The following is a 62,497-nucleotide window of genomic DNA, read 5'->3' as shown; positions in this document are numbered from 1 at the left end:
GAAAAAAGCTCCGGGACAGTGCCCAGGACCTGAGTTCAAGCCCTAGTACTGGCATGAAAACCAAACCAAACCACACAGAATAATCATAGGGCTTCTATCGCAGGCAGCTCACCTCTATACTCCATGAGCAGCCAGAAGAAATCTCCAAATTATCAAAGCCACCATATTGGATAATCTTTTTTCCTAAACAATTAACTTTATGTAATCCAAGACTTCAGTCAAACAAGAATCTCACTTTAAGGCTCATTTAAAGTGAGATATATTCCCAAAGTAATCAGAAGGTAAGCTAGCTAGAAAGGATTTCTCAGTAGTGGGATGTTAAGAAAGAGAAGAAAAAGTGACACTCAGAGTTCTCTTACTAGTCTTCACAGATCATGATGTGTGAAAAGAATCACTTGAATTTATGTGTAACAAGGAAAGACAGTGTGGTTAATTTCCAGAAGGCCAATTAATGAGATTTCTGAACCAGGAGCTCAGCCTGAAATCCTAGCTATTAAGGAGACTAAGATTAGAGGACTGTGATTCAAGCCAGCCTAAGTAGGAAAATCTGTGAAAGTCTTATTTCCAATTAACCACTATAAAGCCAGTAGTGGATCTGTGGCTTAAGTAGTAGAGGGACAGCCTTGAGTAAAAAAACTAAGGGAGAGTATAAGGCCCTGAGTTGAAGCCATACTACTGACAAAATAAAGGAAGGGAAGAAGGGAATGAGGGAGAGGAAGTTAGGGAAGCAAAGGAAAGAAGGAAGGAGAATAAAATTGAATCACTGATGATAATTACTCTTAGTGATTCAGGAGTTCTTGGTTGTAATGACTTTTCTGTCATTAGAGGGCAGTGTTGAGTTTCGTAATGCAGTAATTACCAGAGCAAAATTGTGAGATCCTTTAGAGAGCTCATCAGAACTAGATCCTAATTTTGGCTCCACTAATTGCTCATTGCTGCTTTGCATCATTTTGAACTAAGTCCTTCTATGTAAAATGTGGTTCATATTTATACATAGTTACAGGCAACAACAACAACAAAAGACCTATGAAAGTCTCTTCAAATAGGAACCTAGATGGCCTTATTGAGTGGGGGATAATAAAGCAAGGTTTTGTTATTATCTAGGGAAATAGAGGGCAAGCATGATTAAGATTGAGATTGTGTAATATGAATTCGGCTTCCATCAATGTCTAAGTGTGATCTTTCATGATAAAGGCTGGCTTATGTTCCTCTTCCATATTACATGTTCCATGGTCATCATTCTCTCATCCTGACTGGGCAGGGATGTTTTCTTTGTTCCAAACCAAGTGAGAGTCAGTTCATTAACATGAACTCCTTACAATGACACAGATCTTGAATTTTTCTACCTTTCTATCATCAATATCTAATTCTAAAATAGAATGAGTATGTGGTGTTTTGCTTGTTTTTGTTTTTTAGTTTAGGCTGGACATCAGTGGCTCACACCTGTAATCCTAGCTACTCAAGAGGCTGAGATCTGAGGATCATAATTCAAAGCTAGCCAGGGCAGGAAAGTCCATGAGACTCATCTCCAATTAGCCGTCAGAAAAGCCAGAAATGACTTTGCTTTTACTGTGGTTCAAGTGGTAGATCATTAACCTTGAGTAAGACAGCTTAAGGACAGCACCCAGGCCCTGAGTTCTAGCCATAGGATTGGCACACACACAAAACAGTGTTCAATGTTTTCAGAAGTGGTGAGGTGTGACTCAAAGTAGTAGAGAGCTAGCTAGTAGAAGCTCAGGGATAGCACCCAGATCAACAACAAATACCACACATATACATTGAAGCCAGCTCAAGATTTTTGTCTTCAGCTTTATTAGTATATAACTGTCTCTTCTAGTGCATAGACAGTAAGATCTCTGCTTAGTGTCTTCAGCTTCACAGATGTTTTAGTCTGTGAACCCTGGGGCTTCCCACTGTGTGACATTCACATGCAGAGGGAAGGCCTCCCTTTCCTGCAGCTTCCTGTATGTTATGTTCCAGCAGCTTCTGTCACCTTCTTGCAGCTCAGGCAGGCTCTTCCCCCAACCCCCCCCCCCAACCCCTTGGTCCCCACCCCCCTACTCCAGCCTTATCCTTTCAGGTCTCCTGCTTGGGACTCTCTGAATTATGTCCAGTCAGAGTCCTGCAGATTAAGTGATGCCTTGGGTAGGATTAAATCCAGAAAAGTTCCTTCTCCCATAGTCCAACTACTTCTCTCTTTAAAAAATATCATTTTGGCCATTTCTAAGGTCTTCATAAGTCCTTTGTGGCTGAATGCTGGTGGCTCACACCTATAATCCCAGCTACTCAGAAGGCTGAGAAGGATCTTAATTCAAAGCCAACCCAGGCAGGAAAGTTTATGAGACTTTTCTCTCCAGTTGACCACCAAAAAGCTGGAAATGGAGCTGTGGTAGAGGACCAACCTTGAGTGAAAAAAGTGAAAAAATTAAGAGACAGTGCCCAGGTTCAAGCCCAGGTATGGGAACAAAAATTAAAATCTTTTATCCTCTATTTGGCTCCTTGTTTAAATACTGTCTGTGGGAAGGGTAAATTTGTTAGAATCTTTATTATAAAGATTAGAACATCACTCAGTTGGTATTCCTAGGTTGTAAAATGAGCTGAACTAAACAGAAATAGTGGCTTAGAGATACCATGTCTCATTAGATTTTATCTAAACCTTCTAGCAACTTTTTGTAAATTTGAAAAGGTACATAGAATAATAATTTCAGTAGTCTATTTTCTTCAACTCAACTGATTGCAAGTGTTACTATTTCTACAAATTACCAGTACATTAAGATGCTTTTCATTATTTTTACATTAAACCTGCAGTATGGATAATGGATTTTCAGCAGCCTAATTTAGGTGCTAAATCTTCAACAGTTTAAAAGAAATAATGTACTATTAAAACCATAGCTAAGTTCAATAAAAATCTTTAGATTGGTTCTATTTTAGTTGGACTTCAACACAGGGCCTAGGTACTGTTTCTTAGCTCTTTCACTCAAGGCTAATGTTCTACCACTTTTGACACACAGCTGTACTTCTGGTTTTCTGGTTAATTGGGGATAAGAGTTGTATGGACTTTCCTGTTCAGACTGGTTGTGAACCACAATCCTCAGATATAATCCTTCTGGGTAGCTAGGACTACTGATAGGCATGAGAAAGTAGCTCCTGGCTTGTTTAAAACTTTTTTTGGGGGGGTCCAGTGGCCTGCACTCTGGGCCTAGGTGCTGTCCCTCAGCTCTTCAGCTCAAGGTTAGCGCTCTACCACTTGAGCCATAGCGCCACTTCCGGCTTTTTTTCTTTTTGCTTATGTGGTGCTGAGGAATCGAACCCAGGGCCTCAAGCATGCAAGGCAAGCGCTCTACCACTGAGCCACCTTCCCAGCCCTTGTTTAAAAGTTTTAAGGTAAATCAACAGAAAATAAAATAAAATTCAGTCACATGTTAAATGTCCCCAGGTGCTTGTGACTATTGGCTACCATATTGGACAAACTAGGCTTGGATAACAAGAAAGGATTTATTTTTATTTTTATTTTTGCTAAGCAAAGGAGATTTTCTAGAAGACTTGAAGTATAATGTTACAGAAATTAACATCTAATATGCCTGTAATCACTTTTAGGAAATGCAAGAAATAAATTACGTCTTTAAATATTTTAATATCTATGGGGCAGAAAATGTTCCCTATGTGGGAGGCTGAGTATGGGAGGATTGTGATTGGAGGACAACTTAGGCAGAAGCTGGATGTGGTGGCACACAGCTGATGATAGCTAAAAGTAGGCATATCTGTCTATGGATCATGCCAGGGTGGAAAGTGAGACCCAATGCTTCACAGCAGCCAGTCAGAAATCTGGGCAGGCAGGTTGGGTAGTATCATGCCAGTCTAGGAAATACAAAGCCCTGAGTTCAAACTCTATTATGGAAAAAACAAATATTCCCCCATTTTACAAAAATCTTTTGCTAACAGCAAAGCCAAATTAGTTTGCATAATATACATCATTTGTGTGCAGAATATGTCAACAAATTACTGTTGTTTTAATACAACATATGTTCCTCCTTCTATGAATTTGCCCTTTTGGGATTCACATTTAATAATATCCTGGCTATAAAAGCCCACTGTGAAAGTGTTCCTTTTGTTATTGTTGACTGAATAATTAGAATGGTGATGTTGACTGTTTAAAAAATGATCTTTTGTTATGGTGGTTATAATTGCCTTCACTCCTGAGACAGAAGAGTGCTTGAATTGGCTGAGGTGAAATTCCAGCTTAGTGAAATAACTCTCATAAATGGTGTTTGACTGTGGGAACTAACATGTAGTTACAATTCAAATTTAAATAGATAAAATGTTTTCTTTTTCCAATTTGAAAAAGGACCATAGGGGAACTATCTGTTCCTGAATCAGAGTAGGAAACCCAAGGAGGACTTTCTGCTTTCTACCACCCAGGGAGTGTGGGAGGAATTCTTAGTAACTATAGCAGAGGAGGGGATTATGACTGGGAAGATTTTTTTTTTTAGAGGAGAATCTGTGCATGTGTAAGATTGTTATCCCATAATGTAAGTATATGAGTGAGATGCGACCTGTGTGCATGAGGCCCTAGTAGGACTTTATTGCCCAAAGGTCAAGCTAAAGGCACAAGGGGTTCCACTACACACATACCTCAATTTCCATTAGAACTGGCCTAGAATTGTAACCACTCCCTGACCACAAAGGAAGTGGCATGGGAGGTACTGGGGAAGAGGAAGAGCTCAAGGTGTCTAGGCACCCATGACTAGGAGAGGGGTGTTGATCTGTGCATTCTTTCTCTGGGATGTGGAAGTATTAACATTTAGATTAATTTCTCAAGGCAGTTGTGCTATCGGATTTCTCTCTCTGGCCAGTTCACTTTAAATGTCTGTAACGCCCAAGGTCTCCTGTGAACTTCAGAAGTAGAAATGTTTGTGGAGAAGGGATTGAATCCATTCCGTCTTCCCTCAGCACCTCTGCACAGACCTTCTCTGTGTTCAGAATGGAAATGCATTTGTAAAGGTGTAAGCTTTTACATTCCCAGGACCTTAAAAGGGCAGTTTCTCCAGGTCTCTGAATGGGGCAATTGCTTGGCCAGGTCAGAGATAGAACCTCCTCCCTCCTCCTCCTCTACCTCCTCCTCCTCTACCTATTCCTCCATTCCCTCCTCCTCCATTCCCTCCTCCTCCTTCTCTCCTTCTTCCTCCTCCTCCTTCTTCCTCCTCCTACTCCTCTTCCTCCTCCTCCTCCTTCTTCTTCCTCCTCCTCCTCTTCCTCCTCCTCCTCCTCCTCTTCCTCTTCCTCCTGCTCTTCCTCCTCCTCCTCCTCCTCCTCCTCCTCTTCTTCTTCTTCTTCTTCTTTTTCTTCTTCTTCTTCTTCTTCTTCTTCTTCTTCTTCTTCTTCTTCTTCTTCTTCTTCTTCTTCTTCTTCTTCTTCTTCTTCTTCTTCTTCTTCTTCTATTCTTCTTCTGTTCTTCTTCTCTCCTTTCCTCCTTCCCTTCCCTGAAAGTATTCCAGCCACCCCATATTTGGGAAGTAAGTCTAAATTTATTGATAATGCTAAGTTTTGTGTCTGTATATGCTTTGTAAAATAAAACAAAAAAAAGTCTTATGCATTGCTTGTCAAAAAACATGTGTTTTATCTCTTTGAAAGACTTAACTCTGAGCTGTCTCAGGACAGCACAATTTCAGACGTCTATACTCCTGTGCATCTGTTGGTCTGCCGAGGTGACAATAAAGACTCCTATAATTTGGCTTATTAATTGTGGCATCTTTTGTTTTGTTACTGATTGGGTTACAACAATCAGAGCTCAGCCTCCTAAGTAGCTATGATTACAGGTGGGAGCCACTGCCTTTCTGTTCACATCAAATATTCATGCAACTGTTTCAAGTCAAGTACACTGAAGGGAGAGATTGGGAGAAGAAATCTGAGGTTTGCAGGGTGGCTATCAGATGAATGATTCTAAATTACAGAACGGAGACAGATTTATATGTAATCAATTTGGATTTGGTTTCCCATCTTTAAGTGTAAGAACCAGCCAGGCAGTTCATGTCTTTGCAACCAACTGAATTCAGTTCTGAGTCTCAATTTTCTAGTTGCCAAGTGTTGGGGTCTCCCTCTCCTTGTCTCAAGAAGTAACGCTGATCAAAACGTATTGTATTTACTTATTAAATGAAAGCTCCTATGCATAACTACTTAAAGATTATTCTTTGAAAAGAAAATTTTTTAAAAAGAGGAAAAAACTTTAGCAATGTGGCTTAAGTAGTTAATGTAACTAAAAAGGAAAATTTTAAAGGCCATAAAAGCTGGCCAAAGCAGGAACTTGTAACAGGATGTAACTAATACAAGGAAATAGGACTTAATTAAAATAGCTTTTTATTTCAAAGGTTATGCAAAGTTGTATGGAGAAAGAAACCAAATTTTGACCAAAGATTGTAACTCTTTTTTTTGTCCTAGGACTTGAACTCAGGGCCGGGGCATTGTCCCTTCCTCAAGATTAGCATTCTAGTACTTTGAACCACAGGTCAACTCCTGGTTTGGGGGTGGGTAATTGTACATAAAAGTCTCACAGATTTTCCTGCCAGGGCTGGTCTCAACCCTTGATCTTCAGATCTCAGCTTCCTGAATAGCCAGTATTACAGATATGAGGTACCAGAATATAGCTTGAAGACTGTACTTCTTATACTCCCTCCCCCCAGTTATGTATTCAAAGCTACTGATCCTGTCTATATTTCTGAAGAAGGGCTGAAGTGCTGTCTTCCCCCCTGTTTACAAGGTAATAAATGTCCTTTCTCTCATCTTCACTGTGTGTCTTTATTTGGTTTATAGGGACAAGAGGCTGGAGCTGGTGTGTGGAATAGCTGGAAATTGGACCTAGGGTCTCCTATGCAGTAGTACACCAGCAATTCCTTCTACCATCAGGCTGTACCTTGAATGATATACCTGAGGGACAACCACATATGTCAAATGTCAGGTTTCTGAATGGAAGATTATTTTGAATTTTCTTTTGCATGTTTTGTTTGTGGAGATGGCTGTAGTGGCATGCATGACCAGTTAAATTTCCTAGAGGACAAATGGGTGAGAGTGAATGGGGGAGGGGAGACAAGGAAGAGATGGAGGTCACTGGATTCTATTATATGGGAATAGTTTGCAAGATACAGAGAAGCCACATCTTGAGAGGTCAAATTGGGAATCTTTTTTTTTTCTTTTGGTCAGTTGTGGGGCTTGAACTCTGGACCTGAGCACTGTCCCTCAGCTCTTCAACTTAAGATGAGTGCTCTACCACTTGAGCCACAGTGACAGTGTCACGGAATTTCCTGCCTGGGCTAGCTTTGAACTGTGATCCTCAGATCTCAGTCTCCTTAGTAGCTAGGATTATAGGTGTGAGCCATCAGCACTTGGCTGGGAGTCTTTAGTAAAATGTCGGTGACTACCGGTAGATTCCTGTCCCAAACACCTGCAGCCCAGAACAGAGCTTGCACAAAGCTTTTAAAGGCAAAAACCATGTTGTGGGTGGGGACAAAGCTCACCACAAGCTAACCATATAGGATAACAATCAGGGGTGAGCATTCTCTATAGCAAAACTTTCCTGGGGCTAAACAGTATGACATGTATGCAACTAAAAAAATGGCCTGTCTCACCTCTAGGCTTTTCAAGAAGGTTCCCCTAACAAGTTCTCTTTTGGTTATGGTTGTTGTTGTTGTCAGTCATGGGTGCTGTCCCTTGAGCTTTTTTGCTCAAGGGTAGCACTCTACCTCTTTTGGGTTTTTTTGGTCGGGTCATGCGGCCTGAACACTGGGCCTGGGCGCTGTCCCTCAGCTCTTCAGCTCAAGGCTAGCACTCTACCACTTGAACCACAACACCACTTCTGGCTTTTTTTCTTTTTGCTTATGTGGTGCTGAGGAATTGAACCCAGGGCCTCATGCATGCAAGGCAAGTGCTCTACCACTGAGCCACCTTCCCAGCCCCCACTCTACCTCTTTGATTCAGTTTTTCTGATTGTTAATTCGAGATGATATAAATCTCACAGACTTTCCTGTCCAGTCTGGCTTTGAACCACAGTTCCCAGATCTCAGCCTCTTGAGTAGCTACATTTACAGGTGTGAGTCACCAGTGCCCAGCTTGTATCTAACTCTTGAGTGTTTTTTGTCATCTGTTTGTCACTGTATGCCCAAATCAGCCATCAAAATTGAGAACAATAGCATAAGGTGTGCTCAGAAAAAGAGCCTGTTCTCCTGTGAGTGATTTCATGACTTTCCCCAGGGGTGGCCAGACCTGTACTCAGTCCACAGAGACACCATGGCCTTCTTCTGATGGACTCTAAAGCATGAAGGGGGAGCCCCATCACCAGCGGCACTTTGTGGACATTATTTCCCACGTGTCCAGAGTTACATAGGATACCCTGCTCCCTGGGAAAGAAAGGGAGGGAAACTCCAACACTTGGCAACTAGAAAATTGACTCAGAACTGCATTTAGTTGGATATAGAGCAATGAACTGCTTGGCTATTTCTTGCACTTAAAGATGGGGAACCAAATCCATATTGATTACACACAAACTAGTCTCTACTCTGTAGTTCAGAATCATTCATCGGATAGCCACACTGCATGCCCCAAGATTTATTCTCCCAATTCTCTCTTCAGAGGCCTTGATTGGAAACAGTTCCATGCATATTTGATGTGAACAGAAAGGCAGTGGCTCCTACCTGTAATCCTACCTACTCAGGAAGCTGAGGTCTAAGTATACTGGTTTGAAGCCAGCCCAGATAGAAAAATCTATGGGATTCTTATCTTCAACTAATGAGCAAAAAGCTAAAAGTAGAGTTTACTCAAGTGGTAAAATGCTAGCCTTGGGGAAAATAAAACTAAAGGACAGCCAGATCTTGGAGTTCAGTCCCTGTACTAGAATAAAAAGAAAAGGAAGGAGGGACAGGGAGGAAGGAAGGAAGTAAAGAAGAGGGAGGAAGTAAAGAAGAGGGAGGAAGGAAGAAGGAAAAAGAAAAAGGGAGGGAGGAAAGAAGAGGGGGTTAGAGGAAGAGAAGAAGGGAAGGAAACCTAGTCTCATATGTATCACTATGGTTCTATCTCTAGGCAAGTAATTGCTTCATTCAGAGACCTGGAGGAAGTTAATACTCTTTAAAGGTCCTGGGAATGTAAATGCTTACACCTTTACAAATGCACTTCCATTCTGCTGAAGAGAAAGGGTCTTTGCAGGAGCTCTGAGGGTAGATAGAATGGATGCAATCCTTCTCTACAAACATCATTTCTACTTTGAGGTGGAGACCTCAGTAGTTACAGCCATTGAAAGTGAGTTGACAAAGAGAGAAATCCAATAACACAACTGCCATGAGAAATTAATCTACATGATAATACTTTCACATCCCAGACTCCTCTGGGCCCTGGGTTTGAAAGAACTGTAGCCGACTGCAATGTTAGCAGAGGGAATTGCTAGTCAAGGGCACCCTGAGAAGAGATGAAGATCTCGTTCCTGATAGGATGGAATTCAATTAGAAACCACCACCCAAATTTTTCAAAGCAAACGAGCTTATGGCCTTTCCCTGATGCCTATGCCCAACGTCCAACAGAGACAGACATGTGGCATTTTCTGTTTCTTTTTGGAGTCCCAGGTTGGGAAAAGCATGTACTCAGATAGGACAATGGGAGAACTGAGCGTCCACATCAGGATACCACTAAAAAAAATGTATACCAAAAACTAATGGACAACAAATCAAAAGAGCTGCTTTTGCTAGTACTCTGCTGCTGCTGCTGCTGCTGTTCTGTTCTGTTCTGTTGCTCTAGCTACTGAGCCAGTATGGTGGAGTGGGGATTTTGCTGATTGGCTGTCTCCCTTTTCATGGACCCTGTTGATGGGTTGTCTCTATTACAGACCATGGTTGGAAAGTTGCATGCATGGGGAATATCTTGGGAGCATCTTCCACTTAGTCCATTTCTTGCTCTTGGTGCACCTGGTCATTTTCTCCTGGCTATTGTGATTTCTCTGTCCACCATGTTTCCTTAAATGGGGTCTCCAAACTGACTTCCATCTGACAGCTATAGAAACACATGTTCCTCAATTGGGAATGTTTTCCTAAGTCTACCTGTCCATTAATGGGAACCAGTGAACCTGGTTAGCTCTGTGAGTGAGTTGAAGGAATCTTTACTCAAATACTCATGGCAATGAGAGGAGTTGTTACCATTTTGGAGTGAATTTCATACATGCAATTGCAAAACCCTGTATTCCCTAATTTCAAGAAACATGTTTAAGCATGATTGCAAATGAGAAACTGTTGTAGTGAAAATCAAATTCAAGAACATATGTTGCTTTTTTTAAGTCAAATGTTATTTTATTTAAAGATATAAGTAAAGCAGGTGTTAGTACAATGTCAAGGACACTGATGACACAGTAGTTTAAAAAGATCCCTTATGAACCCCACACTATGGTGAAAAGATGGATATTAATCAAATTGTACTAATGAAACTGCACTGAGGTTCTTCAAAAAATAGCCATCTCATTCCTGTCATCCTAGCTAAACAGGAGGCTGAGATCTAAGGATCATGGTTCAAAGCCAGCTACAGCAGGGAAATCTATAATGTTCCTATCTCCAATCAACCAGGAAAGAGCTGGAAGTGGTTCAAGTGACACAGTACTAGCCTTGAGTAAAAAATGCTAAGAGATAGCACCCGGCCCTGAGTTCAAATCTTAGTACCAGCAAAAAAGAAAAGAAAAGAAATGGAGAGAGGGATTGGAGAAAGGAGAAGGAGTGTGGGGAAGGAGGGATGGAGAAAAAAGAGAGAGCAGAGCTTTGTTGTGTTTGAGTGATATGTGACCTAAAATGACACATGATAGGAAAGTAGCCCTGAGAAAGGAAGTGAGGGAAAGGGGAGGGGTGTAATAAAGAGTTTTGCGGGACTGGGAAAGTGGCTCACTGTTAGAGTGCTTGCCTTGCATGCATGAAGCCCTGGGTTCGATTCCCTAGCACCACTTAAGCAAAAAGAAAAAGCCGGAAGTGGCACTGTGGCTCAAGTGGTAGAGTGCTAGCCTTGAGCTGAAGAGCTGAGGGACAGCACCCAGGCCCAGAGTTCAGGCCCCATGACCAGACCCCCCCCCCCCAAAAAAAAGAGTTTTGCTGTATTTGAGCCATGTAAAGACCTAGTAATGACCTGATCAAGGGCCCTTGAAATGGGACAGGAAAAGCAAATGCTTTGTTCTCTGCAGCAGTTTCAGAGCTGATAAGCAGCTAGCTGGACCCAAAGCTATTCTATGAGGTCATAAAAGGACTATAGGCCAGGTGTTTGGTGGCTCATGCTTGTAATCCTACCTACTCTGAAGGCTGAGATCTAAGGATCAAAGCCAGCTTGCACAGGAAAGTCCTTTAAGACTCTTATCTCCAATAAACTGCTCAGTAAAACCAGGAGTTGTGCTGTGGCTCAAGTGGCAGAGCACTAGCCTTGAGCATAAAGAAGCTTAGGGACAGTCCCCAGGTCCTGAGTTCAAGCCCCGGGACTGGAAAAAAAAACTATACACAGTGGCAACTTTTCTCAAAGGGAAGCAATAACATCCTAAACAACCTTGCCTGGGAACAGGGGATAGAATTGGGTGGGCCCAAATGTATGTTTCTAGAAAATTCTGACACATGATAAACTCAAAGTAAGAGCAATTGCTATTTCAAGAGGGAAATATGCAAGGTACCGTAAACATCAAGAAGTTCTCATAGAAGTTTTTTAACCTTAGACTTAAAGCTACAAGGCCAGTTCTAGCCACGTGAATATTGACAGCCTAAAACACTGACTTTTCTTACCTGCTGTTTCCTTCATAGCCAGAGAGGCCCAATTATGTCACCGCCTTCAGCCCAGCAACAAACCATACCTGCTAATGCTTTCACCCCACCAGTGGCCACCACTAGAGCTGCAGCAGATCCTTATCTTGCTGTGTCACTGCCTGGAGAACTCAAGGAATGAAATCCACAGACAGCAAGGAGTAAGTGTTAAAAGTTTTCAATTTATGCATGTGAGAAGAGGAGAGAGAAAACGTTCTTGCTGGGTGCGAGGGGTCATGATAGCGGTTTGCCAACTAACTGGTTTAATCTATGGTGGGTTCTTTTCTTTTAATCTATATAGGTGTCATTTAACTTTTATGCTAATGATTTGCTGGAAGGTGACTTGCTCATTGGTCACGAACCATGATATTTTTAATTGGTCATTCCCTTTTAGCTATTGGGGCATAGAATTACCTAAAGACATTTAAGACTATCCTACTTTCATTTTATCCAACCTATCTGGGTCAAAGGGAAGTTAGAATGCTTGGGAAGTTTTCTCAGATCATCCTCAATCTCTCTCTCTCTCTCTCTCTCTCTCTCTCTCTCTCTCTCTCTCTCTCTCTCTCTCTCTCTCTCTCTCTCTTCTCTCTCTCTCTCTCTCCTCTCTCCTCTCTTTCTCTCTCCTCTTCTCTCTCTCTCTCTCTCCTCTCTCTCTCTCTCTCTCTCTCTCTCTCTCTCTCTCTCTCTCTCTCTCTCTCTCTCTCTCTCTCTCTCTCTCTGTCTGTCTCTCTCTCTCCTTTTTATTTATTTTTTTGTTGGTTGTGGGGCCTAACTCTGGGCCTGGGTGCTATCCCTCAGTTCTTCAGCTCAAGAGTAGCACTCTACCACTTGAGCCACAGTACCACTTCTGGCCTTTTCTGCTTATGGGTGTTGAGGAATCAAACCCAGGATCTCATGCATGCAAGGCAAGCACTCTACCACTAAGCCACCTTCCAGGACCTATTTTTCTTTCTTTTTTTAAGAGAAATCTTGCAGGCTTATTCCTGATTTCTTCTGCCGGATTAATCTACCTATTCCAAGATATCTCTTTCTTTCTTTCTTTCTTTCTTTCTTTTTCTTTTTCGTTTTTGTCAGTCCTGGGGCTTGAACTCACAGCCTCAGGGTTGTCCTTGAGCTTTTTTGCTCAACATGAGTGCTCTACACTTAGAGCAACAGTGCCACTTCCAGTTTTCTGGTGGTTAAATGGAGATAAGCGTCTCACAGAACTGAGCTGGCTTGGAGCATTGATCCTTAGATCTCAATTTCCTGAGTAGCTATGATTACAGGCGTACCAGCTCCCAATACTACAGTTCTTTACATCCACAGCACTTGTGTGAATGTAACATACTACATACAGTATAGTCTATGTGCTTTCTATTCCTGGGCATAAGACCTGCTAATGGATTTACTACCTTGGAAATGGCCTACGGTAGACTTTTGTGATTGAATGTTAGGCCCATTTCTCACAAATCCATTTTCTTCCCTTCTTTTTTCAAATATGTAAGCAACACCAAGTTTTTATTTTCTCACATGTTGCTCATCCAGTACGGGCTTTGTAGGTGCCTCCTCTAGTCACCTTCTCCTTTCCCCAGTACATCTGAACATCACCCCTGAAAGCTATAAGGGCTGGAAGGAGCAGCTGGCTGCTCCTTTATATTTGAGCTTAAGTGAATTAGAATGATTCCATCTCTGATCAGTCAATTCCAGGCGAGGCCTAATGTGGAAGAAAGAGCCTTCCTCCGGGATTTATTTATTTATCTATCTTTAAGTAGTTGTACAAAGAGGTTTCAATTCAACACATCAGTTTAGAAGTGCAGGGCATCTTTTTAAAAAAAAATTGGTTTTTGGGTTTGAACTCAGAGCCTAGTTGCTGTCCCTGAGCTTCTTTACCCAAGGCTAGCCCTCTGCCACTTTGAGCTACAGCTCCCCTGCTGGTTTTCTTGTAGTTATTTGGAGATAAACTCATGGAATTTCCTGCTCAGGTCAGTTTGGAACCTTTATTCTCAAATCTCAGCCTCCTGAGTAGCTAGGATTATGGGCAAGAGTCACCAGCTATCAGCTGAGCTGTACAATGCAGCTTGATCCACGCCATTCCTTCCATCATTCTTCCCATCTCTCCCAACCCCACCCAAGTTACCTACTTCCATTTTAACAGATGTACATTGAATATGATGATTGCATTCTCCCACCCTTCCTCTCTCCATCCCTCCACACCATACCACGTCATCCACCTACCCCCCCACCTCAATTTCTAGCTTCCTGTTATCCATTTTGTTTGACTATTAGTTTTTCAAAGAATTCTCTCCTGCATATACCACGTTATTTCCGTTAATGATATACCATATACTTTAGTTAATACATTTGTAGTATGTATCTATGTATGTGTGTGTGTGTGTGTGTGTATATATGCACATGACCCAGTGTGTGCTTATATATATTTATAAATGAGGTCTCTCTTCCATCTATGAGAAACAACATGTGATCTTTTGTCTTTCTGGACCTGAGTTACTACTTTTAACATAATTTTTTAGCCTGACACCGCTGGCTTACACCTGTAATCCTAGCTACTTAGGAGGCTGAGAGCTGAGGATCATGGCCCAAAGCCAGCATAGGCAGGAGGGTCCATGAGACTCTTATCCCCAATGAACCACCAGAAAATTGGAAGTGTCACTATGGCTCAAAGGCTAGCCTTGAGCAGAAAAAGCTCAGGGTCAGCATTCAGACCCCAAGTTCAAGCCCCCCATCCAACAGAAACAAAACCAACTATAATTTTCCCCAGGCCCATTCATTTCTAGGCAGCTTCCTTTTCTCCCAGTATAGGCATTTGCAATTGCTGGCTACAGAAAGAGCTATTTAAACTCAAAAAAGTCTGGTACCTCACAGGGCTAAGGGGAGAGGTGAAATGATATAGACAGATCCTTGATGATATTATTAAAATGCAGAATCCTGCTAGCCTTGAAATTCATTTAAATGCTATACTTGCCAGTTCTATGAGCCTATAAATCCCCTTTATTGTTTAAGTCAATTTGAACTGTACTTTTTTCTTATTTCTAGCTCTAATGCACCCCAAATGCTATTGACCATTCCATTAAGGATAGCAATTTGACATGTTCAAAAGTCTTAAAAGTGTGTATTACCCTCCAAGCCAGTACTTCCTCGTCTCAGAATTTATCCTAGGTAAACAGTTGAGTGGCTATGAAGATATTTACATGCTTAAGCCCATACATAATGTTTCTCAGAACAGCTAAATACTGAAAGTGATTTAAATGTAAATATAAAGACACTGCCAAACACTGTCCAGCTCATGGATTATGATAAACGAAATAATTACACATAGTTGACAGTGAAAGCTAGACCTCACTGATTAACTGGTTTTGATAATCTACTCTTATTTTAAAATATAGAACAACAATGATGTAATGAAAAATACCTTTTAAGTATCAAAGTCATTACTTCAGAGCTTCTCATCCCTGTCTATATATTAATTATCTAGGAAAACCATTTAAAATTAGGCTCTCTGGTGATATGCATTTGAGTGGTTCAAGTGTACAGTGAAAAGTAAAAATTATTATTTTTTTAACCTGTAACTGGGCTTGAATTTGCTGCTTATGGCTAGGTGCACTACTGTATGAACCATTTCTCCAGCCTTGCTTTTTGTTGGTTATTTTGGTGATGGATTTTTGCAGACATTTTTGCCCAGTCAGGCCTCAAACTACAATCCTCTAAGTCTTAGTCTCTTGAATAGCTAGGATTTCAGACACAAGCCATTAGTGCCCACCTTACTACTTCTTTAATCCTCAGTTTTGCAGTTTTGACAATTCTTCTAAATATTACTAGTGTCACCTGCCTTGTGTTGATGATCAGATCTCAGATAACTTGTTAGTGGCTTGTGATACAGAAGGGTCTAGACTGTATGCAGAGAAATTTGATTTTAAAAGCCATCATGTTGACAGTAACATTGAATTGTCTTTTAGTGCATGAGGATCAACATGAGAGGAATTCTGGAGCAAAGAAAAAAGACTGAAGCCAGGTACCAGTGGTTCATGCCTGTAATCTTAGCTACTCAGGAGGCTGAGATTTGAAGATTGCAGTTCAAAACAGAAAAGTCAGAAAAGTTCAGAGCAGAAAAGTCCATGAGACTCTGATCTCCAATAAACTACTCAGAAATTGCCAGAAATGGTTCTGTAGCTCAAGAGGTACAGCACTACCTTTCATCAGAAAAGGCTTTATTTATTCAAGGATGTGGGCTGAATGTTGAGCTAGCCAGCAAGAATTAGATTGCCTACAGAAGGAAAGTAAGGTAGTTCAGAACCATGAAAGGTAGGAGGATCAACTAGCTTCTAGGTACAGCTACATTTAGAACTCGTGTTTCTTACTGGTCATCATATGGAAAATTCTAGAAAGTGTCAGACAGAAGGTGGTGTTCTGTCTTTGTGTGAAATCCTGAAGAGCCTCAGAAGGAGATGGAATACTAGTGTGTGTGTGTGTGTGTGTGTGTGTGTGTGTGTGTGTGTGTGTGTGTGTGCGCGCACACGTGCGCATATATGAACAGACCTAGGGTTTGAACTCTGGGTCTGGATGCAGCGTCTGAGCTTTTTTTCTTTTCTTTTCTTTTTCTTTTCTTTTCTTTTTTTTGCTCAAGGCTAGCACTCTACCACTTGAGCCACAGTTCCATTTCTGCCTTTTTTTTCTTGGTAGTTATTTGGAGATGAGAATCTCAGAGGCTTTCCTGCTTGGACTGACTTTGAACCACAATCCTACCACTACTCAGCCTCCTGAGTAGCTTGGGTGACAGTTGTGAGCCGCTGGCAGCTGGCAAAGGATTGTTTTGAATAGTCTAGAACTTTGGTTGGGAGAGGGGAAATGGTGGTAATTATTGGCCGTAAATACTTGGAGAACTAAGATATGAAAATAGAATAGATACTTTTATGTGCAGCAGAGAAGATAAAACCAGAGCCAGTGCAAAACTGGGAACTGATGACTCACACCTATAATCCCAGCTACTCAGGAGGCTGATATCTGAAGAGAGTGGTTTGTAGCCAGCCCAGGTAGGAAAGTCTGTGAGACTCATCTCCAATTAACCAACAAAAAGCTAGAAGTAGTGCTGTGGCTCAAGTGGTTGAGCACCAACATTGAGAAAAAATTAAAAACATCAAAAGCTAAGTGACAGTGTCCAGGCCCTGAGTTCTAGCATAATTCCAGTATGCACGTGCACGTGTGGTGTGTGTGTATGTGTGTGTGTGTGTGTGTGTGTGTGTGTGTGTGTGTGTGTGTTGTGCACGTGCGTGCACGCACACATTCATATAGACACAATTTTTTAAAAAAGATCAATGCACAATTAAAGAAAAAAAGATCAAGAAACAGCTTTTAGCTTAATTTAGGTTGGTCCCAAATAGAACGCATACACTTGTATAGAAGGAGGTTGCCCAGTCCTGGGATTGTTCATGTTATTCTGTTTTATAGGCTAGAATACTTTCTAAATGGATTAACTAATTTGATCTCCCTAGGGGGGAAAATACATTTAGTCCCATTTCGTGGATGAGTGTCCAGACCTCAGGAATCCTACCTTCTCTGCCCAAAACAAAACAGTGGTGTATGGGTCACCGTCCCACACCACACTCCTTTTCCAGGTTTTTCGTTCATCTTGTTGCTACAGAGATGGGGGATAGGTAGATTCCAGTTTCTTTCTGAGTTTTCTCTTTTCTGAGAGTCCAGGGTATAGCATCTATGCTTTTCACTTCCAGGGTCTACACATGTAGTGCAGTGACTGACAGCCTGCTTCCTGCTGAGTCTTAGCTGGCTAATCTAAGTTTTTGAAGGGCCAATTATACAGTGTGGATACCTGGAAAATTTCAACTTTGTATTTCCTTCCAGTCTACTAGAATATTCTCTTTCTCCTCCTCCTCCTTTTCCTTCTTTTGTACCAATCCTGGGGCTTAAACTTAGGGCCATGGTGCTGTTGTCCAGCTTTTTTGGGGAAAGACCAGTGCTCTACCACTTGAGCTGCACTTCTGACTTTTTTTATTTACTCGTTTATTGGAGATAAGAGTCTCATAGGCTTTCCTATTCAGGCTGGTTTTGAACCTTGATCCTTAGATCTTAGCTCCTGAATAGGTAGGATTATAAGAGTGAGCCACTGGTGCCTGGTTTTAGTATTCTCTTTATACACAGTTGTAGTCTGTCTCTCAAGGTACAACTCAAATCTCATAACCCCCTAGAGCCTTCTTAGGGAATGAAGTTTGGGACTTCTTTGAGCACCTGTAGTATGTATCCTGTGTCCTATTTGTCTCAAGTCATGGAAATTCTGCTCTCCATTCTTCACATATGCCAGCCATAGCTTCTTGCTTGTGCTGTGGAATCCTCTATGGTGTATTTTCTTCTCCTTTTCTGGGGAACTGCACACCAACCACGGCAAAGCTGGAGTTGACCCGAAAATGATAAGCATCTACTTGATGATTTTTGGTTTATCTCCGTGGGGTTTTGATCTTCTTATTAATAACATCTTACAATATGCCCCAAAACATTATAGAATTTCAACTCCAGCACTCAACCATCTAGTGTTTGACTTGTGGCTCTGCTACTTTCTACAAATGTAATCTTTATTTTTTGTCAGTCATGGGGCTTTAACTCAGGCCCTGGGTCATGTCCCTGAGCATTTTTGCTCAAGGGTAGCACTCTACCACTTTGAGTCACAGTTCCACTTCCTGTTTTCTTGAGGTATTCTCAAGGGAGGTTGGCATAAGACAAAGAAGTGTACACCCTGGCTAGTTTCTTAGGACTGGGTCACCAGGACATTTCATTTTCCTTAGAAGATACTGGAGCCTCAGCTGTTTGCTTACTGAGAGGCTAGGATTACAGGCATGAGCCAGTGGCACCTAACAAGGACCCTCACCTAAGTGAGGCCCTATGAAATTAATAAATAAGGGTTCAGTAGCCATCTTGCAGGCCTGTGAAGTAATGTAGGTAGAGGAAAGGCTGCAACTTGAACTTGAATTCAAGGCCTTAGTGCTGTCCTTTTGATGCTCAGTGCTAGCACTCTACCCTTTGAGCCACAGGTCCAATTCTGTCCTTTTGCTGATTAATTGAAGATGAGTGGCTTTAGAGTTTACTGACTAGACTGGCTTCCAACTGTGATCCTCAGATCTCAGCCTCCTGATTAGCTAGGATTACAGGCATTTACTTTGGACAGATGCATACAAGCCTCTTCACAGAATTTTCACAGAATTGTAGAGACATATCTCATCAGTTTCTCCACCACTTTTATACTACCGTGTAGGACTTAGCCAGTCCCATAGGTGTCCTCTTAGTTCAGAAAAGGAGAACCATAGAGTTGACTTCCTTCTCTCTTCCTATTGGTACAGATCCCTTCATCATAACTGGGAGGAAGATGAACAAGTAAACCAGTAAGTGGATGTTGACACAAAAAGAAGTTCTGTTCCTGAAAACTGGGTATCTTTGAGGCTTTTGAACCAAAGTGCAAGTTTGTTTGTCTACCACTTATGAGGGTTGAGGCTTGGCACTTCAGTGAATGCCAAATGACACAGTTGTGAATGTGGTGGCAATTGTGGATTCTCGTGGGTGACAGGGAAAGCAGTGTGCAGAAAATCAGATCCTGTGGGGAAACAACATTCTCACTGGCTATCACAGGGTGAATTTTGGAGAATTGTCTTTCAGAAGCTCCTGGAAGTGTGTTGTGATGATCATTCTGCTCCCAGGAGTCTCCTCCATTTCTCAACATGCAAGTCTGCATATATGATGGACAGCCACAGCATGAGTCCTGGCAGAAAGGGGCTGTGGTAGAAGGCTCAGGATTGGGAGGTCAGGCTCTCACTTTCCTTGTCACCAAACTGCCCACAGCATCATTTGTTTCATCTTCACTGTGTGGATGGACTTGTACAATGATGACTTTTATGAGCGTAAGAACCATGACACCCTGAAAGAACTTACACAGTATGTCAAATTCAACTTGCCCTCTTCGGACTGGTCTTCCCCTTACATATTCTTCTTGACAAGCTGGAGGAGTGTGTGACCAGTGAGTCCAAGAAAAAGAGGAAGAAGTCCTTGTTTAGATGCCTCAGAGCCTGTGAATAGGGATGGAACCTGGGTGTCTAGGGATGGGCCTGCATGGCCAAGAGCCCCTAGTACTACCCGGCATGGCAAAATGTTCTTTTATGGATATTCTCTGCCAGGTAATTTTTCTTTTTGAAAATACATGAACATAGCCACTCATCAGTGTTCAGTCCAAGTTCAAACTATAGAGATCCCCCATTAGATCCTTATGGAAGTTTAGTTGCACCTTAACTTCTAGAGTCCACTCTAAAATCCTGTGCCTATTTCCATTCATAGGTTAGCATTACTGTAGAGCAGCTTCTCCTGAACTCCAGATAAGGAATCTATTAGTGATGTTGGTGTTGGTAACCAATGGAGATCAGGAGCCATCCCTGCACTCCAGAAAGCATGTGAACATAGAGGGGTTTGTTCCATTTGTAGCAAAGCCCAAACAGGTTTTGAGCCCTGTGCACATTCCAGTGGTTCAGAACCCTACATGTGATGCAGGTGTACCTGCATGAACCAGCAAGGAAGAACATGATCCAGAATGACTTCCATTGACGTTTAGAATCCACCTAGATCAGCTCCAAACTAGTCAAATCAGCACTTGTTTTGTTGTGCAGGATAAAGTATTACCCATGGGGCTAATGGAAAATGCCCCCAGTCTATGTTCAGGAGAATCAATAAGCTCCTAGCCAGTGATATCTGGAAAAATCTGAGTTTCTACAAAATCATACAATGAGGTCCTAGAAAAGCTTTGAAGCCTGACTTAAATGTGACAAGCAAAGAAATTTGCCAGTTTGAGGCAATTTAATATCCTGGGTGGTATTTATTGTCATTTTGGGAGTAGAAATCAGATATTTATGACCTACTAAAGTACTGTTCAATTGTGCTATAGGTTCTGAGTCCAGAGATTCAAATTTCTTTTTTTTAATTTATTGTGAAAATACTGTACAGAGGGGTTACAATTACATGGGCAAGATTTCTATAACCTATTAGCTCTCTATCATCTATACCTCCATTTCCAAGGAACACAAAGTTTTACAGGACTTCTACATTTCTTCTTCTGTTTCCACAACTGTTCCATTTATATAATTGTTGGTTTGTAAATCTGGTAGTAGAGCTGCATACTTATAATCAACCACAGCTTTTGGAAAGGCAAATCTGAATGCCATCCCAGGGCAAAAAGTGAACACCTTGTCTGAAAATAAACTGAAAACCAACTGCCTAGGGCAGGGGTCAAGTAATAGAATACCTCCCTAGTCAACTTAAACTTCTGAGCTCTATGCCAGGGCAGCTTATTATTTTTTTCTCTCTCTCAGTGATTCCCAAATTGAGAACACAAAATTCCTTACATCATTGCATTTTTTTTCCACAGTGTTTTTGTCCAGGATCAAAACCATCTGAAGATAATTTCTCCTACATCAGAACAAATAATAAAAGTATTACACACCTCTAGCCTCTAGCTTCTTGGCTTCAGCATACCTGCTCACCTGGCTTAGTCTTCCAACTCTTCTAAAACTGCATCTTTCAAACTATTATTCCAGCCAGGTGCTTGTGGTTCACACCTGCAGTCGTAGATATCAGGATGAGATCTGAAGATTACAATTGAAAGCCAGCCTGGGCAGAAATAATCTGCTCTAACCATCCAAAAAAAAAAAGCTGGAAGTGGAGCTGTGGTTTAAGCACTACAGTGCTTGTCTTGAGCAAAAAAGCTAATGGACGGCACATAGGCATTGAGTACAACTTCTTGGCCAGAAGAAAACACAAAACCCCATTATTCATAAAAATATCCTTTTCTTGTTCAAACTGCTATAATTTTGTTTAAATTTTAATTTCAGGTTTTAGTCTTTTATTTTTGTATTATTTCCTTAGCTCCAGTTCTGTCTCAATTTTCCTAATTCAGTCTGTTTACCCTTGAGTCTGGATAAGCATCGTCTGGACTAAATGCACATTACCAACTTAGGTTATTAATTGTCAGGACTAGTTTAGTAATAGAAAATGGTTTTTGTTGCTGTTGTTGCTCTGGTACTGGTATTAGAACTCAAGTCTTGGATGCTCACAAAATGCTCCCAACTCCGTAATTGCAGAGGTTAGCATATATTGCTTTTCTTATAAAATTCTTCTTAGATTTACAGTATTTTTTTTTACAATTTGGCTATGGCTCCATTTCCTGTTTTTTAACTAATTAAGTGAATATGATGGAGTTATACAGGCTTTTCTGCCCTGGCTGACTGAATCCTAGCATCCTCAGAACTTAGATTACAGGTGAGTCTCCAGCATACATTAAATTGATTTTTTGAAGTTGTCCCACACTATCATTTCTAAAATAGTTACATTGCATGTCATATCTGTAAAATTTAGGAAAATGAATGATTGATGTCAATAAGTCCACCAGAAAAGCGGTATGGACAGACTCCAGATGGACAAAAGTAGGGAACTAACAGTGAAATCAGAGGTAATGGCAGGTACAGGGCAGGGAGAGGATAGAAAGGGGGATTAAAATGGAAACATTCAATACAATACACATTTTAAAGGATATGTATGCCTATGTACATATAGACAGACACATATGTACACAAACCTACCCAATGTAACATATACATATATTTCTTCCCTTTTTCTTCCTTTCCATTTCTTTATTATGCTTCTGAGTAATGACCTAAGGGTCTTTTACATACTAAACACATCTGAGCTTCCCTTCTGTCATTAAAGAATGACAAGCCAAATGTTTTCCTTCCATGTCAGTCTTGAGTAGCTAGGAGTACAGGTGTGAGCCACAAGTACGTACTCTGAACAAATTCTGGTATATCAAATTGTTAATGGAGAAGACTCATACACATGATTTTTTTTTAAAAAAGGAGATTGATGATGAATACTTGCTTGTCTGACAGAAGGCATGGATTGAGACTAGAATAGCTGAATTCTAAATTTGTGATTGTTTTCTGTTTGGGTAGTGCTTGTAAGTGTTGATTCCAATATATTAAGTCTCTAAAGATTTTGGGGGAAAAAAGGCATGGGTTGTGGAGGTTTGGGTTGTTGAGGTTTTTTTCCTTCCCACAAGCTCCCATTCTTCCTTTTTCTATTATTTTGTTTCTATCATCCTAGTTGTATATTTTAATTATTGAGGCTTTGGAACTCACCAATGTGAATTTTGCAAGCCTTATTATAATAATGTATTTCCTGACAACAGTAAAATAGATTTAGATTTAGACAATTATCATTGTCTAAATTAGACATTTAGATAATTTAGACATGTCTAAATTATCATTGTCTAAATGGTTCCGTAATTAATTGGGAAGGAAATCCATAATTAAATTAGTTATATGTAAATACATGTTATATTCTTTACACTATATTATATATAATATATTATGTAAGATTGAATATGATTTTTTCAAACTATGAGAGCATTTAACATTTTTAGTCTCAAGGGTATTTTTTCACAAACCAGTGTAAAGCATTATTGGGGAAAGTGGTGATATAACTTTGATTATAATTATATAAATATATATTTGTGTGTGTGGATATAATACTGTTTATAAATAGATGAATAAATACATGTGTATATACTTTTGTGTATATATGTATGAAGTGAATATAATTAAGTTGACCACATTATGTCCCAAAAAAGGGCTATGAGTTGTATGTACAAGGTTCAGACCTATAATCCTAGTTGTATAGGAAGGTGGGTTCTGAGTTTTAGCCTCTTTTACCATCATGGCATTAGACTTTGAGAGGAAGTCTGGGCCCCTCCAGGATAGCAAAGACACATATGCCGTTGGATCACCCTCCCTGACCCCAGAGAAAAGTCAGTAGAAATAAGGACAAGCTTCTTATCCTATGATAATCTATTCAATTCCTGTACCAAGATGGCCACCTGTAGATGGAAAGTTAGCATTCTCTCCAAAAGGATCTCAAAGAGCCTTCTGAACTATAGTCTCTGACTATACTGAATTAAAGATTATTTTTGTTCCCAAGCTGCAAACACATATAAATATGCCAATGGCTCCAGAGATGGACAAAGTCTTACAAATACTCACATAAAATTATATACTATGTTTCAATAATTCTGTGACAAATCATCAAAGGCATGTCTTGATTTTTTCTTTTCTTTTTCTTTTTTTTTAAAGAAATGGAAACACACTGAGTGCATCAGGGGGTGAGGGATGGTTTGGTTGCTGAACTTTTGAATGTACTCCTGGGCATGGGAGATCCCTGTCTGGGTGACCTTTTGTGGGGGTGGGTGTCCTCACAGCTTCACAAAACAATGGCCATAACTTCTATGACATCACAGATACTTTTGCCATGGCAGCAGATAGGTTTCAGGCACTGATCTGGCCATCAGGTGGACTCAGATACACAGAGAGCACAAAAGATGAGAGGAAATGACTGCTAGACACCAGGCTACAGCTTGATGAGCTGTCCTGACTGGTAGCTAGGATTACTTGAGCTGGAACAGGCTTATTCCCATGCTAAGGCTCCTGAGCACTAAAGACCAGGCACTAGGCAGGGGTTGGAGAAACAGAAGTGAATGTGGCTACCTCCATGCCTATTTCATGCTGAGAAGAAAACCAGAAATCATAATGACAATTTCTATAACTCAGAGGCATGACATTGGTGGTATTGTGGGTACAACTTCACAGTGGGGATAGGAAGAGACATCCCTGAGGAGGGGACATTTGATCTGAAAGCAGGGCCATCATCCATGCAATTTTCTAGGAGCAGATGTTCCAGGTAGCAAGAACAGCAAGCACATTCCCAATGGTGGGAATGGACCTGACTTGTTTAAGAAAAGGAAGAAAGCACTGACATGCTGAAGTTCATGGAACAAGGAAGGACTGGTACAATGAAGAAGAAAGAGATCAGAGATGAAGACAGGAATAAATTAGATATTGTGTGCTACTTGTTACAGGAAGAAAAGTTCTGATTTTACTCTAAATCGGACATGACTCACCGGAACCAATGTTCTCAAATTGTAACCAGACACACCAGACTAACCTAGAGAATACTTTTAAAATGTGATCCTAGCCGGGTACTGGTGGCTCATACCTGGAATCCTAACTACCCCCAAGGCCAATATCTGAGGATGAGGTTTGAAGCAAGCCCAAAGAGGAAATTTGGTAAGACTGGCTTTCAATCAACCACCAAAAATCTGGAAGTGACTCTGTGGTTCAAGAGGTAGAACATTAGCTTAGAACAAAAAAAAAACCTAAGGGACAGTACCCAGGCTCAAAATTTAAATCTTCACAAGACAAAACAACAAACAAAATGTGCCCCATTGTTCATCATTGGGCAATCTAGTTCAATATATTTGGTCTGAGCCTTGGAAATTATATCCTTAGCAAATGCTCTCCTCTGAATTCTGCTTCATAGCCAGTTTTCAGAGCTCCAGCATCACCACTGTCTCCTCCAAGTTAGCACAGCAGCCTACCACTGGAAATTTGAAGAAATCTTTTTAGTAATCATAAGAAATCTGATCATTTGTCCACATACATCAAATCAGTAGTTGCCACATTCCACTATTCTGAATGTATTTAATCCCTTTTTGAGTTAATAAGCCTTAAGGATTAAAATCTATAGAATAGTTACTAAATTAATTCAACAATCATCATTCTTCCAACCAATCTATAAGTTTATAAAAGCAGAGACTGCCGGGCACTTGTGGCTCAGGCCTGTAATCCTAGCTACTTAGGACGCTGAAATCTGAGGCTCATGGTTTAAAACCAGCCTGGGCAGGAAACTCCGTGAAACTTTTATCTCCAATAAACCATCAGAAAACTGGAAGTGGTGCTGTAGCTCAAGTGGTGGAGCACTAGCCTTGATCTGAAGAGCTGAAGTAAAGGGCTTAGGCCCAGAGTTCAAGCGCCACGACTGACCTAAATAAATAAATCAATAAATCAATAAAGCATAGACTATACTGAAGTGTGCATATGATAATTTTTAACTATAATACTCTCATGAAATTGGGTTTTACAGAAACATCTTGATTGCTTTGCCAAAGGAAAGGATAAATGATTTAAATAAGCTACCTAACATCTCAGAAGGAAAATGTTACTGGGTTTAGATCAACTTCATATACCCAGTACTGAGGAAATAAGTTTCAGAAATGGCAGAGGCAAAGTATTATAAAAATCACTTTATCATGAGGTACAACCAGGCTGCCTAGATCAACCTTGCAGGAAAAAAGGGATGAATGAAAAGCAACTAAGGCTTCTAAAATGAGCCAGTTGGTGGTGCTTTATGCTTGTAATCCTCAGAAGCCTGAAAGCAGAGGGTTTGGATTCAAAGCCTTCCCAGGAAGAAAACCTTTTTCTCTGCAACCAGCAGATAGAAAACATCAGCTCTTTGCCCACAGCCCAGCTGGATGCCTTCTTCCCACAGAGCTCCAGACAACCAAGACCCCTCATCTGAAATATTGTCAAATATATTAAAATATTATCTCCTGTTTGGGAGATAATATTTGAAAGATATATCAAAAACATTTCACTGACTTCTAAAGAAAGAGTGAAAGAGGAAATATGTGCTCACTAAAGGGTAAGTTACCTACCAAAATGATATTAATATGGCTAGATGCCCATTTGGAAACTTATCCACTCAGCCATCTTTCCTCACATCTTGTCAGTTAGCCTGAACTGTCAGATTTTTGGATGCAAGGGATGTGTATGAGTATGTAGGTTGTAAAAGTAATAATGAAAAGCTAAACACTGGAGGCTCAAGCCTGTAATCCTAGCTACTCAGAAGGCTGAGATCTTAGGATCCCAGTTCAAAGCCAACCCATGCAAAAAGACCCTTACCTCCAATTAACCAGCAAAAGACAGAAAGCTGAGCTGTGGTTCAAAAGGCAGACTACCAGCCTTGCAACAACAACAAAAGTTAAGGGCCACCATCCAGGCCCTGAATCCAAGCCTCGGTAGTGGCTCTCACACACAAAAAATAACCATGATACCACCACAGGATGTGCATATCTTAGGGAAGGATGCAGATGGATGGGATGATGACTGTATTGTAGCCCAGTCTGTGAAAAAACCTAGGTGAAATCTTTCCTCAATACATCTTCATTTCCCTCTACACATTTAAAATCACACACACACACACACACACACACACACACACACACACACACACACACTTACATGGTTATATTTGTCTATATAATTATGTAAAATACATATCATACACACTTGCTTCTGAATTTTGTCCATCTTTTGGTTTTATAGGTAGTACAATATATCCAGGGTTTGGCTCATACTTGTAATTTCAGCTGCTCATGAAGGTGGGATCTGAAGATCACAGTTTGATGCCAACCCAAGGAAACAAATCCTCAAGATTCTTATTTCAATTAAGTAGCAAAAAGCCAGAAGTGGAAATCTGACTTAAATGACACAGTGATTGCATTGAACAAAATAATCTAAGCAAGATACCAGAACTCCATTCAAGCCTACGTACTGGCCCACTAGCACTCCAAAAGCCAAAATCCCCAAAAGACCAAACCAAAAACATGTCAAAATATTTTATAATTTTTGAAGCAAAATCCAATGAGGCAACGTAGTTTGTTGAAGATTTGGTGGTAAAATGTTGAAAAACCCCAAATTCCACATGTGTTTAAATGATTCAACAGACAAGCAACCAAGTAAAAATTTCCCAATAATGTTCCTTAGTATCCACTGGGACCCTTGACAAAGATTTTTTTCTATGCTTTTCAAAAAATCAGTTATTTTTCAATAGTATAAATCTTTATTATAAGTTATAGAAGTTTTTTAAAGTTCCAAAGTGAATTGAATGTAAAACAAAAAGCACTTAATATTACCAGTTTCTATGACTCTGGTAGAAAACCTGTAATACTGTGGCCTTTATGAAGGAGGAGAGGGAAGACTGGTCATGAAATGTTGGGAAGAAGAGTTTCCAATTGACTGTTTGAAACCCAATCTTCTGCCCCCCACCCCAACAGGCAGAGGCTTGAACTCAGGGGTTAGGTGCTGTCTTGAGCTTCTTCTGCTCAAAGCTAGCATTCTACCACCTGAGTCATGGCACCACTTCTAGCCTTTTCTGAGAAGTTTGTTAGAGTTGAGAGACTTACGAACTTTTATGTTTGGGATTGACTTCACATCTCAGTCTCCTGAATGGCTAGGATTATAGTTGTTAGCTTCCCATGCCTGGCTTACATTCCACACTATTGAACACATAAAATTCAATTAGGAGGCTAAGATCTGGAGAATGGTGATTCAAAGCCAGGCCAGGCAGAAAAGTCTGCAACTCCATCTTCAACAAGCAAAGAGCTGGACTTGAGCAGTGTTTCAAGTAAGGTGAGTATGAGACCCTGATTTCAAATACCATTATGGGCAAAAACATAACAAAATAAAGCAATGCCCCAAATTAAAATAATAAAATTGCTCAATACCAAAATAATGGTCATTAAATAATGGTTTGAAAAGTAGAAAACAAATACACCCCTCCATAAATCCACATATAAAAATCTTCCAGCCAGATACCGGTGGCTCAAGCCTGCAATCCTAGCTACTCAAGAGGTTGAGATTTGAGGATCATGGTTCAAAGCCAGCCCAGGCAGGAAAGTCCCTGAGACTCTTATCTCAATAAACTACTCAGAAAACCAGAAGTGGCACTGTGGCTCAAGTAGTAGAGTGCTAGCCTTGAGCTGAAGAATGAGGGACGGTGCTTAGGCCCAGAATTAAAGTCCCATGACTGACAAAACAAAAAACAAAATCCAAAAAACAAAAAACAATAAACAAAAAAGAAACTTCCACAAAATATTTGAAATGGGTGAATTTTCAATAAGGAAACAACATTTTTCTTTCTGTTTTTTTCTTGCAACAGCAAAAGAGATGGTTTATTGTACATGTGTCACACTTGGCCACAACTATGAACAGAACTAGTCCAGAATGTCACAGGTCTGGGGCACAGGACCATCAGGGGATGCTTGGTTATGAGCAAGGTGTGTCTTTCAGAGATGATCTTGGCAATGAAAGTTCTGGATCCACTGGGAAATCACAGCGGCATGCAGTCCAACATCTCAGCGTCCCAGCCTATGGCATTCCTTATTCCTCCTGCTCCTCTGGCCTTGATGGGTGCACAAACTGGTTTACTTAGACCTCTGCCTCCTCTTTCTTCTTTTGCCCTTCAGCCTGCGCATTCGCTTCCTCTACTTGGCTCTCATGGTGCTGTTTTTTCTAGGAAGATGGTGCTAAGGCAAAGAGCAGGAAACAACATTTTTCTACCTAAAGATGTCTGTGGGGTTAACAGTGGAAGAAATAGATTTATTCCCAGATATTTAGACCAACATGCCAATTCTGACATATCTATGATGATAGAGACTAGCTTTAGAATGATAAAAATAAACCAAAGGACTACATCCCAAAGTATTGGACAAGGCTAACAAAGCAGAGTAGGGCATCAGGGTATAGGGTAAGAGCTATGTAGAAAAACTAGTTGTTCCTACAATGAAAAGTATTACCAGGCCTAGCAATTCAAGTTCGCCATACCAAGTAGATTTTGAAAAATAGTCTGTTACTTATTATATTAAAGAAAAAATTAAACTTGTAGGCTCTTCAACTTTATATCAAACAACCTAAACTTTGCTCAGGGGACATGGTACTTAATATTTGGATCATCAAGTGCCAATTCCAAATTTAATTATACAAATAATAACTCTACTAATAGAGAATGTTAATGGTTTCTTACAGATGGAGCTGAAGGTAAAACTGCTAAGACTTTTCCCACGGAAGAGACTATTCTTATTACACCTCTTCCCATGGTCTTCCAACTGCCTCAGTGCATTCATTTTTTTTTTAACAAAACTCGAATATTTCCACTTTATTCACCCAGATGTCCTTTTAACACTTCAAAGGCTGTTTTTGAGAAATAATAAAATTTTCAAAAGCACAAAAAATGCCACCCAAGTTAAGAAGTTTTGAGATCAAGCAGATGAAAGGGAAAATTTGAGTAAGGAGCGAGTTTAGTGTCCTAGCCATGACAAAATCCTAAGAGTTAGTGAGTGAACACATGACTCTGCACATATCCACAGAGTTGAGGTCACATGATGATTCTGGCTCCTGGTCCTCCTCTTTGCTTTCCTGGTCTGACACACCATTCTCTGGGATGCTGAGCTCTTCTTTAGGCTTTCTTCATTCCCCTCCAGTAACTCCTGCTTTATAGGCTTGCGCAAGATAGGCTTTTTCTTCATTTTGACATTTGGTTTAGGTTGAGAAAGCTATTTTTTCTCCAATTCAATGCTGTTTGCCTATAAAAATCACAATAAGAAAAACCCAACTAAGACAAGCATCCTTGGTTAAAGGCATTCTAGGTTGTAATCTCTGAACTTTTAGGGCCTACTTTACTCTTGGCTTTGACTGTCTTTTGTCTTCCTTCTCAATCAAACTCTCCCCATCCCCACTCCTAGGGCTTGAACTCAGGGCTTAGAATCTGTTCTTGTTTGCTTTTTTTCCCCCTCAAGGTTAGTGATTTTCCACTTGAGCTGCAGTTCCACTTCCATCTTTTTGGTGATTAATTGGAGATAACTAAACCATGATGCTCAGATCTCAGCCTTCTGAGTAGCTAGGATTACTCAATGAATTTTCAGGAAGAGGCATCATGATGTTATGGGATTTCATGAAGTCATAAATATGATGATACCCAAAACCTTGAACAAGGACATTCTCAACTTCACCCCAGCATAACCATTGAAGTGAGGGATTTTAAACACTAATACATTAATACTGCTCATACTCCCCTCAGACTTCAGGATCACACATCACATTTGACTATCAAGCCTCACTGGTTACCTGGAACTCGCAACAACAGTTTCTGCTTTCCTTTTACTTGGAGACCTGAAACTTGAAGATTAGGATTTACTTTGTTCAATTTTGAGTCTCCTCGGTATTTTTCTTCAATTTTTGTTAATCAGTTTTTAACTTGAAGTGATACTCTGCTAAGATCAAGGCAACCTAAGACATAGCATATCATTTTTAATTGTCTCTTTGCTTAGTTTACTTTAATCAAGGGATTAAGAAATCTATTATAAGGTTTTTGGTGGGGGTAGCATTGTGAGGGGAAGGGCAAATGGACAAATGTGGTGGAAGTACTTTATGTGCTCCTACAAAAGTAAACAATGAAGGTGGGGGAAAGTGGCTCACAACTTTAATCCCATCTATTCAGAAGGTTGTAAGCAGGAAAAATCAGTGAGTCTTATCTCCAAAAAACTACCAAAAGAAAGGAAATGGGTTGTAGCTCATGTGGTAGCATGCTAAGATTAAGCAAAAGGAGCATAGATATGGTACTCAGGCCCCGAGTTCAAGACCTAGAATAAGCACAAAACAAACTAACAAAACCTGCTGAAATTGCTTTAAGAAGGGTCTATGAGAGAAAAATGGTTAGGATAGATTTGATTTGGGAACATTTGGTATCTGTCACAGTATATGCGAATAGATCCACTATAGGTTGCTCTGGAAATATTATTCCTTGTTCCATTATGAGCTATTTGGATTCACTATTTCAGAGTGAAGTGATATTTCTTGAGAGAAAATTGTCAGTTTGGAGCCCAGCACTGCTGGATCATGCCTATAGCCTTAGCTGCTCAGGAGGTGGAGATCTGAAGACCAATGTTTGAAGCCAGCCCATGAAAGAAAGTCCATGAGACTCATCTCCAAAAAACTACTAAAACACTCCTGGAAGTGGTGCTGTGACTCAAGTGGCACAGCACTAGTCCTGAGCAAAATTAGCTCAAAGACAGCACCCAAGCCCTCAGTTCTAACCCCAGGATCAGCATATACACAGAAAAAGTTTAGTATCACTTCTGAACGAGGTTTTGTACCATTTTTCCATGAGTTCATTTTCAGACAGCACTATGTCCTGTGGGAGGCTTCTGTGTTCTGGCTTACATGGCATTTCTATTAGATGATATGTAATAGGCATCTACACAAAATTCCCTCACTCAAATTATATTCTTCAGTTAACAATCTATTATGGGAAAGAATTGAATTTCCCCATTTGTTTAAGTACTCAATGAATTTAACAGTATAAATTTGTAGATTGCTATTTAAGTTATATTCCATTTCTATTAGTTTACGCTCTTAAAGTTCTTATTCTTAGTTTATGTAAGTATGTATGTATGTATGTATTTTGTTGGCCATGGGGTCTGAACAAAGGGCCTGGGAGCTGTCCCTCAGCTTTTCAGCTCAAGGCTAGTGCTCTACCACTTGAGCCACAGTACCACTTTCTGCTTTTCTGCTTATGTGGTTCTGAGGAATTGAACCCAGGGCCTCATGCATGTGAGGCAAGCACTCTACCATTCAGACACCTTCCCAGCCCCTCTTTGTTTAGTTTTAAAGTGCCTTTAATGACCTTTCTTAATATAAGATGATATAATTCTATAACTATATCTAGTTTTTTTAATAGGTTGATGATTTCCCATAGATTCACCGCCATCAAAAGATACAAAGTATTTCCTTCACCCTTAAAAGAACAGCCAACTTCTGTTTCCTCAGAAGTTGCACAGAGGTTCTTCCTGCAGAGTATCTCATACTTATATCTAACACCATGTGACAGAACAGACAATAACAATGTCTTGTTATTCTGTTATCCTCAGAAAATAAAATGCTATTCAAAAAGACTTTGGACCTTTGTTTCCTCATGTTATTTATAATTTAAGGGAGCTCAATGCCAGACATTACTATTTTCTGTAGTTGTATGTTACAAGATCTACATTCATTCCCATGGAATATTTTATTTTTGTTGGGTGTGGTGGTCCTTGTCCTAGGGCTTCAACTCAGGACCTGGTAATGTCACTTCAGTTTTTTGCTCAAGGCTGGGACTCTTCCACTTGAGCTACCTCACTGCTTCTGGCTTTTTAGTGTTAACTGGAAATAAGACTGGGTAGGTGATGGAGTGGGTATGACTGTGATACATTGTATCCATGTATGGGAACTTCACAACCTCCTTCTTGTACAACCAATACTTGCTAATGAAAAGAAAGATAATTAGAGGTCTAATTGTTCACAGTAAGTTTCTTGTAATTTCCCTTCTTATGTCTTTCTCATTTTTTTCATGCTAGCAGGTGCTCAGTGCTGACCCTTAGCTCTTTTTCTTATGGCTAGTACTTCAGCCACAGCTCTAGTTCGTTTTTGCTAGTTAATTGGAAGAAAGAAACTATCTGATATTTGTGCCTAGGTTGTCTCTGAACCTCAGTACTCAGATCACAGCATCCTGAGTAGCTAGGATTACAGGTGAGAGCTACTCAGATCCTTGTTGTCTCCTAAATTATCCCATGTTCATTTCACAATGGCAGTCCATTTCCATGGTTCCCAGCTTTGCAGCAAGAGCTTAATTATAATCCAACACCAAGTCTAACCTCACCACAGATGCTATTTTTTGTGTCATACTCTGACTATAGACACCCTTCTCCTGGCTGATGCATTGCAACAACCTAGATGGCTCTCATACTAGGCCACAAGGATAGGAAGCCAGGAAACACTAGCTTAGAAGCTGTAAAATCAGAGGAGCAAAAAGATATCGTAGTGCATTCTGCTGTGATCTTATTCTGATTTAAACAGCCTTGTCATCTATTACCAGGAGTAGCTTTGACATCACATTCTGAGTAGTGACTGGGTGTAAGCTGGTGTGTCCGAGCTGACTATAGTATTGTCCTGAGCCTGTGCAGACTGAAGAGACAAGCCAGTGCCAGTAGCACACACATTGGAATAACAAAGCAACCTATAGTTAGGCATTGCCACTCTTTGTTCTAGAGTAATGAATGAATGACTCTCTAATTTCTTGACAAGAAATTCCTGCAGACCCATATGCAGCTGCCTCATCAGAGCAAGTAAAGAGCCTGGTGCTGCCTGGAGGAAACACTGTGAGAAGCTGCCAGAAAGCATCTGTTTACTGGACTCATGGGGCTCCTCTGTCCTCTAGAATTAATGACAAATGAGGAGCAAACACCTCCCCCTCTAGGCAGACATACACTGGAAGAGCATTGCCACAGCACAACAGGGGACTCCCAAGACATACACTTGATCTGTGCTGTCAGAACTGAGAGTTTTATTTTGGGGGGGAGGGTCCGGTTGTGGGGCGTGAACTCTGGGCCTGTGCCCTGTCCCTCAGCTCTTCAGCTCAAGGATAGTGCTCTACCACTTGAGCCAAAGCGCCACTTCCGGCTTTCCATTTTGCTTATGTGGTGCTGAAGAATCGAACCCCCGGGACTCAGGCACGCAAGGCAAGAGCTCTACCACTGAGCCAACTTCCCAGCCCCAGAGCTGAGTTTTTAATGACACTTCATCCCACAGTGCTCCCTAAACCTTCAACCCAACCCTGCTCCTTTCATGTCCCTGACAATGTTTATAGGCATCCCACATCCAGACTGAAGATGTTCCTTCATGTTTGGAGTAAGTCTGATCAGACTTTATATGGATCCACTGCTCAGTCAGGACTCTCGATCCCTCCCATCCCCATTTTGATACTGTGTGTCTCTTGACCTATTCCTGTCTTCTCTTTTCAAGATTCAGTCAGGGCCGGGTACAGGTGGCTCACACCTGTAATCCTAGCTATTTAGAAGTCTGAGATCTGAGGATCGTGGTTCAAAGCCAGCCCAGGGAGGAAAGTCCATGAGACTCCTATCTCCAATAAACCACCAGAAAACCAGAAGTGGCTCTGTGGCTCAAGTCGTAGAGTGCTAGCCTTGAGTTGAAAAGCTCAGGGACATCACCCAAGCCAAGCCCAGAGATCAAGGCCTATGACTCAAAATAAATAAATAAATAAATAAATAAATAAATAAATAAATAAATAAATAAATAAATAAAAGAAAGCAAAAACATACAAAGCTCAGAATGGCAAGCAGCTGAAAACAGGATGGAATAAACCAACATTATCTATGACAGTTTTCAGATTATGCAGAGAAATGCCTGCATTGTTGAAGCCCAAGCCCATCTGATTGCTGAGTTTTAGCTGGCTGGCATGCCCATGATGCCAGGTAATGGTATTCACAAATTTTGTTATATTATTGGATGAGACCAATAGGCTTCAAGTTGGGAAGCTGAAAATTTTCTATTGATCTAGAAGGAGAAATATATCAGGACAAGAAATGGGATTAACACAATGCCAAAAGCAAAAGGCCATCCAATCCAAGGAAGACAGAATAACTCTGTCTCTGAAAAGATGATTCTCTCAAAGGAATCCTGAGCTGAGTATGGTGGTCTATGTTTGCAATCTCTGAATTTAGGAGGCTGAGTCAGAAGTTAGGTTGAGACTAGCCTAAGTTCCATGCCAAGAGAAGAACACAAAACCAAACCTCATCTTACAAAATAAAAGAAGGACTGGGAATGTGGCTTAGTAATAGAGTGCTGGCCTAGCACATACATGAAGTCCTGGGTTTGGTTCCTCAGTACCACATAAAGAGAAAGGCTGGAAGTGGCACTGAGGCTTGAGTGGCAGAGTGCTAGTCTTGAGCAAAAGAAACTCAAAATGAATGGTATTAGGAAAAATGTAAAATTAATGAAATAACATCTCTCTCCCTCCCCTATATCCCTTCCTGCTTTCCTCCCTCCCTCCTTTTCTCAGTACTAGGGTTTATACAAAGGATTTCATGCTTAGGCAGGTGTTTAACTCTTAATCCACACCACGGCCTTTTTGTACTTTAGTTTTTAAGTTAGGGCATCCTGTTTTCTTCCCATCCCAGGACCAGCCTCCCATCTAGCTGAGATTATTGGAATCAGCCCAGCTTGATGATTGTGATCAGATCTCACTTTTTGCCTGGGTTGATCTTGGATTGCAGTCCTCTCAATCTATGCCTCCCAAGTAGATGGTACTACAGGAGTGACCTATTATGCTTAGCCTTTAAAATGATCACTTAGAGCTGGGCACAAGTGGCTCCTGCCTGTAATGCTAGCCACTCAGGAAGCTGAGATCTGAGGATCGAGATTCAAATCCAACCAGTGCAGGAAAGACCATGAGACTCTTATCTCCAATAAACCACCAGAAAACCTAAGTGGTCCTGTGGCTCAAGTGGTAGAGTGCTAGCCTTTAGCTGAAGAGCTAAGGGACAGCAGTACCCCGGCCAAGAGTTCAAGTCCCAAGACAGACAAAAAAAATCACTTAGGAAGATAAAAGAAAAACTCCTGAATTCTCACATTTATTTAAATAGCGGCTGCCAGTCATATTTCATAAAGCACTTTTGGGGCCCATGAAGTCTTTTATTTTTAAAATACAATAAAATAGTACTAGAGCAGTTGGGATATTGTTCTGCCAGTAACACAACTGTAAGAGCCTCGGAGGGAGCAAGCAAGCCGGCTACAGGCCAGCTCCACCGCCACTTCTTCTGAGCAGCAAGCAGCCATGACTGGGGCACAAGCTCCTCAGGCCAGACCCTGCAGGCAGGGCAGCCCCTCCAAATCCCTCCAGTGGCTGACCTCAGGCCTCAAAGGCTCCAGCGCCGAGCTTCCTGGGCTCATCCCTAGGCTGGAGGTGCAGTGTGAAACAGCAAAGGAGCCAGCGAGACTCCTCCAGTGTCAGGGCAACCAGGCAGGAGTGGAGCCAAATGGCCAAACTTGCAGCAGCGACTGCAGCAGTTGTTGCTGCCTCGTGCAGCATGGGCCAGGGCTCCTGCAGCTGCTCAGGCACAGCCAGAGGCGGAGAAAAACTCCAGGACTGACACAGCCCCCTTCCACCCAATCTGCCTAAGATCTGGGAGCTGGAGTGGGAGCAGAAGGAGAGGGGTTCATATGGGTGTTGGAGGCATAGGCCTGCAAAACCCCATCTGAGCACCTGTGTGCCCTGAGGGTGCATACAGACATGCATCCCTTCCTTCCAATTTATTTATTTTTGTTGGTTGTGGGGCTTGAACTCTGGGCCTGGACGCTGTCCCTCAGCTCTTCAGCTGAAAGCAAGTGCCCTACCACCTGAGCCACAGGACCACTACCAATTCTTCTCGGGGAGGAAGGGACACCCTTTCCTCCATGCTGGGCAAAGGTTCTGCCCCGGTGCAAGACTCAGGTAACGGTTTGCTCAAAGTAGCATTCGTGCTTCATCTACTTAACCACGTAGAACAATGCCTGGAGACCCCCCCCCCATGTGTAAATCACCTGTGCTTTACCTACTTTTACAACCTTGTTTAGTGGAACTGCTCCACATTTGTTGACAAGGATTAGCTTTTTCTGTTTAAACTCTCATTGTCTGTGCTCCCATAAAACTGTTTAACTCTCTGCCCCTGACTGAAGATTTACTTCTCCTGCTTGTGTGCTGTATATAAGCATGTGATGTTTCAATAAATTTTGTCTATACCCACATGGTGTAGTCCCTTCTTGCCTATACCACACATCGTGTTCCCAGATCCCGCTGTGGAAACAGCAACAGATGGGGTTATGCCGGTTGATGCCTCTGACATCTCCCCCCTTTTTTGTTTTTTAAGTACAACTGTAAGCAAGAGATCTTTTGCAGAAGGGATTTGCAGAAACTATTTTGGAATGTAGACAGCAATATCTTGACAAGACATAATGCAATCAATCCTGTAGAAACACTATGGGTAAAACTGTGCCACCAGGTTCGAGGGTCCAATTGGTTTAGCACAGATGCAATTCCCTCAGCCAGACCTTCATATCCCACCCCAGGGAGTTGTGCCAAGAAAGTCTCAATGACTTCCTGCTGTAACTAGTGGATGTCCCAAGTCAAATTTTCTTGCAAGACCGGCAGGTGGTAGTGAAGTCCCTGCCAAGTAATGTTAGAAGTGTTGAATCAAGTAGGAGTGATGCACAGTTTATTGAGCTCTAATCACACTTGAAGGTTAGCTGTTTCTGCAGATCAATTATCTGGTCTCCCATCCACTGCACCGTGTGTTGCAGGGTGTTCAGACGGGAATCAATGTCCTGTTTAATATTGTGCTGATGAGTCCATAGCTGGTGACAGTCCAGCCACTTCTCTACAAAGTCCTTGGTTTGGATGGAGGAATGCAGGGACACTCCGGCAGTCGCAGCAGTCATGGTGATAGCAGTCATTTCAAGGATCACAGCTACACTCAGACCCAGGAATCTCCTAGTTCTCTTCAGCAGTTGCTGGAAGACTCCTGTCAACAAACCAACAGTGAGGCTCTCCTGCCAAGGTCGGGTGAGGTTAACAGGCACCCAGACCCCTAAGCGAGATCTTAATATCAGGAGAGACTGAGAAGGCATATTAAAAGAAATAGTATGATTTAAGCATGTAAAGAGTCCAGGCTGCGTGGGTTCTCATTGATTGACACTGTCCCTGTGGGCTAGGACATAGGAAAGTTTAATACAACCCTGTAGAGTAGAAGAATGGTTCCTGAAAAATGTATAATTTGCCTCATGGGCCCTAGTAAAGTGACCAATCCAATTCTGAGTTGTATAAAATTGGGTGGCAAGTTTTATACATGCCACTGCTCAGGCCCTAAGTGTCCCCTGAAATTTATATGTGGCCTACGAGGCACAAGGCCTCCATCATGTCAGGTGAGCAAGCCAATGGGTTCTACATGATTTATAACTCCATTGTATAGACGTCACCATCAGAAGAATTATTAGTATACCAATCACCAACATGCTTTTCAGAATAATTGGCAATGAAACATCCATGAGGACCTCAATCTATAAATGAGATGTTATCATTATGCTGTATAATCTTTCCTCTAGGGTTTTGACACTGAGACCACTGAATAGAAACATAAACAAAATTCAATAATTAATGTCCTGGCATACTAGGTTAGGTGGTCGCCCAGTCTTATTTGTATAAGAATGATCCTTACCAATAAAATTTAAGGAAATTGTGCTGAATAGCCCCATATGATTGTTGATTTTATCATCAGGCAAGATGTATGCCCATACCTGTCTTCTGGTTGGTAAGCAAGGTGATGTCCCTAAACACAGTGGTAAAGACTCAAATCCTAAGGAAATAATATAAGGTATGCCTTCCTAACCTGGATGAGTAGGGTCTGCATGATCCCATGGTGGAGGAAAATACATGCTGTCATTTGTATACGCCACCGGACCTTGGTCTAGCTAATCCACTAATTTTAACAATGGTCGGTGAGTGACATAGGCCCAATATGCATGTTCACTACTCACTGCAGAAGTATTCACAAGCAGTGCAATCATGGCCAAAACAGATATTCAGGTATTCTAGGGGTTTTTGTACTGACCAGGGTGGCTTCGGTCTTGTGTCAACACCTTATTCTGACCCCATGTTGCTGGGGTCAAGCTGGTTTTCTTAAGATAAGGATGATGGCTTCCTCCGGACTTCAACCTTAGGTCTGCAAAGCTGCGTACTAGATGTTCTTCCTCAGGGTTGTGTTGTGTTGTTTTTGCTTCTCTGGAGGTCGGATGAGTCAAAAAGGGACCCAGATGTTGCCAGTGGATCCATCTGGAATGATAGAAACACTGTTTTCCCTTATGGGGCATTAGTCTTAGTCTTCATTGATTAAATTTTTTAAACCATATGGGAATAGATAGTGAGGTGGTGCTAGAGGGATAAAATGCTTTTCAGCTTTAGTGAAAGGATCACTTTGAGTGAAATTTTAAAAATTTAGAGTAAATAAGGTTAAGGCAAAAGTTTCCCTTGGGGATTCCCCTTTTTTGTTTTTTTAATAATTGAAGCTTAAATGTTTTATGGGTTTGTAAACAGTTGGCATTAGTCTACACAGGTTCATTAAAGAAGTTTTACCTAGGGACTAACTTTAGTAAACTCCCCTAATATTTTTCTGATTGTACACTGGCTTTTAGAATATGGTGTGGGGTAGTTTGTCAAGGTGACAACTTTTTACTAATTACATTTTATTCCAAACTAGAGTTTAGGCATAATTTTTTAACTTTTCATAACTGTATGGACCCTTTGGGGGGCGGCTATAGCAGCATAGCCTGTTTAGTACTTTGGTTTGTAAAAGATTTAAATAGTCTAGGATGTTTAAAGGTAAGATCCATAAGAAGTTCCACTTGTAGGTGTTCAGTGGCAGTTTTGTAATTGACAAACAAGTTATAAAAGCAGATCGAACAGTTAGTGATTACAAATTGCATCAAGGCAAATAGGGTGGTTGAGTCCACACAACTGCCTGTAGACATCCTGGTATCTAGGCTGGAGATGGGGGCATTGCACCCAGCTTCAAGGCCTGGAGGTGGGACAAGTCTTACCTTGAAATCCTAGGAAAACATTACCTCCCCAAATGGGCGAAAGCATTGTTTAGCTCCTCAAATAGCCTAGGTGGGACAGGCAGGCCATCCTTTGGAATACAGATGTTTAGTGTAGCTCCTGGTGCTTAACTCTCTACTTAAGCCCTTATCTTTGAAAATTTAACATTTGGTCTAAATCCTGATATAAATGATCTTTTTAGTAATTATCAGACCACAATTTTGTTTTATTTTGGTGTTTATACCAATGTTTCTCTGCTTACCTGGGACTTATTTGTCTCAGTTAAATTTGAATTTTCTCCTTCCTTGTTCTGATTAATACCCTATCTGTTTACTTTTGATCTGGTCCTAACAATTTCATATTTTATTCTTAAACAAATTTATTTGGTTAGTGTCAGCCCAGAATTTACTGCCAATTAGGGTTTTAAGCACATACAGAGCAGTTTGGATTTAAGCTATTCCCCACAATTCACAACCTCAGCCTTTTACAGCCAACTATTACAAATGGTTGACAAGTTCTTGCCCAGTTATGCATGCTTATAAAGTAGCTTGCCATGACCTCCAGCTCTGATCAATTTTAGAAGAGCCAAACATTATTGCCAAAGTCCCAGGAGTGCCTCTTTCTATGTTAGGGTAAACGCAACCTTGACATTTCCCTTGGTCACTGGACTTGAAATTAGTGCCTGAGTGCTGTTTTTCAGCTCTCCAGTGCAAGGATTGCACTTTGCCACTTCGGATTCCAAAGCAACTCTGCCCGCTTTTTTGGCACTCTGCTGGCTAGTTAGAGATGATAATTTTTCTCTGCCTGGACTGGCTTTGAACTGCAGTTTGTAGATCGCTCACCTTTGGTCCTCAGCTCCACCCTCATCTGGGCCCCCTCCCATTTCTGGAGTTCCCTCCATACAACTGGTCTCTCCCTCTCTCCACCCAGACCCACCTGAACTCCCATCTACCTCACTTCCTTTTCTCTCAGATACTTCTGCTACCAGGATGATGATGGAGGTCATGTGCTCCCTCTTGGGGGAAATATGGCTCCTCTAATAAACCTTGTAATAATCTTTCTCCTTTGCTTGCCTGCCTCTGCATGGTCCCATAGGATGGATGTGTCTGATCCTCTTTCACTGGTGGCTCCATACTGGGATAGGTTCCCCAGTGCATTTGCTCCCCCTGCACTTCAGAAGGGAGTTCAAACAGCTGCCCTGGGACCTATTCTGAGATCCTTCACTCCAGTCACCAGAGGACCATCAAGGTAACTTTCTCCTGACTGAGTGCTCTACCAGCCCATCCAGCCCCACTAATTAATTCCCACTCCAGGGTAAGTGACAAGTTTGTCTGAGGTCGGGGTTTCTGATTCCAATATCAGTGGTAAGGCCACCTGAGCCTTTCTGGGCTAACTGAGCCCCACCCTCACCATCTGACCAAAAACTTGGCCAAGTGCTGGAATTAGCCACTAGGGGCCTACCATGGCCAAAGGACCCACCTTGGACCAACATAAGGACAGTCTCCACTGGTGGGGCCACCACCTATTTAGGAGCCAACCTGCACTGCAGAGGACACTCTACTCTAGGCACATGGCTTCAGGTCACTTACCATGGGAAGGACACTAAATTTCTTTACATTAAGGCCACCTGGCCTTGGAGAGCTGTTGAGTCCCCATCAGTTAAATTTGGCCCCACATTTAAAACTCCACTTCTGAGAATGCTTGAGCAAGTAGCTCTCTCTCTCTCTCTCCCCCTCCCCTTAAACTCTGCCTCTTGCCAAAATTACCTGCTTGTAACCTCTTTCACAAGTATTTCATATGCTAAACGCTTTGGTTAAGCCCTGGAAGAATGTAACCAGTAATTGCTTGTTTCTACTCATTAGATAGAAAATGGGTGAGTTTAAGTCTAAACTCCCTGAAATAAAGGCCAACAAGTTTGGATATTACCAAAAGTGTATTAATCTTCTCTCTAGCATTGAGCAAGTGGTGGATGTGCCAAATTGGCATCTTGGTACTTCAGCTTAGTACTACCCCTTCCTCCTCCCCTGTCCTGTGGTGCCATTATGCTAGGCCAAGTGTATGTTCCTATTGCCTCCTGTTCACTAGGTTTCTTGTTGGCAAAGTTTTGTATTTTAAACTGACCACATGGTTCCATCATAATTAGAAAATTAGTTCCACTAAAATTTCAAAACTTTAAAAGTCTATTTTAAAATCTAAGCACGCTCTATAATCTGTGCACAAACATGTCTGTCTGTGTCTTATTTGACTATATGTAAGTGATTATGGTTTCAACGTTACTCTGCCTACTAAAAATCTTTGTCAATGGAAGCTGTGAAGTAATCTAAATTGCTTTAAAACTTTGTGACCTGACTAAGCCAAAGAAAAAACAGGCAGTTTTAAAAGACCTTGGAAAAGGACTTAAAAAAGACAATGTCCTTTACAAAGTAAATGAAATTGGTAACTAAGTTTGCTGTGAATTATGTCATTCCTATTTCCATCTATGCTAAGAGTTAACTATTGTACACTGACCATGGCGAGTAAACTAAAGCTAAGTGTTTCATTCTCTGTTTTCTCCCCTGTGTGCCGATAAACTTCAATTAAGATCAAGGGACCAGAGTGACTATGCCCAGTCAAAGCTGCCTAAACCAGTGGCACCAGCCTGCAAAAGCCAGTGTAAACCAGGTCTCTAACCAGTATATGTAGAAATATTGCAGGTTACCAACAGGAGGTGCAACAGTCCATACATGCTGGGAGATGCCACAGTCTCTCTCAGACTCTGGCCTTGCTTCATCTCACATGACCAAAAGCCTGTTAATTAAGGGTAAAACACAAGACACATTAGATATTTGGTTCTGTAAATGTTCATCGCCAGAAGTTAGACCATACGGGGTGTATGAGCAAAGGATAGAAATTGATTTCTATACTATTTTACAATTGGAGGTAAATTCCTAAAGGTAACAAAGACTGCAGAAAAAAAATATGGCCACTCTTTATATTCACTGCCCACAGGACAGCCTACAGGCAAAGAATATACAGCCCAGTGTTTCAATGATGCATTTAAATGCAAATTAAAATAACTTTACAAAAAGGATTTAAAATGACATCCCCCTTGTAAAAATTTGAGAAGTTGTACGGAGTGGCTGGCCTCCCAGACAAGTTTAAAAGATAAATTTTTCCTAAAGGTTTATTTCAAAGTAAAAGTATTCTAGTTTGCCCTTAAAGTTTTTTGTAACAGTTGCCAGAAGGCCCACAGTAAAAGATAGGGCAAGTTTGTCAAATGTAATTTAATAAGTAAAACCATGCTTATAAAACTACTTCCAATGACCATCTTTGTTGCTTTTAATTGGAGTAAAAGTGACTGTTTGTAAAAAAAAAAAAAAACCAAAAAAAAAAACTCATTGATCTGCAGTTCGAAGCCAGTCCAGGCACAGGCAGACTAAAGTCCCTGTGAGATTGTCATCTCTAATCTGCCAACAGAGTGCTCAAAGCTGAGTTGTTTTGGAGTTTAAAGTGGCCAAGTGCTAGTCCTGAGCTGGAGAGCTGAGGGACAGCACTCAAACCCTGAGTTCAAGTCCAGTGACTGACCAAGGAAAGTGCCAAAGATGTATTTATCCCAACATAAGAAAGGCACTCCAGGGACCCTGACAATGTTAAAACATCCAGAGGCAATTACAAACAAATGTTTGGATGACAAAAGTGGTATCAGGTCCTGAGTTACTTGAGCTTGGTCCTCCAAAAAATTGATCAAGCCAGAAGGTCATGGAAAGATAAGTTTGTAAACATGCCTATCACCCATGTTGGTCTAACTGGGCAAAACTTTCCAGAGATCTGTGATAGTGGGTAATAAAAGCTAAGATTGTAGAATGTAAATCCCAAAACCCCTGTATCTCCTCAAAGTCCTAATTGGCAGTAACTTTTGAGCTGGTTAAATTCATCTGTTGAAAAGCTTGTAGAGCTGAGATTATGTTCCTATTGAGATCTGTCTAAAGGCCTACATAGGTAGGCATTCCTCTGCCAGACAGAAAATGCTTTTATAAACCAGGGTGTTAAACAGGCTATGCTGCTGTAGCCCAAGAAAAGGCCTGTACATTTGTTATAGGTTAAATGTTGTCTATAAGCCACTTTAAGCAGGCTACCCAGAGGCAGTGGGTCATAGAGTGCCAATCAGTCTCAGGTTAAAAGCATCTACTGGGCTTTCTTTTAAAAATCTCTGACAAGTAATTGTTAGTCAATTGTGAACAAGTTATAGGTAACCTCCATCTCATTGATCTCCTTGTTGCTTTAACTGGAAATAAAAAGAGCTTTTGTAAGAAAGTTCAAAGCCATCCTGGGCACACAAAAAAAAATCCTTCTAAAACTCCATCTCCCTACTAATCAGCACAGAACCAGGACTATCCAGCCAAAGGCTGAAAGTGGCATTGTGACTCTAAGTAGTAGAGCATTAGCCTGGAACAGAAGGACTCAGGGACAGTGCCCAGGCCTTGAGTCCAAACTGTAAATGCCAACCGGGACAAGCTATCCCAGCAATGGATGTTGAGACAATGGCCAGGACAAAGTCAGTCCTGACCATGGAAAACCATGGAAAAGAGTAAGAGATGATACCCTAAATGGAGTCACTTTATGCTTTATGCATTGTTTCTGGCAAAACTGGGGCTTCAGCTTCCACCCCCACTACAAAGGCAGAGGAGGGGTCCCGCAGAGCAGTGGGGACCTCACAGATGATGTCCTTCAGGGGAGGGGGCCTCACAGAAGAGGCTGCAAAAAGGGGTGTACCTCACTGGGAGGCCGCAGAAGTGAGGGTGCATCGTGGGGAGGTCACAGAAATGAGGGTGCCTTGTGGGGGAGGCCGCAAAATAGGGGAGGGCCTCACAGGGGAGACTGCAGAGGAGGGGAAACTGCAAAGGCACAGAGGAGGAGTTTAAACTTAAACTCATCCATACTTTTACCTTCAGTTACAAGGGAGAGGGAAAGAGGGAGAGGGAGAGGGAGAGAGGAAGAGAGGGAGAGAGGGAGAGAGAGAGAGCCAGAGCTATCTGCCCAAGCACTCACAGAAGTGGAGTTTTAAATTTGGGGCAAAATTTGATTGAAGGGCTCAGCAGCCCTCCAAGGCCCAGGTGACCTTAATGTAAAGAAATTTAGTGTCCTACCCATGGTAAGGGACCTGATTCCACGGGTCTATATTAGAGTGTTCTCCACAGTACAGGTTGGCTCCTAAAGGGGGTGGTGGCCTTGCCAGTGGAGAATGTCTTCATGTTTGTCCATTTGCATTCCTTGGGCCATGGAGGAGGGGTCCTTGGGCCAAGGTAGGCCCCTGGCACTTGGCTAAGGTTTGGCTCTGATGAGGGGAAGGGGGGCTCGGTAAGTCACAGAGGCCCAGGTGGCCTTACACTGAGATATCAGAATCAGAAACCCAGACCTCAGATAAACTGGTCACTTACCCTGGAGTGGGATTTAATTAGCAGTGTTGGATAGGCTGGTAGAGCGCTCAGTCAGGAGAAAGTTACCTTTGTGATCCTCTGGTGACTGGCATATAGGATCTCAGGATAGGTCCCAGGGAAGCTGGTTGAACTTCCTTCCGAAGTGGAGGGAGGATCAAACCCACTGGGGAGCCCATCCCCACAGGGGCGACCAATGTAAGAGGATTAGACAAAAATCCATGCAAGGGGACCATGTAGAAGCAGGAAGGCAAAGGAGAAAGATTATTACAAGGTTTATTAGAGGACCCATATTTCCCCCAAGAGGGAGCACATGACCTCCATCACTATCCTGGTAGCAGGAGGATCTGAGGGAAAAGGAAGTGAGGTAGATGGGAGTCCAGGTGGGTCTGGGCAGAGAGAGGGAGGGGTCAGTTGTATGGAGGGAACTCCAGAAATGGGAGGGGGCCCAGGTGTAGGTGCTCATACTTCGAGCTCATGACTCTACCTGATTCTGGGGCCTGGAGGAGTTGCCTTGATCTCTTCTAAGTCATTTACCACATGAGGCTTTTCTGAACTCATACATCACTGCAAATTGCTAGCATTCCTCCCTAGCACATCACTCAATATATTTTTTCCATCATATATTTAAACATATTTATGTGTATACATTCTCTACCCTCCCCCAACTCCACACACAAAGGCATAGACCTTCAAAACAAAGCTTTTCTTTTTTTCCTTGCTACAGTGTCTAGAACCTAATAAACTCAATAGATACAAAAGAGTGAGCTGGGTACTAGTCTCACACCTGTAATGCTAGCTATTCAGGAAACTGAGATCTAGAATCACTTTTTCCATTTATTTCCCATTTTGATTAAAATTTAAGCATTAAAGGAACTTTTAAAGAGAATCAAGACTTCCTTTTTTCTGGAGGTTTCCTTCACTCCCTTTCACCTAGTCCAGCTCAACCTATGTCCCCCTGGGAGCTTTGGCATCCCAGAAAATCCACAGTCCCCCAGACCCCAGTTAAATTCAGACAGAATCCAGCATTGCCTTTAGTCATGTGGTGGGCAGAGCAGAAAGCATCCACCACGTGTGCTACCCAACACCTCTAATCCACACCAGTGCCACTTCCATACTCCTAGCCACATGAGCAGCATTGTGTCACCGTCGCTTGCACTGGCATAGGCTTCCGTGGTCATCAGGACAGATGTCCTGAGAGTTATTTCATCTGCACAAGGTGCCATTTCCTGGGTCCAGGTATATTGCTGATCTGGGAAATCACTGGCATTGGAGCAAGCCAGGGCTGCTGCAACCGCACTGTAGGATGCATCTCTCTGCAGCAAAACCTGAGGCCCTTCCTTCCTAGACACAATGGAGATCCTAGACAATTCCCTGCTTGTCCCTAGATGAGTCCATGAATATATCTACAGCCCTCATCTGTCAGAAATGAACAAAGAGTACAGAATTGTTCAAGTCATTTTCCTTCTTCACAGAAGGGTGCACTATCATCCTGGCCCCCCAGAGCGAGGCAGCACACCAAATGGGGGGATCCACTTGGTTTTCATCCCAACCTAGGAATGATATTATCCCTTCTCATGTTGCTAAGGAGTCAGGATCACATCTTTGTAAACAATCGGTTACCAGGGTAATAGGGTCATAGAAGGAAGACAAGTCATTCTAACCATCAGTGGACCATCCCTAGTCAGGAGGCAGTGTACTTTGGGAGGCTATTGCTCAAAAACAAACATCCTTTTTACCTGTTAATGAAACTGCAAATCCACTGCACCTCACCTTTGTCATTACAACAACAACAACAAAAAGAAAAAGAAAAGGGTGTTTTGGATTTTCTTGTCAGGACTGGCTTGAAACCACAATCCTCAGATTTCAACCTCCTGAGTAGTGCCAAGGTTTTTTATGAGACAATTCTCTCAAATTAACCACCAAGAAAGAAGCAAAAAGGAATAAAGAAAAGTCCAGGACTTGAGCTGAGGCTCAACTGGAAGATAATGGACAGCACCCATGCCCTGATTTCAAACCTATGACCAGCACATCATGAATATCATCATCATCATCATCATCATCATCATCATCATCATCATCATCATCATCATCATCATCATCATGTGAATAAAAAGACTGTGAGAGCCTATTAAGAATATTAAAATTGAGGGCTGGGAAGGTGGCTCAGTGGTAGAGCTCTTGCCTTGCATGCATGAGGCCCTGGGTTTGATTCCTCAGCACCATATAGCAAAAAAGAAAAAAGCCGGAAGTGGCACTGTGGCTCAAGTGGTAGAGCACTAGCCTTGAGCTGAAGAGCTGAGGATAGCACCCAGGCCCAGAGTTCAAGCCCCATGACCAAACAAAAAAATATTAAAATTGAGTGAGCCAGGCACTTTTTGGTGGCTGACATGTAATGCCAGTTAGGAGCAGGAAATCTCAGGATGGTGGTTAAAAGCCCACCTGGGCAGGAAATTCCATGAGGCTCTGATCTCCAACTAACCAGCAAAAATGCCAGAAGTAGAGCTGTGGTTCAAGTGGTAAAGCAACAGCCTTGAATGAAAAAGCAAAATAACAGTGACCAGGCCCAGATACATAGGGTAGGACTACTACTAAGTAATCAATTAAATACAAATACACAAATAAAAATCAGAGTGGAAGATGAGCACAAAAGCCAAGAGAATTGGTGGTTTACACCTGGAGCTCAAGCTACACAAAAGACAGAACTTGAAGATCTGGGTTCCAAGGCAACTGAGGCAGAAAAGTCCCTTAGGAATTTGTGAGTATGTATCAGGTGTGGGTCTTGAACCCAGGGCTTGAAATAGAATTTTTTTTTTCTTAAAGGTAGCATTCTACCACTTCCTTTCTTTGGGGGATGAAATGGAGATAAGTTTTATGGACTTACCTGCCTGGGCTTTCAACCCCAATCCTCAGATTTCAGGTGCTGATACAGTACTCTTATCTTCTATGAGATTTTTTATCTTCCATGAACTGCCAAAAAGTAAAAGAAGCCAGAAGTTGATCTGTGTGGCTCAAGCCACAGAGACTGCTTGCTTTGAGGGAAAATGAACAACAAAATCCCTCATACACAGTGGCCCTGCCCTGGTTTCAAACCCAGGAAGTGACCAGGCCCTATGTTCAAGCCCTAGGACCACCACCACCAGCAACAAAAGAATGACTCAGGGACAGGGACTAGGCCCTGAATACAAAGCCTAGAAACAGCATTAAAAATAAAAGAAAAACAAATTCAGAGACTGTGGCTAGGCTCCAGAGTTCAAGGTCTAGAACCAGCACCAGGACGGACACACACACACACACACACACACACACACACACACACACACACACACACACACACACACACACACACACACACACACACACACACACACACACACACACACACACACACACACACACACACACACACGAAATGAACAATATAATAAGAAGGCAAAAGAAGAAGAGCGAAGTCAATGAAATATTTTTAAGTAGTGGCTCATGCCTATAATCCTAGCTACTGTGGAAGCTGAAATTTTTGGATTGTGGTTCATAGTCAACCTGGGCAGGAAGCTCCATGACACTTGGTTTTATGTGTGCTAGTCCTGGGGCCTGAACTTGTGCTGTTTTGCACAAGACTAGAACTATTCTACTTCCAAGCTCTTGGTGATTAATTGGAGATGAGAGTCTCAACAACTTTCCTGCCCTGGCTGGCTTTGAACCACTATCCTCTGATTTTAGAGCCTGGCTAATGTCCCTGTCTTCCCATGAGAATCTTTCTTTTTTTGGGGTTGGTCATGGGGCTTGAACTTGGCCTGCACACTGTCCCTAAGCTCTTCAGCTCAAGGCTAGTGCTCTACCACTTGAGCCACAGGGCCACTTCTGGTTTTCTGGTGATTTAGTGGAGATAATTGTCTCATGGACTTTCCTTCCCAGTCTGGCTTTGAACTGCAATCCTCAGATCTCACCCTCCGGAGTAGTGGCTTACAGGCGTAAGCCACTGGCACTCAGCTTTTTTTTTCTTTTCTTTTTTCTGTTTTATGGGTTGTGGGGCCTGAACTCCAGCTCTGGATGGTGTCCCTTAGCTCTTCAGCTCAAGGCAAGCACTTTACCACTGAGCCACTTCCCAGCTCCTCCATAAGAAACTTATCCCTTATGAATCACCAAATTTGTTTTACAAAGCCAGATGTTGAAATGTGGCTTAAGTTTTAGAGCCTGCCAGCCTTGCTCAGGACATGGGAGAGACTCCAGCACAGTGACCTTGCCCTGATTTCAGGTTTAGGAACAGTCACCACTCCCTGTGTTCCAGCCCTAGGATCAGAACCAAATAAATAAATAACTCCCCCATTTTCACTGTATTTGATCCCATTTTCACTGTATTTGATGTTGGCGTAATTTGTGAAGGTGAAGGGAAAAAAACAAATTGTTTAAATAGGGATACAGCTAGACCGATTGCAACAATGAGATGTACAAGAAATTATTTCAAAAAATGAACTTTACAACTTTTGCCTGGTGGGGGTGGTAGAGAACATTACATAAACAAAGCCATTCATGCAGCTGTTGCTCAAGCTGTTAAAGTATGCTAGCCTTGAGAACAAACAATACAAAAAATTCTTCATTCACAGTGACCCTGCCCTGACTTCAACTCATGTCATGAGTTGAAGCCCTAGCAACAAAAATGAAAATAAATAAATAAATAAAGCCAGAACTTTATCTGTGGCTCAAGCCATAGAGACTGCTAGTCTTGAGAAAGAAAAGGGAAAAACCTCAGACACAGTGGCTCTGCCCTGATTTTATGACTAGCAAAAGTTAAGGCCCTATGTTCAAGCCCTAGGACCAGCAATGAAGAAAAAAAAAAAAATACAGCAACAACAAAAACTCGGCAAAAATGCCCAAGTCCTGAGTACAAGCCATAAGAGCATCACCTAAAATAAATGCAGAAAGAAAGAAAAATACAAAAAGAGCCACAATTTGAACTGTCTTGAGGTGGGAAGCCTACTAGTCTTGAGAAAAAATTAGGAATAATGACCAGGCCTGGAGTTCAAGTACTATAACAAGCTCAAAAAAAAAAAAAAAAAAATCTGTTGGGAGCCAAAAGGAGTCTCTCAACATGAAGATAGGCTTGACTATCTCACCAGAACATCTTGTGGCTGAGTTTACAGAACCACTCTCAGAAATCCGACGCTTTCATCCTGCCTTATGCAAATATCCTGCAGCTGCTAATGACCACCCTTTCACCCTGCCCTATGCAAACATCCTGCAGCTGCTATGGCCAATGAAAAAGCTTCCTTAATGGCCAATTTAAAAGCTTCCTTATTCCAAGCATATAAATACCCCTGTGTGAAAAATAAAAATTTGCAGCTTGATCAGAATCCCTGTCTTGCTGTCATTCTTCATGTCTCTTGTCCCTTCATTCCTTCTCGTTTAGGTTCATCGCCCTCGTTGACGTCCTGCAGGTTGGGACAAAAATCCACAAAAAAAACTTCAAAACAAAAACCTCAGAAAGAGTGGCCAGCCCTAATAATAAGCTAGATGACCCAAACTTACGAAAAAGAGAAAAAGAATAATAAATTAAGTGAAAAGAAGGACAAAAATATTAGAGCCAATTCAAGATTTTAAAAATATGGTTCACACCTATAATCCTACCTCCTCAAATAGCTGAAATCTGAGCATTTGTGGTTTGAATCCAGCCTGGGCAGGAAAGTAAATGAGAATTCTTTTCATTTATGCTACTCCTGGGCTAAAACTTGAGTTTTACTCAAGGCTAGAGCTCTACTGCTTCCTACCTGTTGCTGGTTAATTGGTGAAAAACGTCTCATTGATTTTCATGCCTAGGATGGCTTTGAACCTTGGCTCTCAACTTTCTTTTTTTTTTTTTCTTTCTTTCTTTATTTTCTTTTATTTATTTTTTTTCTGAACACACTGTACAGAGGTGTTACAATTACATGGGCAGGTTAATGCGTACATTTCTTATCAAGCATTGCAGCCTCCTCCTTTGTTTACACTACACATCCCTTCCCAGCCTCCCCCCCCAACCGCCCACCCAATCCTCCCGGCTTTCCCCCCCACCAACATTGTAAAGCTCGTTTTCGACATGACAACTTGTACTTCTCATTGTTGCAACAGGTCTACCTGTATCCTTAAACGACTTGTTTTTCCCCATCTCCTACACAAGTTATAATGACATCAAATATAGTGAAAGCAGGGTTATACTGTGGGGGAGGGACATACAAAGCTACAAAGAGATAATCTTACAAATGCGTTAGAAACAAATGCATGAAAGGAAAAAAACATTAAAATACATATCTAAGGATTCATTTTCATAACATCACATTATCTGACCTTTTCCGCTTGACTCATACATATACTAGATATTGCAAATAAGGGAAACCATGGGACCTATGTTTCTTTTGGCCTGGCTTACTTCACTTAATATAATGTTTTCCACGTTTTTCCATTTCCTAACAAATGGGGCAATGTCATCTTTCTGATGGAGGCATAGAATTCCATTGTGTATATATACCACATTTTCTTGATCCATTCATTTACTGAGGGGCATCTGGCTTGGTTGCATATCTTAGCTATGGTAAATAATGCTGCAATAAACATAGTTGTGCTGTTGGCGTTAGTGTGGTCTTGTTTGTAAACATTTGGGTAAATGCCCAAAAATGGGATTGCTGGGTCATAGGGGAGCTCTATTTGAAGTCTTTTGAGGAACCTCCATACTGCTTTCCAAAGTGGTTGAACAAGTTTACATTCCCACCAACAATGAAGTAAGGTTCCCTTCTGTCCACATCCCCTCCAGCATCTGTTGTTGTTAGAGTTCTTGATTTTTGCCATTCTAACTGGAGTGAGGTGGTATCTCAATGTTGTTTTGATTTGCATTTCTTTTATGGCTAGAGAGGCTGAGTATTTCTTCATGTGTCTATTGGCCATCCTTCTTTCTTCTTCAGAGAAGTTTCTCTTTAAGTCTTTAGCCTACTTGTTTATTGGGCAGGTTTTTCTTTGCAGATTTGTTGTTGGGGGATTTAATTTTTTGAGTTCCAAGTATATTTTAGATATGAGACCCTTGTCTGTTGTATGGCTAGTGAAGATCTTCTCCCAATTAGTGGGCTTTCTATTGATCTTGCTAGCTATGTCCTTTGCCATGCAAAAGCTCTGCAACTTCATGCAATCCCATTTGTCCCACCTTTCTTTGATTTGTTGTGTTTCCGGGTCTCTATTCAGAAAATTTCGGCCTGAGCCGAGGAGACCTAGGGTTTCTCCTATTCCATCCTGTAATGTTTTCAAAGTGTCTGCTTTGACTTCGAGGTCTTTGATCCATTTGGAGTTGATTCTGGTGCAAGGTGATATATAAGGATCTAGCTTTAGTTTTCTACAAGTAGTTAACCAATTTTACCAGCACCATTTACTGAAGAGGCTGTCGTTCTTCCATTCTATTGTTTTAGCTCCCTTATCGAAGATTAGATGGCTATAGGTCTGTAGGTTCATTTCTGGGATTTCAATTCTATTCCATTGGTCCTGATGTCTGTTCTTATGCCAATACCAAGCTGTCTGGATAGTCATCTTGGATTCCTGTAGTTCTTTTTTCCTTTCTGTCTTTTTTGACAGTTGTGGGGCTTGAACTCAGGACTTGTGTGCTGTCCCTGAGCCTCTTGTACTCAAGCCTTGTGCTCTACCATTTGTGCCATAGCGCCACTTCTGGGTTTTGAGTGGTTAATTGGACATAAGAGTCTCACAAGGACTTTTCTGTCTGGGCTGGCTTCCAACTGAGGTCCTCAGATCTCAGCCTCCTGAGTAGTTAGAGCCATAGGACACTTATGTCACTTGTTAGGTTTGAAAAAAAGAGATAGCCAAGTAAGAACAGCACCATGCACATGCTATTCAGGTAAGGGGTAGTTTTATTCAGTAGACCTGCTGGGACCAGGCAAGGTTGGCACTCCACATGGCTGGGAAAGGCCTTGGAATGAGAGAGAGCTGGGAAAGAGAGGAAAGAGAGAGGAAAGAGCTAGAAAAGAGCAGAGAGAGCAGAGAGAGAGCAGAGAGAGAGTGTCTGGGCCTGGGCTAGGCCTTATCTAGGGTACGGGCAGAGAAAGGTGTGGACACATCAAATTCAGATATGACCTCAGTGGATGCAAATGTGACTTCTTCCAGGTGTCCCAGTTGCCTAGGTAACGCAGTTACTGGGTGGAGACTTTGCTGTGAGGAGTGTGGAGTCTGCTCGCCATCCAGGAGCAGACCTTACAATATTAACAACAACAACAAAAAAGATGAGCTATGGCTCAAATTGTAAAACTTCCATCCTAGAGGGGGGAAAAAGCCCAACACCTCAAGAAGACTGGCAGGTCAAGCCCTAGTATCACCATAAAAAAATGAAAACCAGGGCTGGGAAGGTGGCTCAGTGGTAGAGTGCTTGCTTGCTTTGGATGCATGAGGCCCTGGTTCGACTTCTCAACATCACATAAGCAGAAAAAAAAGCTGCAAGTGGTGTTGTGGCTCAAATGGTAGAGGACCAGGAGCTGAAGTGCTGAGGGATAGCACCCAGGCCCAGAGTTCAAGCCCCATGACCAGCCAAAATAAATAAATAAATAAAAGCCAAATACAAAGAAATAAAAACAACCACCAAAAATAAAAAGGAAGAGTTGTGCACTGGCTAAAGATGTAGTGCCTGCTAATTTGGGGGGGGGGCGGAGGGGGAGAAAGCATGGACACTGGAGACTGGCCAGGCCACTTTGAAGCCCTGGGATTAACACAAAGAATAAAAACAACAACAAAAAGGCAGAAAATGATCTTTGGCTCAAATAGACTATCAGCTTTAAATCAAAAACAAAAACTAAACAACACTGACCAGGCCCTGTGTTCAAGCCCTAGGTCCAGAACCAAAACATAAGAAAAACCTAGCCAGGTGCCAAAGGGTCACACCAGTAATCCTAGCTACTCATACTCAGGAGGCTGAGTTCTGTGGATCACAGTTTGATGCAAGGAAGGAAAGTCCGAGAAACATAATAGACTACTCAGAAAAAGCTGGAAGTGGTGCTGTGGCTGAAGTGGTAGAGTGTTAGCCTTGAGCAAAAGAAGCTCAGGGACAGGGCCCAGGCAGAAGAGTTCAAGCCCCAAGGTCAGCAAAAATGAACAAAGAAAAAAGAAAGTGAGTAATTAAGCTGTGGCTCAAGGTATGAAGCCTGCTAGCCTGGAGAAAAAAAGGTAAAAAATGTAAACAAAAATATTAAAAAATTATTCCCAGAACCACATGCTCCAGTGCACTTTTCCCTACACCCTTAGTTTGCAGACAACCAGGCCAATGCCCCTGCTATACCCTGTATCTCTATGCCAAAAATTTCAATTATTTGAAAACTGCCTTCCGAGAATTGCCACATAGGGACCACATTGAGAATTATTGACCTCAAAAATATTTATTAACATGATTTCTTTTATTCTTGTGATTTTTCTATGTCATTCTCATCATTACTTCCCTAGCACCTAGCAAATTACCTAGAATAAAAATATAGAGACATATCTGCTTATTGAACATCTACATGTATATTTGGGATAATAAGCTAGTTTATATGGGGTCAACAACACTGAGCATTTTTTACAATGAGCCTCATACTTTGTAAAAAACAAAAACAAAAACAAAAACAAATAACACAATTTAACCCTCAAGAACTCTACATTTGCTAGTCAGCAGTCACTCATACCTCTCATCCTAGCTACTAAATGGAAGCAGGTGCTTGTGTTGTTAAAAATAGTAATGTTATAAAGGAAAAGCAGAGAATTATTATAGACTATAGGAGATCAAGTATACACAACTATATATAATTCATGATCATGTACTGGTATTAGTACTGGAGAAAAAAATGACAGGGACAGAATTGAGCCAATTGTCAAGACTGAAATATAGACAAAGATTAAGCAAAGTATGGCATTGTGATTAATTTACTGAAGCCGGTAACTACTGTGGCTATGTAATAATGGGACATTTTTATCCTGAGGAGAGCAAGATTAAAATATGTAGGAATAGAGGACTATGATATATACAAGTTAATCTCAAATGTATGTCCACAAAGAGAACATACACACAAATAAGTGATTAAGCGAATGAAGGAAAATGTTAACTATAGTGAATAATCATAAAAAGCACATAAATACTGTTTATATTCTTTTTATGACTTTTCTTAAATTTGACCATTTTTTTAAAATTGTATTTTATTTTATTTGGGAACATACTGTACAGAGGGGCTACAATTACATGGGCAGGATAATGCATACATTTCTTACCAAGCATTGCAGCCTCCTCCTTTGTTTACCCTTCACTTCCCTTCCCCGCCTCCCTCCTCCCCCCACCCAATTATACCCCCCTCCCCCCCCACACCGACATTGTAAAGCTGGTTTTGACATGACATTTTGTACTTCTCATTGTTGCAACAGGTCCACCTGAATCCTTAAACGACTTGTTTGTCCCCATCTCCTCCACATGTTATACTGACATCAAATATAGTGAAAGCGGGGGTTACACTGTGGGGGAGGGACATACAAAGCAACAAAGAAATAATCTTGTAAATGCATTAGAAACACATGCATGAAAGAAACGAAAACATTAAAATACATATTTAAGGGTTCATTTTCCTAACATCACATTATCTGACCTTTTCCGCTTGACTCATACCTATACTAGATATTGCAAATAAGGGAAACCATGGGACCTATGCTTCTTTGGGCCTGGCTTACTTCACTTAATATAATTTTTTCCAAACCTTTCCATTTCCTAACAAATGGGGAAATGTCATTCTTTCTGATGGAGGCATAGAATTCCATTGTGTATATATACCACATTTTCTTGATCCATTCATCTACTGAGGGGCATCTGGGTTGGTTCCATATCTTAGCTATGGTAAATAATGCTGCAATAAACATAGTTGTGCTGGTAGCTTTAGTGTGGTCTTGTTTGTAAACATTTGGGTAAATGCCCAAAAGTGGGATTGCTGGATCATAGGGGAGATCTATGTGAAGTCTTTTGAGGAACCTCCATACTGCTTTCCAAAGTGGTTGAACAAGTTTACATTCCCACCAACAATGAAGTAAGGTTCCTTTCTGTCCACATCCCCTCCAGCATCTGTTGTTGTTAGAGTTCTTGATTTTTGCTGTTCTAACTGGAGTGAGGTGATATCTCAATGTTGTTTTGATTTGCATTTCTTTTATGGCTAGGGATGTTGAACATTTCTTCATGTGTCTATTGGCCATCCTTCTTTCTTCTTCAGAGAAGCTTCTCTTTAAGTCTTTCGCCCACTTATTTATTGGGCAGTTGTTTCTTTGAGGATTTGTTGTTGGGTGGTTTAATTTTTTGAGTTCCAAGTATATTTTAGATATGAGACCCTTGTCCGTTGTATGGCTAGTAAAGATCTTCTCCCAATCGGTGGGCTTTCTATTGATCTTGCCAGCTATGTCATTTGCCCTGCAGAAGCTCTGCAATCTTATGCAATCCCATTTGTCCAACCTTTCTTTGATTTGTTGTGCTTCCGGGTCTCTATTCAGAAAATTTCGACCTGAGCCAAGGAGACCTAGGGTTTCTCCTATTCCATCCTGTAATGTTTTCAGAGTGTCTGCTTTGAGTTCAAGGTCTTTGATCCATTTGGAGTTGATTCTGGTGCAGGGTGATATATAAGGATCTAGCTTTAGTTTTCTACATGTAGTTAACCAATTTTGCCAGCACCATTTACTGAAGAGGCTGTCTTTCTTCCATTCTATTGTTTCAGCTTCCTAATCGAAGATTAGATGGCTATAGGTCTGTAGGTTCATTTCTGGGTTTTCAATTCTATTCCATTGGTCCTGAGGTCTGTTCTTATGCCAATACCAAGCTGTTTTGATTACTATGGCTTTATAGTAGAGTTTGAAATTTGGTATTGATATTCCTCCAGTAGTGTTCTTTCCGTTGAGGAGCGTTTTTGCTATTCGGGGTCTTTTATTGTTCCATATGAATTTTTGGATTGCCTCCTCTATTTCCTTGAAGAATGAGGGTGGAATTTTGATAGGTATCGCGTTGAATTTGTAGATAGCCTTGGGAAGTATTGCCATTTTCACGATGTTAATCTTGCCAATCCAGGAGCATGGGAGGTTTTGCCATTTTTTAAGTTCTGTGTTGATTTCCTTTTTCAAGATTTTAAAGTTTTCATCATAGAGGTCCTTCACTTCTTTGGTTAAGTTAATTCCTAGGTATTTTATTTTTTGTGGGGCTATTACAAATGGAGTTGCTTTCCTAATTTCAGCCACACTTTTCTCATTGTTGGCATATAGAAAAGCCATTGATTTTTGGGGTTAATTTTATAACCTGCTACTTTGCCAAAGTTTTGAATCAGCTTGAGTAATTTGGGAGTGGAGTCTATGGGATTCTTTAAATACAAGATCATGTCATCTGCAAAGAGGGAGAGTTTTATTTCTTCTTTCCCTATTTGGATCCCCTTTATGTCTGCATCTTGTCTTATTGCTGTAGCTAGGCATTCTAATACTAGATTGAAGAGAAGTGGAGAGAGTGGGCATCCTTGTCTTGTTCCTGAGTTAAGAGGAAATGGCTTTAGTTTTTCACCATTGAGTATAATGCTGGCTGTAGGTTTGTCATATACAGCCTTTATTGTATTGAGGAATGTTCCATGGATTCCTAATTTTTCCAGAACCTTCATCATAAAGGGGTGTTGGATCTTGTCAAATGCTTTTTCTGCATCTATTGAGATAACCATGTGGTTCTTATTCTTGCTCCTGTTGATGTGATGAATAATATTAATTGATTTGCGTATATTGAACCAGCTTTGCATCCCTGAAATGAATCCTGTTTGATCATGGTGTATGATTTTTTGGATGAATTGTTGAAGTCGATTGGCCAAAATTTTGTTGAGAAGTTTTGCATCAATGTTCATCAAAGAAATGGGTCTGTAGTTCTCTTTCTTTGATGAGTCCCTGCCTGGTTTTGGGATGAGGGTTATGATGGCTTCATAGAATGTGTTCGGTAGTGAGCTTTCTCTTTCAATTTCATTGAAGAGTTGGAGGAGTATTGGTGTGAGCTCTGCTTTGAAGGCCTTGTAAAATTCCGCTGTAAAGCCATCTGGTCCTGGACTTTTCTTAGCTGGGAGGTCTCTTATTGCTGTTTCTATTTCAATGCTTGATATGGGCCTGTTAAGCTGGTTTAACTCATCTTGGTTTAGTTTTGGCATGTCAATATTTGCTAGGAAAAGGTCCATTTCTGAATTTGACCATTTTTAAACAATACTAGATTGAATAGTGAAGAGATGCACTTGAACTGCAGAAGATGAGTTCCCGAGGAGTGTTCTGAGAGGGTTTCATGGAGAAAGCAAACATTAGGGGATAAGAATAAAAGATCAAGTGTTACCATATGAAAAATTATGGAAATCCAAACATTCAGACTACAACAATAAAGTACCAAGAGTAAGAAGGTTCACAGACACAGAAAATAACTCAGGGCTACTGTGGGTTGAGGGAAGGCAAGAGGCATGAATGGTTTAATGGCCCAAAATTTTTGTCAAGGGTGATGGATATGTTTGGGATAAGATAAAGGTGATGGTTCTACAATACTGGAAATGTACTGAATGTCACTGAATTGTGGTTATAATAATAAATGTTATTACTATTTCCCTATAAAGAAAAACAATCATCCCATTTTAGAGGCTACTGTTTCCAGGAAACTCTCTGACATTATATACTCACAGGAAACCGTACTCTTTCTTTCTTACATTCAGTAGATTTTAAACATGTATTTCTTTATGTTTTTTTTTTTCTTTTTGAGGTCAAACCCTGCTAGCACAGGCTGGCCTGGAACTTTCTGCTACTTTGTTGCTTGAGGAATGTCTTTCTTCTACCCAAGACATTCCATAACAAAATTTATTTTCTAATAACAACAACAACCAAAAAGATCAATTATTAGGGTCCTTACCCTAGGACTTAGGAGCACACAGGACATCTTGATTATATCAGTTCCCTCTGTCCAGAGAGCATTGTGTGCCTGGGGCTTACTGGTTTACAGAATGTCTCCTGAGCCTGGGAAAGATAGGTATAAAAGGAAAAAGCATCCCATGTCCTGTGCATGAGCAGGCAATGGAATATATGTTGTATTAAATATTTCTCTGGATATAGAACCTCTCTGCCCACTCTGACCTTGGATATGAACATAGCTCACAAGTCACCAACAAAGAGCAAGGCTTTTGCTCTTACTTCCATATTGTAAATGGTTACTATCTCAGTTTTTATTCACTGAAGTGTCACAAATAAATGAATCACAATCACCAAGAAGTAATAACTTACCCTGGCCAGTTTGTCTGGTTTGCAGGAGATGTGTTGGGAAAAACATCTCTGTTATCTCTTCAGAAAAATCTTCATCCCCTGAAAAAAACAAAGTTTTACATGAAAAACATTCCAGAAAAACTGCTGAGGATCACAAGAAAGGTGAGAAGGAAGAGGAGTGAAGGCAGCAGAAGTATGCATAACAATTTAATGAGCATGGAATATGAGTGCTTATAGAATTTTTTCCTTTCCTTCTCAAGTTTTTATGATGCATTGTTATCATTATCCATTCTTTCACTATTAAACTTAAATGTCCAATTAAGACAAACATTTCTGAGACTTTTCTTCCACCACTGGTTAAGCTGAAGCTACAAGTGTTAGGGATAATAATAATCACTCGGCCTTCTGAGATTTCTGGGCAGACTTTGTGGCCTTGCCAGCTCCAGCAGACTTCTTGTCCACATCTTTGATGCCACACACAGCAACTGTCTCCTATCACAAACAGCAAGATGACCCAAAGGAGGATAGTCAGAGAAGCTCTCCACATACACAAGGCTTGCTGGAACCATATGAACCATGACAGCATCACTAGACTTCAGGAATTTAGGACTAGCTTCCAACTTCTTACAAGATCTCTGTTCAAGTTTCTCTTTCCACTCAGTAAACTTGCAAGCAATTTACGCTGAATGACAATCCAGGACAGAGGCATAGTTAGTACTGATTTGGCCTGGACGGTTCAGGAAGGTCACCTGAGCAGTGAAGCTAAATGCTTCCTTGGGTGGATCATTCTTGTTGTCATCACCCACGTTGCCACACCAAACATCTTTGGCTGACATGCTTATAGAATTTTTTTGTGCATAGTATGTCGATAGATGTTCTTAATGGGCTTATAAGAGAGGTGGGCATTATCACACTTTGGCAATAAAGATAATGAAGGCTGGAAGAGGTCAAGAATTTCCACAAGATTTCTTAGCAAAGGTTAGGAGTTAAACCTTTGCCTCCACTCTCAATGCTCTTTGCGTCACATTACAGAAGAATGAATGGAGAGTATGAAGCAGATATTGTATAAAGTAAATGGAATTCAGGGCTGGGAATGTGGCTTAGTAGTAGAGTGTTTGCCTAGCATGCATGAAGCCCTGGGTTTGATTCCTCAGTACCACACAAACAGAAAGAGACAGAAGTGACCCTGTGGCACAAATGGTAGAGCAATAGCCTTCAGCACAAAGAGGCTCAGGGACAGAACCCAGGCCCTGAGTTCAAGCCCCAGGACCAGAAAAAAAAGAAAAGAAAAAGAATTTTAAAAATGGAATTCAAGTTATGGGAAGAGTTTCAGGCAGAGAAAATGAGTGCCAAGATTAGGGGGTGAAAGCATAGCAGGAAGTTTAGTATAATCACAGCATTTAATGTAAACAAAGGAAAAAAAGCAACAAAGTAGGATCCAGCAAAGACTAGGCCTTTACATCCTAGTAAGATTTCAAAGTTTCTAACGAAGAGATGAGGAACCACTGAATGAATTTTAGAACAGAGACAAGTAAGATCAAATTTAAATCAAAGGAAGATCATTTTAATGGCTGAGTAGAGAACTGATCAGCACTAATCTAGGAACAAAAAAGGAAGTAAAATTGAGGGAATAATCCATGATCCAAGTGAGCAAGGTGATGTTTAAATCAGCGGGAGAAAGGATTAATGTTGGAAGGGTGCTAAGGAAAATGCTATCTTGATGATGGGAAAACAGAACACCTCACTGAAGAAACATGCAAACATATGGGTAAGTCAAGAGCAAACTATAATCAAGACAGCCAAACATACTGTCAGGAAATATTCCTTCTCTCTTTACACACCTAAATCCTATCCAGTCACTCACTTTGAGACCAGCCAAAGGTTTTAACCTTTAGAATCTATATATTTCTTAATCATCAGTCTATAGCTTAAAGGGCAAATTGTTACTGCTTTATCTGACCATTGTCCCCCAAATTTCCTGGGATTGGTGGGAAGAATGTATCATAGCTCATTTGTGCCTCTCCCTTGGCATTTAAGAGAAAGAATTAAAATGACTTAGCAATCCCAAGTATAAGATGGATTGTGAAGGTGATCTCATTAATACCATCCTTACCAACGTAACTCATTTAAGCAACATTTAACTATATCCTAATATGAATAAAAATCTAAAACCTGACTCGTAGGTTGTCATCCAACTAAATCCTACTGGGTGCAAGAAATTAATCTAAAAACATAATGACATACCTATATCACAAAATATTGACAAAATGATCCAATAGCATGCAGAATTTTTTTCATTTATATTTATCTCATTCTGTTCTAAAAAATTATTTAGTGTATACTTAGAATGTAAATAATATTCCAATATATACATTTAATTTACAATGTTCAGATATACAATGTATTATGTTTGAGTGTTAATAACTTTTTTTTGGTAAGTGTTGAGAACAAAATGAGGCAGGTCACTGCTGTGGCTCATGCCTGTAAACCTAGCTATTTGGGAAGTTGAGAATGGAGGATTATAATTTGAGGTCAGCCTTGGCAGCACAGTTTGTGAGATCCCTTCTCAGCCATAGCCTGTTACATTAATATGTGCTCATCCTCCTACACTAATGTGAGAGTCCAAAATTAAGAGGATCGCAGTTCCAGCCCAGCCTGGGCAGAAAATTTTAGGAGATTCCATCTCAACAGAGAGGCTGGACACAGTGGCAAGTGTCTGTGATCCTAACAATGACAGGAAGACTGAAATCGGTAATTGTAGTTCAGGCATGCATCCAGGCAGGAAACCATACTCTCCCTGAAAACAGTCAAGGGAAAGCAGGGCCCAAGACATGGCTCAGTGGTAGAGTGTCTGCTTACTAAGTT

General features: G+C 41.2%; 1 protein-coding gene across 10 annotated transcripts; it reads right to left on the bottom strand.

Annotated features, from left to right (window-relative positions):
- Positions 1-27,580: 27,580 nt before the first annotated feature.
- Positions 27,581-59,735, bottom strand: LOC138835056 (endogenous retrovirus group K member 18 Env polyprotein-like). 10 transcript variants are annotated; one of them, XM_070033751.1, is made up of 8 exons: positions 59,654-59,735; positions 59,286-59,389; positions 50,681-50,796; positions 48,252-48,337; positions 45,437-45,533; positions 42,656-42,740; positions 38,971-39,191; positions 35,931-37,884 (listed from the first exon to the last, which is right to left on the bottom strand). In XM_070033751.1, exons 6-8 carry the CDS (start codon positions 42,721-42,723, stop codon positions 37,589-37,591), a joined length of 585 nt encoding a protein of 194 aa, XP_069889852.1. In that variant the 5' UTR covers positions 42,724-42,740; positions 45,437-45,533; positions 48,252-48,337; positions 50,681-50,796; positions 59,286-59,389; positions 59,654-59,735; the 3' UTR covers positions 35,931-37,588. The 10 variants fall into 10 exon arrangements, 5 of the variants coding, with proteins under 5 accessions (XP_069889852.1, XP_069889851.1, XP_069889853.1 ...); XM_070033750.1 differs by lacking the exon at positions 59,286-59,389 and having other exon boundaries at positions 59,654-59,729; XM_070033752.1 differs by lacking the exons at positions 50,681-50,796; positions 59,286-59,389 and having other exon boundaries at positions 59,654-59,729.
- Positions 59,736-62,497: the final 2,762 nt, after the last annotated feature.

This window comes from Dipodomys merriami, unplaced genomic scaffold (genome assembly GCF_024711535.1).
Source record: "Dipodomys merriami isolate MVZ:Mamm:240054 unplaced genomic scaffold, mDipMer1.0.p SCAF_2246, whole genome shotgun sequence".
NCBI lineage: Eukaryota > Metazoa > Chordata > Mammalia > Rodentia > Heteromyidae > Dipodomys > Dipodomys merriami.
This window is presented reverse-complemented; position numbering and strand designations above follow the sequence as displayed.

Excerpts from the sequence above, each read along its gene's own strand:
- LOC138835056 (XM_070033751.1), bottom strand. The coding sequence starts at position 42,723 with ATGAAGCAAGGCCAGAGTCTGAGAGAGACTGTGGCATCTCCCAGCATG. Across the intron at positions 39,192-42,655 it reads TATGGACTGTTGCACCTCCT|ATGGATCCACTGGCAACATC; the intron begins GTTGGTAACCTG and ends CTATCATTCCAG. Across the intron at positions 37,885-38,970 it reads ACAAGACCGAAGCCACCCTG|GAGTCTTCCAGCAACTGCTG; the intron begins GTCAGTACAAAA and ends GTTTGTTGACAG.